This window comes from Oryza glaberrima, chromosome 12 (genome assembly GCF_000147395.1).
Source record: "Oryza glaberrima chromosome 12, OglaRS2, whole genome shotgun sequence".
NCBI classification, from domain to species: Eukaryota; Viridiplantae; Streptophyta; class Magnoliopsida; order Poales; family Poaceae; genus Oryza; species Oryza glaberrima.
Window position 1 is genome coordinate 16,145,434 of NC_068337.1, and position 72,089 is coordinate 16,217,522.

A 72,089-nucleotide genomic window follows, 5' to 3' on the forward strand; every position below is an offset into this window, starting at 1 on the left:
ATCATGGTGGAAGGCCCACCCTGCTGTCCTATCATGAAGCGAGGCTTCTGATTGTTCCCCAGAGGAGTCACGAACTGAGCTGCCTTTCTTTTACGGTCCATTTTGCTGCGTTGCTCTTCCTGACGGATAGCCTTGTCCACAAGCTTCTCAAAGTCCTCATAGACTTCGGAGATCAGCTGGTTGGTCAACTCATCATCAAGACTAAACAAAAACTTCTCCTGCTTCTCGGCATCAGTGCGCATGTCCTCAGGAGCGTAGCGTGCAAGGCGGTTGAACTCGTGCAAGTACTCTGTAACCGTCCTGGATCCTTGTTGCAATGCACGGAACTCTCTCTTCTTTTGTGCCATAATCCCCTCAGGAATCTGTGCCTTCCTGAAGCTTTGACAAAACTCTGCCCAAGTAACCTCCGTTGCAGCTGGACGGGTTACCACATAGTTGTCCCACCAGGCAGAAGCAGGACCTTGCAACTGGTGTGTAGCAAAAGGAACCTTCTCTTGGTCGTTGCATTGCAGAAGGTTCAGCTTCTTCTCAATAGCACAGAGCTAGTCGTTGGCCTCCATTGGGTTGGTGGTGCTTGAGAAAAGTGGGTGGCTTGATTCGAAGAAAGTCTAACAGTTTGGATAGGTGTGATGGTGGAGGACCAAACTGCTGATTCTGCTGCGCCTGCTACAACATCTGATGGTAATGTTGCTGCATCTGTTGCATCATCATTTTCATCATCTGAGTGACCGTTGGGCTCTTGGGCGGTGGAGGTGGACTGCTGCTAGATGCACCACTGGTATATGCTCCATCAATATGCTCTTCGCTGCCAGTAGCATCGTTGGAGTCACGAGGATCATTCCTTGTCTTCACCATCTGGAGGGGGATAGGTAGAAATAAGAGAAAGGAAGAAAACATATGGCTTAGAAACTAATCTTTCTTATAAATTTATGTGCAATTATCTGACTTGAATTAAAACACCAAAAAGGAGGCAATCAACTCCTAATTAAGGCAGCCATACCACTAACACATGATATCGACCGCCGACTAACCCACAAGCAACAAACCTAAACACAACAACTAGCAAGCAAACAAAACTAAGGAAACGATAAAGCTAAAGGTGACGACTCTGAAGCTTGGAGCGACGCTTGCGATCGGAGAACAAGTCAGACATCTAGAGAGGACAGAGGGACATGAACCAATACATGCTCAAATCCAAATTAAACAAAGCAACAAATGACTCGAGCAACTAGCCAAGCATGATGATTTTTTATGCATGGAATATTTTTCATGAGCCCAAACAAAAGATACTAATGACACTGACTAAGCAATAACTTAATGCATGATAAGAATGATGCTCATAAAGATTGCACCCCATCGAACCTAGACACGACTTAATGCATATCACCCAACAATTCCCGACTGACTGCCAAATAAATTCCAAATAAAGTTTTGCTAAAACCCTAGACTATCCCTAGTCAAGAAATCCAATTAAATAAGCGACCAAGATTTTTCTCTCAAAAATCAAAAGAACGAACCCCAAATTTTCCCGAAACAAATCCAAGTGCAAAGAGCGTATGCAGATGAAAAGGATTCAGAGGGCTCTTAGGGTTTTTCAATTGGCTTGTCCTAAGGTCAAGGTCGGCTCTGATACCAACTTGTCACGCCCAGAAATTCACAAACCAGAATTTCTAAGCTGAATGTGCATTAAACCCCTGTCCAGGACCACCAGGGTACACAAACGATAATTGTTGACATATAGATCTACGTCTTATAAAAATATACAAGATTACAAATGCAGCGGAAACGGTAAAACGAGCTAAGCCTGAAGACTTGACTCCTGCAGTGGGCGACTCCATTCCACAGGCATCCTTGACGGCATCGACAAAACCAACTTCTTCGAGACGGCTCCAACTGGGAAGAATGTCACGCCCGGAATTTCTATCCAAAACTCCAAACGCTTACATGTGTGTAAACCCTCGTCCAGGAATCAGCCGAGGCACACAATAACAAATTGATAATAGAGTGCAAATATTAATCTAATTAATAGGCGAATATAAAGTCATTATAGAGGTGGATAGTTCCTCTCAAACAATAAAGATCTAAGCAGCGGAAAAATAAGATAAACGGCGCAGGCGACTCCATCCCACAAAAAGCTTGACCAGGGCTACGCCTAATCCTCCACACCTTCAGCATCACTGTAGAACTCCTCCTCTGATGAATGATTGCAAGGTGAGTATATGACAAACTCAACAAGCCACGCAGCAAATATGCAAATGCAGGGGATAACAAAGGATGGCATAATATAGTCTTATTTGCATAAACAGCATTTAATAAGCATTTGAGAGAAAAGTAAAATAGTTGAGTAATTAAGCAATATTAAGTAAACACTATACAACACACCCGTGTTGCATAGGCCCAACCATTCTGAACAACCAATCCCGCTACACAGTTCTATCTCCAAACCAGGAATATACCATTCCAAACCATGAGCTAAACAAATTCTTATCATCATCATTTATTATGGTGAGAGATGTGAGACTAATCACGAAAGTTATTGTTAGACCCGCCCATAACCGCGGGCACGGCTATTCGAATAGTTTTACTCTGGCCAGAGGTGTACCATTGTACCCACAAGACACAACCTCAACATCATGTCTACCATGCGTCGCGATACTTAGCAAGTACCCAAATAGAGATTGTGACAATACCCTCTACATAACACAATTCAAAGTAGTGGACCCTTCCTGGGTCATAATCACCCCCTTATAAACAAGGCATGGACTCCCCAGCGACCCCCGTAGGCTTATCTCCGCCACTTCACAGTCTGGTGCTCCACAATGAACCATACTATACAAAAAGTAAAGCCGTTACCCACGCTGGCTTTTGGTTGGCACGGTTAATGTTTCACAACTGAAAATCGTGAACCGGTCCTTAATTGTCAGGAGCACGACCATCAAAACCATGCGCTCACAACCCACCATTATCAAGTTTTAGTTGGCAAATTAATTAATTAACCAATCACGATTAACCATCGTGAGCTACCATTAATCCATCATTAAGTAAAGTGAAACATTAATTATCCCATTTATATGAGCTAGTGTCTCTAAGCATGGCTAAGCATCCTAATCACTTTAGCTAAAACCGTATAATGTTCTAACTAATCCAATTATTAACCAAGTGACAAAGGTATAGGTAATCAATAACAAAAGGGCTATAACATAGGCAATAGGTTATTCCCACCCAGTTGTATTCAAAAATAAATGCAATAGTTGAATAGAAACAATTGCTTTAAACAGGATCAACATGCTCAAAGGGTTGTTTGGGATCTGTGTGACTTGCCTTGCTGGCCTTGGAACTCTTCAAAGTCTTCTCCTGCAAAATCGGACTCTCCGGGAACGTCGGAATCTAAGCAAAAAAGAGCAAAAACACCAAAACAGCACATAAACAATCATAAACAGCACATGTGGATATTTTTAACATGTAGATCTCAATTTTAGAAAAAATTAGAGACTTGAACCAACTAAATCTGAGCTAAGATGAATTAGTTATGAATTTTTAAAGATTAAACTAGATTAAATCATTTATTTAGATTTTAATTAAATTATGAAGCAATAAAGAATTATTTTTGAAAAGGAAAAAGGATTATTGCGTCAGCGGGCTCGGGTTCACGGTGGACCGGGTGCACGGGAACGGTCTACGGAACGAACGGCCGAGATCTAATCTTATCTAAAACGGACGGCCGAGATCGAATCGATCCACCGCGAGTCTACGGCTGGCGTCGGCGATGACGTCACCGCCGGCGGCGGCTCGGCAACGCGCGTGCTCCGGCGATTTTCAGCGGAAACGGAGGACGGGACGAGGACCGCGACGACTTGGCGATCCCGACGGCGGCCTTCTCGAGCGACGACGACGACCAAAGCGACGGCAGCGCACGGCTGGACTCGCGGTGGCGACGGCGGCGCACGGGTTGCCGCGGAGGCGGTGGTACAAGCGGCGGCGAGCTAAGGCGAGGGTGGTGACGGAGAGAGGAGGTCCTAGGGGTCCTTATATAGGGGCTAGGGGGCGGCGATGGAGGCCCACGACGGCCGGCGACGGCGAAGGAAGGTTTAGGGTTACAGGGAAAAACGAATCCAAATCGAGCTCGAATCCAGCGATTTCGAAACAAAATTAGCCAAAGATTCCAAAAGAGAAAAGGAAAAGGAGATCCCGAGGATCATATCCCCTCTATCAATTCGATCGGATCGGGAAAGGGGCGAGCGAATTATGGAAGGGCGGCGGCGGCTTGCGCGCGGCACGGCTAGGGCGCGGCTGGCGCGAGGAGGACGACGACCCTGAAAGGTGGGCCCCACCTGTCAGCGCGCGAGAGAGGGGGAGAGCGGCGGCTCGGCTCGGCGGGCTGACTAGGCCGGGGCGCGCTTGGGCCGGGGAGAAAGAGAGAGAGGGTTTTTGGCCGACTTTTGGCCCAAAGCCAAAAGAGGACTTTTTAAAACCTTTTTCTTTTTCAATTATTCATGAAATGCAATTCCATTTATTAAAAATACTTCCTTGGCTCAAATAAATCCCAGAAAAATCTAGGAACTATAGAATCAAGACAAGTATTTAATAAAATTTTATCTAGCCCACTTTTATGTTTGAATTTATTATTTAAAATCAGACTTTGCTTCAAGGCTTTTAAAATCATTTCTAATAATTCCATTTAAATAACAGTTTATAAATTTAGGATTTTTAGGCTGTGACAAACCTACTGTCGCGTCCCAAATCGACCCTAAAATACATCCTCTAAATTATGCCTAGAATAATTAAAATGCTTGTGAAAGCCTTCAAAAATTAAAATGTGCAAAGTTAAAAGTCAAATAGGGCTTGGAGGATTTTTTTATATTTCCTAAAAGCCTAAAATGTGTAAATAAAATTTAGTGGAATTTTCAAAGCACAAATAATAATTATTAAGAAATAAACAAAGTTAAAAAGGTTTTATAAAAAGAAAACACTAAAAATCACCCTCTCCCCTCTAATGGGCCGAATTCGGCCCATCTCCCTCCCCCTCTCTCCTCTCCTCCGCGGCCCACTCGGCCCTCCCCGCGTGCGCGCGGCTGACGGGCGGGCCCGCCTGCCACCCTCGCTGACGGGTAGGGCCCACCCGTCATCCCCTTCCTCCCGCCGCTCCCGCCGCCTCCCCGCGCCCTAGCGCCGCCGCCGCCGCGAATCCCGCCGCCTCCCGCCGTCCCCGCATGCAATAAAGTGGGGGGAATCACTCCCCGTGATCCCCTCTCCCTTTCCCCCCATTTTTCCCTCTCTCTCTCGCGTTCAAACGGGCGGATTTGCCCCCGCAAATCTCGCCGGCGCCATTGATGGCGGCCGGACCTCCCGCGCCGGTTTCCTTCCCCTCCGGCCGCCCTCTCTCACTCCCAACCCTATATAAACCCTCCCCGAGCTCCCCACCACCGTTTCCGCCACTCACCGCCCTCTCTCCTCGCCGGAATCGAGCTCGCGCCGTCGCTCTCTCTCTCCGCCGTCGCCGCCGAGCTCCGGTCCGCCGCCGTCGTCGCCCCGAACCACCTCCCACCTTGGCGCCGCCTCCTTCAGCCTCGCCGCATCCTCGCCGACCTCGTCCACCCCTCCGTTTCGCTCGCCGACCGCCGGAGCGCCGTCGACCCCGTCCACCCGAGCCGCGCCGCCGCCTTCCTCCGCTCCGGTTGCCGTTTCCGTCGTCACCGTCGACCCGGGGTGAGCAATGGACCGCCGCTTCGTTTCCCCCTTTCCCTCCCCTCTCTCGGCCGCCGCTCCGCCATGCCTATGGCCGCCGCCGGCGACCATAGGGGCGCGGGCGCGGGCGCGCCGCCTCCCGCCGGCCGCGCCGACATGGCCGCCTCTGGGCGCGCCTAGCGGCTGCCGCGTGGGGCCCGGCCGTCAGCCGCCCGCGCCCTCGGGTGCGGCTGACGCGTGGGGCCCACGGTGCCGGCCGGTGTGAGCCGGGTGCACCCGGTCCACCGTGGACCGTGAGGCTGCCGCGTGTGTCCCACTCCCGTGGACCCGGTCCGCGCGCCCTCTCTCCCGGCTGACGCAATGAATATATTTTTAAATTAAAATTTAAATGAAGAAATTCGTAAATATTCATTTAAAGAGCATATAAACTTCAAATGGCCATAACTTGGCCATTTGAACTCGGAATTGGACCGTTCAAGTCTCTAATTTTACCTTAAGAAGTCAAGAACCCATTTTTGTGCTTTGTTCCTGCTTGTTATATGGAGTTTATTAGAGTAAAAGCCCTTTTATTTTCCGTTGGTCGTGTAGACGCTGCAGCTTCGGAAGATCCGCTCTTCGTGGAGGTTGAAGCCGACGTTTGGGAAAGCGAGCAAGGCAAGTCACATCATCCTTGAACATATTGAATCCCAGTTTATAAAGTTATTTTGATTTAAATTATTGCATTACCGCTTTATTTAAAATTCCCGCGTTATCAATGTTTTATTTAGCCATGCCTATTTACCTTTGTTATGATCTTATTATTGTTATTGTTATTATTACCTTGTCCACCCTAGGATAAACAAAACCCCAACTAGTGGACATTTTATTCATGGTTCCACCAGTATGAAGTTAGGTAGATGCTTCGCTGTTTAATAGGACAACATAGGGTGGTTTTATAACTCTAGACTTTGGGAATATTCATATCACTTGGACACCATGGAATGGTTGGATTATTGTGGAATTGGATTCACACCTCTCCCTCTATTCAAAACCCTTAAAATGGTTTTAGGCTGGGCTCGGGGTGCATGGTTTCGATGGTAGCACCTCGGCCATATAAGGACCGGTCTTCGGGCCTCTGTTGCAAAGCACTACCGTACTTCCACATGTCTAATGGGTAAGGCTTAGTTTGTGGCTCAGTCTGGTTATAAACAAAAGTACACGGATGGAGATGGACGAAGTCGGGGGTCGATGGACATCTCTAGGACAAATGAAGGCTACACGAGCTGCGGCCCGGTAGTCGAGATGTCATGGCACAGGACCGGTGTCCTGCTGCTAGGGGCTCAGTCCTGCCTACCTGTCCCGGGGGTTCCGGCCGTAGGTGGGGTTGGGTCGGTACTCTTGTCTATGGCTAGGATGGGTTGGAAACTATGTCACGTCTCCCGTCCGTATACTGTGGTGGTATGTGGCACGTGGTTACACGTGAGGGAGATGTGTCTTGTGGGCAAAGATGTACACCTCTGATCAGAGTATAATCTATTCGAATAGCCGCGCCCTCGGTTATGGGCAAGCCGAGCAATGTACCCAAGTTAGTGTTTTAATTCTTAAAACCTGCTTAACAACTAAAATGTGGAATGGTTGGCCTGGGTTGGCTTGGGACGAGCTGGGACTCAGGGTCGGGTTGCCAGTTCGGTCTGAATCATCGTAGGCCTTGGGTTAAGGCAGGTTCGTGTGGGTTCACGGCCTTGATTAATAATATTGTACAGCTCTAGAATCATGTTTACAAAATAGCTTTGAGCAACTAAGTGTCTTTTAATGCTGCTTACTGCAAACCCTAACCCCCCCTATATTATAACTCCATTGTACTCCTTTGCATTTATTCTGCACTTATGGGTGTGTCTTGTTGAGTACGGTGGTTGTACTCAGTCTTGCTCAATTTTCACCCAAACCCAGAAGAGGAGCCCCTGGATGATGAAGGCTTTGGTGTTTAGCTCGTGCCTGCCGTCAAGCGCCTGTGGTCGTCGCCCTAGTCTTCCGCTGTTTCCCGTTTGTCTTTGTGTGTGCTGGGCCTTGGCCGCCCATGTAATAAATTAACTATTCACGCTTCCGGTTGATAAACTCTGAAATGTATCAACTTCTGGTGTACCTTGCCTCCTAGGACAGGGAATAATACACGCACGTAAGGAACGCCCGTTGGGTTGTTTCCGGTCGTGACAATCGGCTTCTAGGAAATATAAGATATAGGGCATTAAAGCATACGCTGTTGGATGATGACTTTATTATCGTACGATTGATGGGGTATTGCTTAAGTGCTTGAGTGTCGATCAAGCTAAGGTTGCAATCGGCGAAGTTCATGAAGGGATCTGTGGTACTCATCAATCGACTCACAAGATGAAGTAGTTGCTTCGGCGTGCAGGGTACTTTTGGCCGACGATGCTGGAAGATTGTTTCCGATATTATAAGGGGTGTCAAGATTGTCAAAAGTTTGGAGCAATTCAGCGAGCACCGGCGTCGGCTATGAATCCTATTATTAAACCGTGGCCGTTCAGAGGTTGGGGAATTGATATGATCGGCATGATAAACCCACCATCAAGTAAAGGACATAAATTTATATTGGTGGCGACTGATTATTTCACCAAATGGGTAGAGGCAATTCCTTTGAAGAAAGTTGATTCGGGGGATGCTATTCAATTTTTTCAAGAACATATAATCTATCGATTTGGTCGTCCTCAAACTATCACTACGGATCAAGGTTCAATCTTCGTGTCCGATGAGTTTGTTCAGTTTGCCGATAGCGTGGGAATCAAGTTGTTGAATTCTTCACCTTATTATGCACAAGCTAACGGGCAAGCCGAGGCATCTAATAAGAGTTTGATTAAGTTGATCAAGGGGAAGATTTCTGATTATCCTCGGCAATGGCATACTCGATTGGCCGAAGCATTATGGTCTTATAGGATGGCTTGTGATGGATCGATCCAAGTTCCTCCTTACAAACTTGTTTATGGACATGAGGCTGTTTTGCCATGGGAAGTTAGAATTGGCTCTCGACGAACGGAATTGCAAAACGATTTAACAGCCGATGAGTATTACAATCTTATGGCTGATGAGAGGGAGGATTTAGTTCAATCACGATTGCGAGCCCTTGCGAAGGTTACTAAGTATAAGGAACGTGTTGCTCGGCATTATAATAAGAAGATTGTGCCTAAAGATTTTTCGGAAGGAGAGCTTGTATGGAAGCTGATTTTGCCGATTGGTTCTCGTGATAGTAAATTCGGCAAGTGGTCGCCGAATTGGGAAGGACCGTTCCAAATTCATAAGGTTGTTTCTAAAGGGGCATATATGTTGCAAGGGCTTGACGGGGAGGTTTATGGACGAGCGCTCAATGGCAAATACTTGAAGAAATATTACCCAAGTGTGGGTTCACGCGTGATCGGCTACTATTGTCAATACATGACAGTCGATGTGTTTACATCGCCTTGAGATGGTCGATATGATTATATCGCCCTTAGCTGTTTTATCATGTAATCGGTTGAGGTTCGCCGATGTACAATGGCCGATATTGTTATATCGCCCTTAGTTGTTTTACAATTTTATCAATGCGCTTGACATTGTAAAACTAGGGGGGCATATATCTATCAAAATGCAGTGAATACAGTGCAAAAATTTTTTTTTAGCAAATTTCACAGTCATATTAATCGGCACAAAAGGATGTTAAGACGATAGAGTATCAGAATGTCTTAGCCTATTACAAAAGTTCTAAGTCCTATTACATTAAGATTACTGCGATAAGTATCGCTGGATAGCCGATATAGCCTTCTGCCTAATCTGCTCTACTTCCTCTATGGCTTGGGCATCTTGAGCATCGGTTCCAGTAATAACTTTTAGGGACTTGGTCAGTTCAGCAATATGCTTAATAGCCGATTTGAGACTTGCTCTCTATTTTTCAATAGACTTGGGAAGATCGGCTAGCTTCTTGCGTTCCATGTCCAGCTCGGCGTTACATTCTTCAAGTTGTGCTAAGAGGTCAATCTTGCGAGCCTCAAGCCGATCAATGTTAGACTTGATTGGGCCTTCAGATAATTGATCAAGCTTGGACTTCTCTTCATGCACAAGTTGTCGGTTGGCTTGGATAGTGGCCTCAATGTCCTTGCGTTCTCGCCGCTCGGCTAGTCTTAACTTGGTTTTCTCCAGTTTGAATTGGTGTTGCTCAAGGTAAACAGCTGGAGTAAGGATATCGACTAGCTCATTTGGGATTAAGGCTTGAATCTCATGCAGCCGAGCCCTGATCGAGCCACAGTCAACTACCAAGCTATCTAGCGATGATGCTTCTAGCCTATCCGAAATACTTCCTAGAGTCTTCTTTACATCATGAGATAAAGGGGCCAATGCTTTGCTTGCGGTATCTTCTTCTCCTTCATCAAGATAGTCTCTGATGTCGAAAGAGAAAAGATCGGCTAAAACCTGCAGTGACAATTTAGAAGCAGTTAGAGGTTAAACAATTGTAGCCGATCTGAATGCTTGTTAGAAGAAACTTACTGGGATAGCAGGAGCAGCTGGTTGTTCTTCTTTCTCAATGTGATGACTTCCCGTGGCTGAAGGGGTCTGATCACTTGATGATTGTCGAACATGAGAAGAAGGAGGAGGTGAAGGCTGAAAGGAAACAAGTGTAAGATAGAATCGGCTAAAAGCTAACTAATAAAAGTTAAAACTGTCTTACTGGTAGAGCTGGTTTCGATGTTGTTGTAGCCGATTTCTTCTTCACTGCAGTCTTCTTTTTCTGCAATTATAAGACTTGGGAATGATCGGCTACAAGGTAAAATCACGAAAGGGAATAACAAGAAACACATACCCTTGAGAAGTGAGCTGGAGCAGAAGGAGTTGGAGAGGTTTGCTTAGGTGAAGCCGATGGTATTCTTTCAGTATCACTTACCTCGGCTGCGGCCTGATCAACCTCGTCTTCAATGACTTCTTCATCCAGAGCTTGTTCGATGGATGGATCCAGGGTAGGCAGATCATCAGCTGGCTTGGTTTTCTTTGGCTTATTCTTCTTAATTGGGGCTACGATGCTTACAGCCGACGATCTGGTCTTCCTCTTTTTGCCGGCATCAGCTGGCTCTCTAACGATCCCTTGAAGAAGAGCTGAGGTCTTGGGGGCATCATAGCCGATAACCGGAGGGGATAGTCCACCTCCGTTAGGAATCAAACCTGGAGCATATTGGATATCTTTACCACTGTTGCTTTGACGAGGAGGGGAAGATTCTGTTGTCTGCAAACCAAAAGAACGAGTGGTTAAGATTAATCGGCCAGACAGTTACCTGGGAAGAGGTCTGTCATATACATTGACGCTGGTTGGAGAAATAAATGCAGTTTCCACTCACCCCACCACCTATCAAAGCTTTTGCTTCTGAATGTTGCTAGTTCTATGTTATCAATGCTGCCCAGAGGGGGTCCTTGAAGGCTAAGCAGCCGATCCATCATTAGGGTTGATGAAATCCCTCCTCGGCATTGGATCTTGTCAGCAAAGAACAAGCCGATTGGGAGTTGGCCCATTCCGAATTGTCTAGCTGAACTCATCGGATGATAAAATTCGTAAGAAGCTTGGATGTTTCTTCCTTGGTGAATGCCAACAGGAAGGATACATGGGCTGATTGCAGCCGAGAAGATTTCTCTGGATGATTGGTATACTTCATGGTTGATGTCTTCGAATCTGAAGTCCGCTGGGTGCTCAAGTTGTGCAGAGTCTTCATAAAGGAACCAGATTCTAGCATCTTTCTGAAAGCCTTCATAGAAGCTACAAAACCAATCCTTGAGCAGTTCAGCCGATAGTTTTGCTCCGGCATCAGTTGGTGTAGAAGCATATTCTCCATATGATGTGCATCTCCGATGAGTACACTCTTCTCCATCATCATCTATAATTGGCTCTAGTCTTGGAAATTCAGCTTCTGACACAGATGGCCGATTGACAACCTTCATGACTATCAAGTTTAGCCAGGTTTATAGTAGCCACCAGGGTCCACCTGCTCCAACTACTGAGCCGACTGCTATCTTAGCCGATGCATTGCTCAACATCTGGTATAGATAGCCGAGGAGAATTTTGCCCAAGGGGAATTGTCTCTTTGTTTCCAGAGCTTCAGCTAGAAATTGCCAGTTGGTTGTGGGGCTGCAACTTGATCCACAAAAGAGAAATTTTTCTAGCCACATTAATAGGAAAGCCACATGTTCTCGAGGGGTGACCGAGCCCTGGCCCATGTATGCTGCCACATAGCCTGACCAACCCCCTATACTTTTGGTTTTGAAGTCATATTGGTTGTTTGTGTTCAAACTCATAGGGTTGGCCGATGAGGTAACATCCAGACCTGTGATCATGCTGATATCTATGAGAGTTGGGGTCATCGGCCCTTGATTGAGCAGAAAGGCATTGGTAGTGTTTGACCAGAAGTAAGAAGTAGCTGCCATCAGGGGTTCATCTTTGGCTGAATTTGCTATAGTAAGGTCAAGTGCTTGGCCGATTCCAATTTCATCCCAATGAACTCTCTTGTTGGTCGATACACGTTTGAACCATGTGGTCCAGCTCTTTTCTGGTGGAACTTTTTCTAGGGATGGCCAGGATTTAAAGGTGTTCTTCCAGTGACCTAGATCTGGATTGGTTAATCTGAAGGGGATCCTATTGGTTTCACCAATGATGAACTCTGTGGGGTTTGGATTGCCGACTGGGCCAAGAAAGTTGTGATTTTCATGCGACAGGCTGGGAATCGCAACTAGGTTGGAGAGGTGCTACAAATCCAAAGAGATTTAGAGGGAGAGAGCGATATCAGATTGGAGAAGATCGATTTGCTGCTAAAGAAGGGGATTTAGCTGATGAAAACTTACCTCAGCGTATTCGGCCGATGGTGCACCAGGTGGGCTGGCGGAAGACGACATTGGTGCGGGCAGAGATATTGCCGGGGAAGAAGTCGCCTAGGAATCGCCTTTACGCCAGAGGAATCGTCGGAGAAAAGAGAGAAAAGGTTTCGCTTGAGCGGTGAAAACGGAGGTCACGGCGTGAGATTTCTCGGGGGTAACGGTTAGTATTTAAAGCGCTGGAATAACGGTCAAAAGTGGCGGAGTGCGAAACTTGCTCGGAATCAACTTGCGGCAAATCCGGAACATTATCAAATATCCCGGGCTTGGGGGGCATGTGTTAACAACCAAATTTGGTAGCATTTTTATCAGGAAAGAGGATTTGATCAAAGCGGAGTTGGAGGCGGAAATCGAGTTCGGAAACAGAGCAGGAATCGGCTGGAGTCCGGATCGGCTACGGTTAGGATCGGCTGAGTCTCAGTCGAGCTAAATAAGCCGATGTAGCCGATTCCGACAATACGACTTGTACGCAACATCAGGTTCAAGTTGATGTACTTCAAGATGATTGCCGCGCATAGATAGAGTCCTGGGAAGGCAATTGTATCTATTAATTAGGATATTTTATGTAAATTCCTTATAGATAAGTGTGGGCAAAAGTCTGCCGCAAAGACTTGTGGTATCTTAGAGTTTGTTAGAGATAATGGTTGTGTCCGGTATGGGCATATCTTGTAATCCTCGGGTATAAATAGATCCCGAGCCCTATGTAATTTTTAACACACGTTCAATACAATCTCGGCGCATCGCCATCCTTTTTGCTTTAGTTTTGTTTCGACGAGTTCTTGCTTTCGGGTTGAGCTGCATCGATTTCGATCTTCAACAAGAGGTAAAATTCGTTATGACGGATTGCGTTCTTAGGATTAGTGCTTCCATCCTCATGACACTCTAATCTTGTTTATGTAATCCGTCGAGTTATCATATATTTTACATAATCTTTAGCAATATCGCCATCTAAACTACTATTGGCCAATATCTGTATGCAGAAGGCAGCCGATTAGGTTAGATCTTGATGTTGATCTAGATTATATAAGATATCTACCATTCTATGAAACTTCTAGTGGCTTGATTGCCTAGATATCACTCTTCTTTTCATACTTAATGCTGTATCAGTTGTGTCTGATCTATTAAGTCGTGTTTAGAATATCAATCTCTAGCCTGCTTTCTAGTTGCTGATTAGAATAGCATCGGAGTTTCAGCCAATCGTATCTGATTAAGCCATATTTATTCTATATATCTCATTGATATGCTAAATCTGCCCTTTATTGCTACATCTAAATATGCTAAATCCTCGTTTGATATTTTATACTTGCTTTGATATCCTTATATAAAGTAGTATCGGAATATTAGCCGATACACGCTAGATCTATCTGATTGGTTACGCTATAAACATATATAGTCCCGTTATTGACATATATTTCGATCTAAAGTGATTTATACTATCTCGGCATGATGACCGATCTATCCCAATCACTTGATTTAAGTATATATTGATATAAGGAGTATATGTCGTTAATATCTACAGCCGATCGAGTAGATTTAGTTCTCCTTTACTTATTCATGATTGCCGATCGATATACAGATGACATCGGCCCAAAAATAAATGATACGTCATCGGCGTCTGGCCGATCGGCTATCATTTATAGATTTGACCACGGTTTCCTTGTTTCTATTTCTTGTTGATTACAGGATCAAATCAACTGGCACGCTAATACATCCGAATGCGAGTTTTGGACCTGCACAGGAGTTAAGCAAATCTCCCAGGCCACGTGTTTTCTGTCAACAAGAATACAACCATAATCTTCATGTAAGACCTCATATTGACCTTGACGATGATCCCCAAGAGCCTGTGGCATATGCTCGTTCAGATCATACGGAAGGCATAACCTTGTGACTGATGCATTTGTACTTATCTATTGTAATGAATGAAGTATTTTGTTTTATTACAAAGACTTGATATGTGTAGTCATTAATATGGCTCATTTTGTTTTATTACAAATGACCAAAATAAAAGTTGTAGATCTTGATGAGAGGATCAACTTTGTTGTTGACCATAGTTCCATTTGAAATCATTTAGTATTTACAAATGACCAAAATAAAGCATGTAGATCTTGAAAGGCTCTACAACTTTGTTGTTGACCATATTTCCATTTGAAATCATTTACTATCCGAAAATGTATTATAGCTGATAAAATGAATTATTACAGAACATCTATATATTTTGCACTCAAATACAAATACTTCAAATGGAAAGATGGAAAATGAGTCATCGGTGACGGGCCTTAGTTTATGGCCGATAGAGATTAATCTATCTCAATCGGGCATTGCCGTAGGGCCTGTCACCGATGACTCATCAGTGACGGGCTCCATACTAATGCCCAATTGAGATGACATTCAGACCCGTCACGGATGACTCATCTATGACGGGACCTAAGATAATGCCTGATAGAGATAGATTAATCTCTATTGGGCTTTAACTAAGGCCTGTCACCGATGAGTATTTTTTCATTTTTCCAAACAAGTCTTTATATGTGTGAGTGCAAAATGTATAGCTGCTGTATAATAGTTTATCTTAGTCATAATACATTTTCGGATAGTAAATGATTTCAAATCGAAATATGGTCAACAACAAAATTATAGAGGTTATTAAGATCTACAACTTTTATGTTGGTCATTTGTCTATATGACTTTGTTTCCAACAGCTTGAAATTGATTTTGACAATATGACAAATCAAAGCAGCATTTGTAAATACTAAATGATTTCAAATGGAAATATGATCAACAACAAAGTTGATCCTCTCATCAAGATCTACAACTTTTATTTTGGTCACTTCTTCATCCGATAAAGTGATAGTTATATTATTCACAAAAATCACATTTCTCTCATCTGGTTTATAAACATCAACATAGATATGTCAATTTTGTAAACATTGGTACTATTACTTTATCGGATGAAGAAGTGACCAAATAAAAGTTGTAGATCTTGATAAGTTATACAACTTTGCTGTTTATGGCTTTTCCATTTGAAATCATTTAGTATTTATATATGTTGTTTCAATTTATCATATATTCAAATTCAATATCAGGCTGTTGGGAACAAAGTTATATAGAAAAGTGAACAAAATAAAAGTTGTAGATCATGTTGAGAGGATCAACTTTGTTGTTGTTGACTTTTTCATTTGAAATCATTTATTATTTACAAATGCTGTTTAAATTTGTCATATTGTCAAAATCAATTTCAAGCTGTTGGGAAAAAAGTTATATAGACAAATAACCAAAATAAAAGTTGTAGATCTTGATAACCTCTACAATTTTGTTGTTGACCATATTTCGATTTGAAATCATTTACTATCCAAGAATGTATTATGACTAATAAAATGAATTATTATATAGCAGCTATATATTTTGTACTCACAAATATAAAGACTTGTTTGGAAAAATGGAAAAATAGTCATCGGTGACGGGCCTTAGTTAAAGCCCGATAGAGATTAATCTATCTCTATCGGGCATTATCTTAGGGCCCGTCACAGATGAGTCATTCGTGACGGGCCTGAATGTCATCTCAATGAGGCATTAGTATAGAGCCCGTCACCGATGAGTCATCTATGACGGGCCCTACGGCAATGCCCAATTGAGATGACTCATCACTCTACTATAACTAGGGTTTCTCAGATCGGATCGAAAATTTTTCTAAATCCCGCTACAATTTCCCGCCTCCTTAGAACCCTAGCACCGCCGCCAACTCCTTCTTTGCCGCCGTCGTCCTCCCTCGCCGCCACTGCCACTGAGCCCGCCACCGCCGCCACCGAGCCGGCTGCCGCCGCCGCCGCCGCCGAGCCCGCTGCCTCCACCGAGCCCGCCGCCGCCGCCACCGAGCCTCTACACCGACCAGCGTCGGCCTTCCTCGTCATCGCCGCCTGCCTCTTCATCGATGCGAACAGCTGGCCCCACCGAGCCCGGTGACATCCTTCCTCATCGTCGTCGCCTACTCCTCACCCACGCCCGACGCCGCCCGCCCGACGCCGACCTGCCCGACCGGCGTCTACACCGACCGGCGCCGCCCTCCACCGAGCCCGGCGCCGCTGCCGCAAACTCCTCCTTCGCCGAGCCCGCCGCCGCCACCACCGAGCCCGCCGCCTCCACCGAGCCCAGCGCCACCTCCACCGACCGGCGACGCCCTCCACCGCGCCCGGCGCCGCCACCACCGAGCCCCCCCCGGGCGTCCTCAGGTGAGTCCTCCATCACGCCGCCCTCTGCTACCTGTGGTGAATGATGAAATGTGGATGTTGGGATGAATTTAGTGATAGATGATTTTAGTTATTGATGACATATTGATGAATAGATGAAATGTGGTGCATTAATGAATTTAGTGATAGCTGATTTTAGTGATTGATGATATGTGGTGAACGAATGATTTTTTTGATTGATGACATGTTGATGAATAGATGGAATGTGGTGCATTAATGAATTTAGTGATAGATGCATGATATGTGGATGAATAGATGATATGAGGTGAATTTATGATTTTAGGATTTGATGATATGTTTAATTTATTTATATGTGACATTCAATTCATTCTATTACTATGATATGTAAAATTCAGTTTATTTACATGTTTCATTTATTTGTAAGTGACATTCAATTCATTGTAATAGATTGTAGCACTGAATTGTGTATTTTCGTTATTTTGAAAAAAAGTAGGCGATGTCTCAGCAAGGTGAACCAATGTCGACGACAACTAGTGGGTCCTCAAGGGCACGTACTCCTAGGACAGGGAACAAAATATCTAAGGAATGTTTCCGCATAACAACGGTGGACCAAGTAGGGTTGCCGACATCTGTAAGGAAAATATTGAGCCGATTTAGGTCTATCTGCGGGGTCATAGGGAGGCAGAAATTCAGTATTCTGCAAGATGACATCAAGCACGTGCTGGCCACAAAGAAGGACATTGCTTGGCTAACGTTCAAGGAGAGCTTCGATTATCCTGCGGAGCATGTGGACCATATAAGGCGAGCTGCTTTCAAGGTTATAGGCAATGCTTGGAAGAACTTCAAGACTATGCTAGTCGGCGAGTTCATCTACAACCCGGCGAATCCAGATCCAAGAGAGAAATTTCCTTGGATCACGGAATAAGTTCTGGGAGGAATTCCATGTGAAGAAGTCGACCCCCGAGTCCAGAGCTAGTAGCAAGGCATATCGCTTGCTTTAGACCAAGAACCAGCATCCGCACTGGCTTGGCACCGCCGGATATGCCGGTAAGGAAGAGGAATGGCAGCGTGAGGATGAAGAAGCGGAGGAATCGAACACGCCGCTCGTGTTTGGCGATATCCCACACCCTCGTGCTAGGAACTGGGCCAGGGCCAGATACCAGAAGAATACTGATGGCACAATCTTCATGCCAAATCCAGAAGATCAACGAGTGTACAAAGTTATAGTAAGTGTCTAGTCAAACTAGATGTTCGCATTGTTTCCCATCGTGCAGTTTATTTAACCCCACTAAATTGTAATGCAGAAGGAGTTGGTTGCCGAGCAACAAGCCTTGCAAGAGGCCTGCTCTCAAAGACGCGAGGACAACCTCCTCACGAAAGCCATGGGCAACAAGGAACACCGTGGACGGACAAGGGGCGTTGGGTCTTCCGTTCCCTGGAAGTATGGATTTCCAGACTACGCGTGGCAGTACTGTTAACAACCAAATTTGGTAATATCAGCATCGGAGAGGAGATGGGATCGAAGCGGAATCGGAGATAAGGATTGTTGTGGAAACAGAGTAAGAATCGGCTGGAGTCCAGATCGGCTACGATTAGGATCGGTTAAGTCTGAGTCAGACTGGGTTAAGTGATTCAGCCGATTCCAACAATACGGCTTGTGTACGACATTGGGTTCGAGTTAATGTGCTTGAAGATGATTGCCACGCACGGATAGAGTCCTGGGAAGGCAATTGTATCTATTAATTAGGATATTTTATGTAAATTCCTTAGAGATAAATATGGGCAAAAGTCTGCCGCAAATACTTATGATATCTTAGAGTTTGTTAGAGATAATAGTCGTTTCTGTTATGGGCATATCTTGTAATTCTCGGGTATAAATAGACCCCGAATCCTATGTAATTGATAACACACACGTTCAATACAATTTCTGGCGCATCGCCACCTTTTGCTTTAGTTTTATTTCGATGAGTTCTTGCTTTCGGGTTGAGCTGCATCGGTTTCGATCTTCAACAAGAGGTAAAACTTGTTATGATGATTTGCGTTCTCGGGATTAGTGCTTCCATCTTCACGATACTCTAATCTAGTTTATGTAACTCGTCAAGTTATCATATATCTTATATAATCTTTGACAATATCATTATCTAATCTATAATTGGCTAACATCTGTTAGTAGAAGACAGCCGATTAGGTTAAATAATGACGTTAGCTTAGATTATACAAGATATCTACCACTCTATGAAACATCCAGCGGTTTGATTGTCTAGATATTGTTCTTCTTTTCATACTTAATGCTGCATCAGTTGAGTTTGATCTATTAAGTCGTGCTTAGAATTATAATCTCTAGCCTGCCTTCTGGTTGCCGATTAGGGTAGTATCGGAGTTTTAGCCAATCTTACCTGATTTAACTTCTTTTACCTCATATGCTTGATTGATATGGTAAATCTGCCCTTTATATTAAGATCTTGTCGCATCTAAGTATATTAGGCTTCTGCTTGAGTATTTTAATTGCTTTAATATCTTAATATAAAGTGGTATCGGAGTATTAGCCGATACATGCTAGATCTATTTGATTGGTTATGCTATGAACATATATAATCTTGTTGTTAATATATATTTTGATCTAAGTGATTTATACTGTCTCGGCATGGTGACCGATCTATCCCAATCACTTGATTTAAGTATATATTGATATAAGGATTATATATTGTTGATATCTACAGCCGATCGAGTAGATTTAGTTTCTTGTTACTTATTCATGATTGCCGATCGATTCACATATGACATTGGCTCAGAGATAAATGATATGTCATCGGCAATAAGCCGATCGGCTATAATTTATAGATTTAACCATGGTTTCTTTGTCTTTGTTTCTTGTTGATTGCAGGATCAAATCAACTGGCACCCTCATACTTCTGAAGGCGAGCTTTGGACCTGCACTGGAGTTAAGCAGATCTCCTAGGCCTCGTTTTTTCTGTCAACAAGTACAAGAAGCGGACTTCCAACAAGGCGGAGAAAGATGCACGCCTTGAAGCCAAGATCCGGGCGTCGATAAGAGCTGAGTTGACATCTGAATTCGACGAAAACCTCGAGTCGATGAGGGCCAAGATTAGGCAAGAGATTCGAGAAGAGCAACAGAACCCCCAGGTCGTCGCTGCTACTGCGCACAAAGGGTTAGGAAGTCCCACCCAAAAACGCAGCAATTGCGCATCAACTGAGTTGGCGAAAAATCCAACATCGGTCAACAGCGCCGTCGACCACATAACGGTAAAAGTTTCGTCCACAATGCATGAAAGACTTAACGAATCCATATGATATATAATATTCTAAAAAATTGATGAATCTATCGCAGGAACCAATGACCTGCACCCTCACAGTTAGGGTGATGCTGACCTTCACTGTTCCAGCAGCCGAGGGACTTGCATACAAGCCGACCCCAGAGACAAGAGTGCATGGAGCGCAACTTAGGGGCGACTGTGCAAAAGTTCAAGTCGACTCGGTGAAGCCCGAATACGAGCTGTTCCCACTGAAGTATCCACCGAACGACGAGGTCCTCTCACTAGGAAATGCCCGTGGTACCTTCATCCAATGGCCCAAGGACCTCATTGAGATCAGGGTTACAGTGAGGCCAACCACTATACCAGGCGGTCGTCCACCAATGAGACCCGCCTCTGCTCTTTCAGCCCCTCCTGCTCAAGATCATCATGCACAATCTTACGATGTGCAGTTGCAGTACGACACGGATTTTGGGGAGGACCGAACGAAAGCCGACAGCAAGGCGATTCATGAACCCTCACCGATGAAGAAGAGCAGGAAGGCACACTCTTCCCCTCAGAAAATTACTGTCGATAAACCCGAAGCAAAGGGGAGAGGAAGGGGAGGAAAGGTGCAGGCCTCGCTTCTAGCTCCAAGGAAGCTAGATCTGGGCAATGGCCAGGAAGAGACTAAGGGCAAAGAGGTCAAGAAGAAATATGTCGCTCCACAGGAGTTCCAACTAGGCATGCTATTGGTTGGAGATGACGTGCTTGCCGCAATAGGCACCGCTTGCAAGGACCTTCACGTATACTACATGGAGAAATCTAACGCCGGGAGGCCGAATAAAGCTACCGATATCCTTGGAGAGCACGATGGAAAGCCATTCCTTGGTCCAACAAATTATAACGTGGTCGACTTCAAGGATCTATTCGACCTCTACAGGCTCCGAGCGGTGGACACAAGCCTCCTTAAGTGCTACTCCTTGTAAGTATTGTCGCCCAACTCAATCTGGTAATAACAATCGGTTTAACTCGCTTACAGGATCGTTTATCCTGTGTGTAGGTTAAGTTGGCAATGGTGTCAGAAGAATGCACCGGAAGGTGCATTCCTTGATCCACAAGTGGTCGCTGTCACAGATTTCCAGAATAACCGTCAAGGAATGGTCAACTATATCTACGACACCTTGTGGTCCCGCCGAGACAAGGAGTATATTATGTGCGCTATAATCAATAGTAAGTGTGTTATCTAAATATACACAACAGCATGACACATTCCTTCAGTACTTAATTAACTTTCACTATATTAATGCCGCAGTGCCCATTGGATCCTTCTGGTCATAACACCTAAGTGGAGTACATGTCACTAGCTGAACTCCAGAATTGATAAGAACGCATATGATTGGACCCCAATTCAACTAGCGATAGATGAAGCGTGGGCCCAATACGTGCAAAGAGGAGGCCTTAGGAAGACAGGACATAACACCCTCATCCACAAAAAAGACCTCCCGGTGAAGCAACAAATATGTGACCAATGCGGATTCCATGTGTGCCACAACATGCGCCTTCTGTACAGAGAAAAGGTGATAGACTAACTACATTTTAGTACTTATATATGATTGTCGGAGATATGGGCCCGGGGGTATGCAAAGTGAGGGGAATTTACCTTCCCATCCTGCCACGTGGCCCTACAGCCTAGCCCTACCCCCGCACCTCGCGAATCGCAGAAGCGGCCGGGGGGGGCCTCGGGGTGCCACGTTGTCACGCCCAGAAATTTAGCCCAAATTTCCAGACTATTTTGTGTATTAAATCCCTATCCAGGACCAGCCAGGGTACACAAAACGACAAGTAATATACAGTTTCAAACGTAAATAAAGCGTAAAATACTTACAGAAGAGGCACTTAGTCTTCACACCGAAACGAAAGTAGCAGCAGCGGAAAAAGGCGATCCTAGCGGGGCTTCACCTCCACTCCACGGGCAAAACTCAACTGGGGTCTGAGCCTTGGTCCTCTAACTTTGTCTTCAGCTCAGAAGCACTACACTTCTGAAAAGGGGGGAACAATAGCAAGGCTGAGTATAACCACCGTACTCAGCAAGCCACACCAATGATGCGGACATGCAAGGGGATTCAAGAATGGCTTGTGGCTATTTGCATAAAGGCAGTTGTAAAACATTTTATTGAGCAAAATAGTAAAATTGTTGAGTAATTAAGGTAATATTAAATCTCCATTGATCAACGCTACACCATGTTGAACAGGCCCAACCAACCCACCTGAACTACAGTGCATTGGGTCGATTTATTAAGTGTGAGACTAATCACGGTGAATCTGGTCGATCGCCCATAACCGCGGGCACGGCTATTCGAATAGTTTTACTCTGGCCAGAGGTGCACAACTGTACCCACAAGACACAATCCACCGGCATGTCACCGTGCCAGGCCAGACACTTCACCATGTCGAGTGATTGTGACAAGACCATTCATATAACCCCCTCTGACCAAGCACACCACTCCTTAGGTTTCACCCCCGCCCCAGAAGGCAGCGGGCAGTCCCCTCTCGTGCCTAGGCGAATCGGAAAGCCGCATAGGCCATCGCAGGGCCCATCCGAACTCTATCACGCTCACCCTTGCCTGGATGCGTCAGCCAGCGGAAAGCTATACTTCAAGTCAGGCATTTACCCATTCCCGCTTGTGGCAAGCGCTGTAAGTCTTCCAGGGTAACACAAGCTAGGCGATTTATTACCCACGGTTGACAAAGGACAGAAATCAAGTAAAAATGGCACAAGCGAGCAGATCGGTAATACTCAGATCGCATGTAATTAGCAAAACATGCATATTTATTTGCAAATGGTAAAACATTTATAAATTGGGATCAACATGCTCAAGGGGAATATGTGACTTGCCTTACTTCATCACTTTGATCTTCTTAACTCTTTTCCTCGCGACCGCGATCTTCCGAAACGGCGGAAACTAAACGCTGGCACGCAAAATGAGAAAAAACTCTAATAAAAACCAATAAGTCAGCACATAAAATGTAAACAAACATGTAGATTTTGATTTTAGATGAATTTTGCAAGTTGAATGGCCCAATTTGGAGTTCGTATGAATTAGATATGAATTTTAGAAGCTTTGAGCCATTTTAATGGATTTCTAGAATTAAACTCGATTTATTGCGCAATTATTAATTAATTCTCAAAGGAAATGGTTGCTGCTGACGTGTTCAAAAGGGGCCGGCGCCGACAGGTGGGCCCCACACGTTAGCGGGTCAAGGGGCAGGGCGCACGGTGGACCTTGTCCACCGCAGCCTCGGGTGCGCCGTGGACCTGGACCACGGGCGGTCCACGGGCGGCACCCCAAATCGGCAAGGAAGGGGGGAGGCTGGCTGGCTCGCCAGCCAGTCGGGCAAGGTGGCGGCGGCAGATGGCCGGACGGCCGCCGACGATGGTGGCGCGACGCCATGCGCCAAGGTGGCGATGGCAACGGGCGGCGGCGGCGGACGGCAACCGGGACAACCTGGGGAGCGCATTGCCCTTGCCGCCGCCGCTGCTCGTTGCCCTTGCCACCTTGGCGCATGGCGTCGCGCCACCATCGTCGGCGGCCATCCGGCCATCTGCCGCCGCCACCTTGCCGGACTGTCTGGCGAGCCAACCAGCCTCCCCCTCCCTTGCCGATTTGGGGCGCCGCCCATGGACCGCCCGTGGTCCTGGTCCACGGCGCACCCAAGGCCGCAGTGGACACGGTCCACGGTGCGCCCTACCCCTTCACCCGCTAACGTGTGGGGCCCACCTGCTCAGTTGATGGGATAATTACAGTATTAGACCTTTTTAGTATCAGAACGAGCTGCGTGCTCGAGACATTCGGCCATGTTTCGGTGGTCGTAATTATCCAACTAAAATGCGACTGAATGGTGGGCTGTGGGTGCATGGTTTTGCTAGTCGCGCCCATGGCAATTAGGGACCGGTTCACGGGAAACCCTGGAAGACTTACAGCGCTTGCCACAAGCGGGAATGGGTAAATGCCTGACTTGAAGTATAGCTTTCCGCTGGCTGACGCATCCAGGCAAGGGTGAGCGTGATGGAGTTCGGATGGGCCCTGCGATGGCCTATGCAGCTTTCTGATTTGCCTATGCACGAGAGGGGACTGCCCGCTGCCTGCTGGGGGCGGAGGATAAATCTGAGGTGTGGTGTGCTTGGTTAGAGGGGGTTATATGAAAGCTCTTGTCACAATCACTCGACATGGTGAAGTGTCTGCCCTGGCACGGTGACATGCCGGTGGATTGTGTCTTGTGGGTACAGTTGTGCACCTCTGGCCAGAGTAAAACTATTCGAATAGCCGTGCCCGCGGTTATGGGCGATCGACCAGATTCACCGTGATTAGTCTCACACTTAATAAATTGACCCAATGCACTGTAGTTCCGATGAGTTGGTTGGGCCTGTTCAACGTGGTGTAGTGTTGATCAGTGGAGATTTAATATTACCTTAATTACTCAACAGTTTTACTGTTTTGCTCAATAAAATGTTTTACAACTACCTTTATGCAAATAGCCACAAGCCATTCTTGAATCCCCTTGTGTCGACGGGTGATACCCGTATACCGGATATAGAGGATATTGGGGTACGTTGGTACAAGGGTCTACGTAATACGACATCAAGCAAACAGAAGACGAAGATTATACTGGTTCAGGCCCCTTGATAGGTAATAGCCCTAATCCAGTTGATGTGGGATTATATGATGGAAAACACAGGTTACAAAGGGAACGATGGAACTCGATGGATCCGGCAAGATCGTAGTCGAGTTGGTTCGACTAGATCTCCGGCGATTTGGCTCCTGCAGGCTCCGACTTCGTAGGCTGTGGGGGTTGTGTTGGCTCTGAGATTCAATACCTCAAGTCCTCCCCGGGGGGTCCCTTTTATATCGCAGGTCAGGCGGTTTCCAAGTAGAACTCGGAGACATCAAACCCTACACGATACATTGACGACCCAGTCTTGTTCGGGTAGGACTCTTTCCATCCGTAAACTCTGTGAAGGATTTCCTTAGTGTATGCAGAGAGTATCCGTATGCGTGTAGGCATGCCATACCAATATGTGACGTATATCGAAGGGTAAAGGGTATACCTAACCCGTAACCCTGACAGTAGCCCCCGACTTCTGCTTAAATGAACTTGTGTAATCATTCGCGACTTCTTGTGTCGAGGCTGTTGTCGTTCCCGGTGTGAGAACCGTAGAGATAGGACGTAATCGAGAACACCATGTGAAGCCCAACGGTCACGAGTGAATTTAAAATGAAGTCCAAAAAACTGCCGCGCGTAACGGACCCAGAAATTTCCGGTGGCTATCTCTCTCCTTTCCTTGGAATTCGCACCGTCGGAAGTGCGTCTATTTAAGGGAATTTTGGGGATCCATTTTGAAGTCCGCCCGTTGTGAAGAAAACCTCCAGTCTGCAAGCGTTTTTCATCTTCTCCGCACCCACCAGAAACCCTAGCTCGTCAATCTCAGCCCTTTCTCCGGCGATCTCCAGTCGGCGATGGATCTCGGGAAATCTTCTTCTACCAGCGCGTCACTGAAGAAGCTTCAGGAGGACGGCGCCCTTCCCGGTCGTGGAACCATGGAAAGGGAAGCAAGAGGTACTGAACCCCAGCCTGTCCTAGGTCGCATGGTTGCAATCGAGGACTACATTCTCTGCGGTTTTCTTCCTCCGCCTTCCGAATTTCTTCTCTTGATTTTGAACTTCTACGGTCTTTCTTTGCTCCATCTGAACCCCAATTCTATTGCCTTCCTTAGTATTTTTTCACATCTTTGTGAGGCCTACGTTGGGGTAGAGCCCTTTTTTGATCTCTTTCGCTTCTACTACGAGTTGCGTTGGATGGAGTCCAATAGGGTGTCTGGATGCATCGGATTCCGACTTCAGGATGGCCTGAAGTCGCGTTATATCCCCTTCCAGCGCCCTTAATCTCGCAGCAAATGGCGGATGAGGTAGTTCTATGTCACATCCTGATAAATTCTTTCCGAATTAAAAATCATTCTTTGAAAGGAATAATAGAATTAATTAAAATTCGAAAAGAAATTGGCAAACATTAAAATGCGTACAAGAAAAATTCGAATGAGACCTGGAGATTTTTTGTTAAATTCTCCTTGGTCTAAAAGGAGCCCTCAAATTTTACTTGAATTTTTAGAGCACCGGAAATATTATTAAGCAACAACAACAATTAACAAAGTTTATTAAATAGAAAAACTAAAAATAATCCTCCTTCCTCCTTTAGGCCAAAGTCTCCCTCTCCTCCCTCTCTTTTTCCTTCCCTCTCTTTGCTGGGCCAGCCCACTGCCTCCTCCTCTCCCCCGGCCCACCTTCTCCCGCCCCCTCCCACCTGGGCTGCCTCCTGGCCCAAGCCACGCCACCCAGCCACCTGGCCCACGCACGCTCCCCGCACGCGCGCAGCACGTGCGGTCGTCTTCCTCCTCCAGCCGGCCGCTCCTCTGTAACACCTTGAAAATTCAAGACAATAAAAATCACTAAAATTTTGAACTTTTTAAAACTTTTGCATCATGCTGGTTGTTATGATTGCTATGGCTTGCCAAACCGTAAATGATCACAAATAAAGTAAAGAAAAGTTTGACATTTAAGCAATAGATATAATTTACGAGAATATATTTAACCCTACAAATATTTATGCACAAGATATTAAAATCAAATAAAAGAAAAGTTATTATTAACCTATTTTATCAAATATTAAAATATTTGAATAATGTAGGTGGGTGCCATAATATGAGTGTACATGAAATGATGATCATTCAAATAAACTGAGCTCTCTATATATATAATAGAATTATGGGAGTATTTAATTCGATATGTAGATCGATATTGCACCAAGCTCCTAATTGCATTTAGGGATTGAAATTTAATATATTAAACCCCTCCATATAAAATAAACTTAACATATAAATAAATTGAGCTAACCTGCTACTGTATTAATAACGGTCTCAATAGGACATTATAGAATCTTTAATAAAACTTAAATATTGGACAATATTAAATTTTGCGAAAATTCACATTTGAACACTTAATATGGTCACCCAAATGCATAGGAGTAAATACAAATTGAATTTTCAACTTTTCTCAATTTATAAATCAACCAAAGCCCTGAAAATAGGAAACTTAGAAAAATATATAAGAATACGTTTAATATTAAATTTGAATACAAATTTTGATGGAATAACTTAGACTTGGTGTATTTTACATTGTAACAAAATTAGTCGCAATAGTATATTTCTCCTAATTGCAAAATACCCTCTAAAAACAAAAATAGTTGGCTAGCACTGTTCATTAGCCCCTAGGTGTTCGATTTGGTTCCTAGCCATCCTAGCTCTCTTCCTCCCCACTACTAAGCCGCCCTAGCCGGCCTTGAGCCCTGAGCCGCCATCACCGTCAACGTCTCGTTGCGCCATCACCATTCCATCACCTCGAGCCCCGCCCGCACCGGCGTCGTCGCCGTCGTGTCACCATCACCGTGCCGCACCTCTGCCGTGCCGTCGCCGCTACCGCGCACCGCTGCCGCCTACGCGCCCTCGCGCCCCGTGTGCTGCCGCGCTGCGCACCGTCCCATCGCGCTGCTGCTGCGTCGCCAACGCCCCCGCCGCGCCGAGCCCCGCGCCGCTGTCGCGCCATCACCGTCACCGTCGCGTCGCCGCGTGTCGCCGTCGCGTCACCGCTCGTCTCGAGCCCCGCGCTGCTGCCGCCAGCTGCTGCGCCGTCGCCATCATCGTGCCGAGCCCCACACCAGTCGCGTCGCCGTCACCGTCGCATCAGTGCCTCGCGCCCCGTGCGCCGCTGCCGCGCCATCGCGTCGCCGTGTGTCGCCGTCGCCGCCTTGAGCCCCACGCTGCCGTGCGCCATCACGTCGCCCTCGAGCCCCGCGCGCCATCATGTTGTCCTCGAGCCCCATGCGCCGTCCGTCGCGTCGACCATTAAGCCACCCTTCTCACACCCTACAAATACCCCCTTCCATCTCCCTTCCTCCCCACACCATCTTGGCTGCCATCACAAGGCCCCGAGAGCCCCCGAGCTCGTCCTCCCCTCTCAGCCTCTTCTCCTCCCTTCTACACATTTCGTCGAACATCTTGTGGGCGTGCTGCATCTTTTTCTCTACTCCACCGCCGCGACATTGAACTTCGTCATTCCGCCGTCGCTCGGTAAGTTCACACTCCTATTACTCCTCCTATTCCTCTAGGAACTACCTCCCTCAACTATTCCGTTGATTAGGGACATAATCGTGACAAGCTCGAGCTCCGAAGCTCCGCCCATGGAGGTCACCGTGGACATGCCATCCCGGGGGCTCTCCCTTCGATTTTTCTAGAAAAATGGAATCCCCATACGCCATAGATTCTCAAGCCCTCAGAAATTTGATCGCAAACCATTCCGTTCGCCATAGCTGCTTGTAGCCGAGCTCGGCCATGGCGTTGCCGTGCCGCAGCACTCGCCCCTGCTCCGCTTTGCGCCACCGCCGCCGGTGGAGGGCCGCCTGAGCTCCTCCGCAAATCCCCTGGCCGCCGCAGCGCCGCCCCGGCCCCGTGCCCGTCGCGCCCAGCCGTGCCCTGGTGCTGCCTCCCGATGGCTGGGGGAAGAAGACGATGGAGAGAACGAGCGAAGAGAAGAGAATAGGTTGTGGGCCCCACCTGTCACTAGCTCCATCCAATTTCCCTTTAGAAAAATAATTCTGTAGAAAAGAAAATCAAGACCTTGACCCCACCTGTCAGCCGCGGTGATTTGTGTACAGGGTTTCGGAATAAAATAAATCGGTTATGAACAGTACTATTTCACAATTATTCACATTTAAATCAAAACTAGCATAACTTATTCATTTTAACTCAGATTTGAGTGAAACTTGAACCTAAATTCATCTAAATTCATAAGCTTTCCAATGGTATATAATTCACTATTTAATAAAATATATTTATAATTATAAATTAATTAATATCAAATGATTAGATAATAGTTAACCTAAATAGTGTGCCAATAAATAAAAATGGATATTGTACAGTAGCATAATTATCTTTAATATGTTTTGTCACTGTAGAAACCACATAAATTAATTATAATCAATGTTTCAGATTAATGGATGTGTAGGAAAATATTAGTGCCATTTACTAGTCTATGTCCAAATAGAACTAAATCCATGACTTATAAATTATTTACATAAAGTTTAGCCTCATATTTTTCTAACTAAAATATAAACACATATAGATGAATCTTTAACTTGTTTAGGAGAATAATCACAGAGCTAGTTGTATTTGGACCACTTAAAAGTTAGTCGATACAATGTCATGTGAAGTAGAATATATATATATAGTCGGTTGACATCCATTAGTTAACCAAACAGAGCCATCTTAATATCAACATGTATTATATAGCTTACAGTAAAAAGAAACTACTCAAATATATGATCCAATAATAAGATATTGTTGCTTACACATATACTATACATCCCATTATAGTTGTACGGTATAGTATTAATTTGCGTGTTGCATATATTAAATTAGAGGGAGTATATGACAAACATGTATATTAGATAAATACTAGTTATAAATCTTGACCTCATATAATTATAATTATAGTTCAACTGTAAATTAGGATTGTTCATTAAAGGATAATCTGTAACCATAATATGGTTAACCTAAACAACTCTAACATTCAAAGCATGGATAATTATTATCCTTTCATAATTTATGGTGACAAGTAAAACTTGTTCATAATTAAAGTAAAGCCCCATCAATAGAATAATAATAATACAAATGATTCATTATAATTATTTGATTGATCCTAAATCCATCCGACAACAGAACCTCTAGTATATTACCACTTTATTTAGATAAATGCATGTGTAGCCATAATCCTTCCATAGCCATTTGATAGACTAAACCACCGATTAGCCAAATATATATGTATCCCATAAATGCTAAGTTGGTTAACTCCTAAATAGACCACGATGACAATAGAAAGATTAAGAAACTTTAGCCCTTAGCATGATTGGAATCCATTAGCAAACATGAATAGTACATTTTGTTGTGCATATTTGATTGTTGTTTGAATATTGGTTTTTCTCGCGTATTATAGGCCTTGTGTATCGGTTAGTCGTGAGGCAACGTCTGCAACTTCCAGGAGGTGAAGGTTGATCAAGATTATATCAATAATAAGGATTATCCTGAGCAGGCAAGTCATCACTATTCTTTGAACATGTTGATCCCAATTGCGAAATTATTTTGTTTACAAATAAGATTGCATGCAATGATGAACATCCTACTTGTGATTATGCCATGCCTTGATTATTATAATCCTTGTAACCATGTTTACGTATGAGTCCCTAGTCAATTATGACAATTGCTTAGAAATGCTATTGTAGAATCATGCATACTCATATTTATCAAATGCTAAATGCTTGGGCAATTACCTTGGGAAGGTAATTAAGATGCGGCATGTGGAGACATGAGCGCCACATTGCCATGAAATTGATGACATGATTTGTGAAAGGAAAATAAAGTGAAAACAACTGTTTTCGACTGGGGCGGACGGAGGATTTGGGTGGTATCTGGAAAAGGCTAGTACCGTCCCCGGTCAATTAAGGACCGAGCCATGAAATTAAGCATGAAACGACCCCCGCACAACCGCACTTCTCGTATGAGTATAAACCTAGCGGACTAGATAGCCGAGCGGAGGCAGTATCCCTGCATAGATGGTTCACCCCTGAGTGAGGCAGGTGCGCTACGGTGGGACAGCCGTTGAGGTAGGGCCGAGAGGCGTGCCCTACATCGGTGTCGCCATTGGTAGGACTGCCATTAGTGTGTTAGAGAGAGAACTTAACTTGAACCATAATTTAATATGTGTGTGAGACTTCTCTTTCCCGAGAGCACCAGAACTCCTTTCACTACTAGAAACATGGACGCCTAGAGTGCATGAGGATTTAAGTTCATGGAGCGGGTACTGCCAATGCGAGGTTATCGAAAAGCTTTGTCGTGACGCGTCTCATGTGTTGGGACGAGGCTCATGTGTTGGGCAGTCGCGGAGAGCGGGTAAAGTGTACATCCACTGCAGTGTGAGTAAACCAAATCTATTCGAATAGTCGTGCTCGCGGTTATTGAGCACCGGGACGTGTATTACACTTGGCTAGACTCAAAATTCTTAACTTGTGTGGGAAGGGATATTGCATGATGATTTTTATGCTGTTGGAGCCACTTCCTGAGAGGAGGGAAGGTGGACATCCTCAGAAAACCATGACGACTCAATGGCGGGAAGCTATCCTTGGGATCACAATGGATGGTGGACAGAACCGTCATTGTATAATGTGAATATTGGTATTAAAACTTGATCAGTCTATGCTAGGTCTTAGGCTTGTGAAAAGGTTTGCAAAGCTTGCTTTACGCAAAAGAACCTGGAGCCCTTCCTTGAAATACCCTCTATCATATGCATTGTTGTTGTGGTGGCTTACTGAGTACGGTTGGTACTCACCCTTGCTATTTATATATCTTTTAGGAGAGTGTTGAAGAGAAGCCCTTGTCGGTACGCTTGCGTATCCAACAAGATGATCGGAGTGTGGTCTTGTTCTAGGTCTCGTTCCCGAGTCGACTGCCTATGGCATGTTAACCGGGCCCTTATATTATTTTGTCTTCCGCTGTTGTTCTCTGATAGTTGTTGGCCTACCTAGCCCTAATGTAAGTATTTAACTCTTTTAGCCTGAATTCATTTGTGATATGTTGTGATCCAACTATGTATGTGTGTACCAACTACTGATCCAGGGATTGGTACGGATAAACACAGAAGATTTCCGATTTTCAAAATCGGGGGTCTACAGAGCTGGTATCAGAGCATATCGACTGTAGGACGAGACCCTAGATAGAATGGCCGCTAGTTTAAGGACCCTATATTTTACAAAGATATTTTTAAATGCAAAAAAAAAGTTGTGAAAACATTCAAATGTTGTTTCTCATCTTACCTCTCTTCAAAAATATCCGATTCTGATACGCCAAAAAGAAAAATTATTTTTGATACCTTACATCTCAACCCTTCCTTTGACAAGACGAGTTTACCACTTGATTTGTGATTGAAAAATATTGGTTCTATGTTCTCACCTACATTTCAAAATTATAGAATAAGAACCGAAAGCAATTAAGACGCTATAGGAATATTATTGATTGTTGCCGAAACCTCATCCTCGGAAGTAGACGATTGCATCATGTTATGTGAAAAACAATGTGAAGAAAAAAAAGATCAGAAATTAATTCATGAATCATGATAACTTGTCATAGTTATTACTAGTTCCCTCTAGTCACACTCTCGTACAGTAGAAGTGAAGTCTCGACTAAGCCGTTAGTGACTACAAAAGCACTATTTGCGACATGGGAGTATCATGAAGAACAATACAGAGAAGAGAAACAGACTGCGTATCTATGAGAAAGCCTGAATTCATTCGTGATATGTTGTGATCCAACTATGTATGTGTATACCAACTACTGATCCAGGGATTGGTACGGATAAACACAGAAGATTTCCGATTTTCAAAATCGGGGGTCTACATCCTCTCTGTCCCTCTCCCGAACCCTAGCGCCGCCATCCTTCGATCCCGCCCCACTGCGCAAGTTCCGGCCAAATAAATTGCAAAAACGGAATCCTCATCCCTTCCTCATTATTTCCCCCAACTTTCCCATTTAATCCCGACCCCAATCACCGGGATTTAATCCCCCTTCTTTGACCGCCATTGATGCCGCCGGCCACCTCCTCCGGTGCCGTTCCACCCTCTCCCGTGACCGGCACTCCCTCCTTGCCCTATAAAACGAAGTCCTCCTCCTCCCCTCGTTCCATTTTGGTCCCTCCCGAGTCTCTAGCCACCTCCACGCCGCCTCCTTCTCTCTCCCTAGCGTGGGCCGACTCCAGCCGCCCCTGTCGCCGCGTCAGCTAGCTGGCCGGCAGTGCCGTCGCCTCCCCCGGTGTCGCAGTCGCCTCCCCTTCCCCGGCATGCCCTCCGTTTCCCGCGGAGACCTCCGGAAGTGCATCCCCGCCGGCAACAGTGGCATTGCTGCCACTGTTCCGCTTCTGGCCGCCTCTACCGCGTCTCCTGTGCGCCGGCCGACATCGCCACCACCTCTCCCGGCACCAGAACACCGTCCTCTTCCTAGGCCAGGCCACGGCGTCGCCCGAATTTCGCCGGAACACCGCCGTGCAGCGCCGGCCTCTCCATCCGCCTCGCCGGAATTTCCCCGATTGGCCCTTCCTCCACCCGTGCACCGTTGGCCGCGCCACCACCACCTCCGGCATCGCAGCGGCGAGCCAGCGACGTCTTCCTCGGCATTGCCTTCCCTCCATCCGAACCCCTCCGCCGTCCGTCGTCATCGTCACCGTTCGTCCTCGTTGTCGACGTCCCGTCGGTCGCTCGGCACATCGTCTCACCGCGCCACCACCATCGTTGTCATCGCAGTGGCGTGTTCCGCGCGGTCCTTGCATCCGTGCAGATGCTGCCCTCGTCGCCTCCTCGCCGGCCCCGGTCATCGTCGTCGTCGTCCTCTCGTCATTCTTGGTTTCGCTTGTTGTGGCGCTTGTCTCTCCGTCAAGCCGATCGCGTTTGTCATCCACGTCCGTCAAGTGAGCCGCTGCAGCCCCGTCGTCGTCTTCGTCCTCGGCTCTGCGTCGTCAAGCCTCGTGCCGGCCGCGTCTCGCCTTTGTCCAAGGATCACCACCGAAGTTGTTCCCTCGCAGTTCGCCTCCGTCGTCCCCAAGCCGTCTTCGCCGCGCCCATTCGTCATCGTCGTTCCCACGCCTTGTCGCGTGGTGGTAAGGGTCCGTCCTCCCGCTGCCTTGTCCTCGTCCTTTCGGTGTTGCCCCGTGCCTGTTGTGCGGTTGTCGACCCCGATACCCGTGTACCGGTGTCGGTAGTCGTTCGTGTGTGCGTGTGGTGACCGTATTAGTGTGCCCGCTCGGTAGCCACGTGGTTTCTACGTGTGCAGCCCGCGTGGTGTCTAGTGGAGTCCGTTTGTCGGCCACTCGCCTCGGTTGACACACGGGGTCCGCTTCCGTCGACCCGTGGACCGTCTCTGTGTACCCGGTCTACCGTGGTCCCTTAGGTTGACATGTGGGGTCCGCATGTCAACAGCACAGCCTTCCTGTCTTTTCCAGGCTAGCGCCTACACATGTTTTATAGTTGTAAAACCTAATTATAATAATCTGTAAATCTCCATGTAACAGCATTAAACTTCGGATGACCATGCATTGGTCATACGAACTCTGAATCGACCCGTTCAAGTCTCCTAATGTTTGTTATAACCCAAAGAACCATGCACTTTCTTTTTATGTATTGTTATTGCTTCTTTATAGGCTTGTAGCTTTGCTTGTGTGCTTTGCGTAGCTTTCATCGTTCCGGAGGTTCCCGAAGCGTGGTTCGTGGTCGTCGCCGAAGGTTCGGAAGGCCATTTTCTCTGAGCAAGGCAAGTCGCATCATCCTTGAGCATATTGAATCCCAATTTATAAAATTATTTTGATTTAAATTAATGCATTATCGCTTTATTTAAATTCCTGTGTTATCACTGTTTTATTTAGCCATGCCTATTTACCTTTGTTATGACATTATTATTGCTATTGTTGTTATTACCTTGTTCACCCTAGAATAAATAAAACCCCAACTAGTGGGTACACTATTTATGGTTCCACTAGTATGAACTTAGGTAGATGCTTCGCTGATTAATTAGGCAACATTAGGTGGTTTTATAACTTTAGACTTTGGGAATTCTCATATCACTTGGACACTATGGAATGGTTGGCTTATGGTGGAATTGGACATACCCCTCTCTTCCTCTTTCAAAACCCCTAAAACCTATTTTCCGGTGGGGTTTGGGTGCGTTCCAGTTGTGGGAAGTAGCACCCCGGCCAATATAAGGATTAAGCTCGGGCCTCTGTTGCAAAGCACTACCGTACTAACCACATGTCTAATGGGTAAGGCTTAACTCGGTGCTCAGTCTAGTCCTGAACAAAAGGACACGGATAGAGATGGATGAAGTCGTCGCGACGATGGATATCTCTGAGGCAAATGAAGGCTACGCGAGCTGCGGCTCGGTAATCGAGATGTCTAGGCAAATGAAGGCTACACGGGCCGGTGTCCGTTAGTCGAGATGCCATGGCACTGGACTAGTACGCGGGTGGTCTCACCCCTATGTGTGTGGCGCACCCGGTCTAGATCCTGTTGCTAGGGGCTCAATCCTGGCCTGCCTGTCCCGGGATATCGGCCGTAGGCAGGGTTGGGTCGGTGCTTTTGTTCAGGGCTAGGATGGGTAAAGGGTTCTGTCACGTTTTTTATGATGGGTTCCAATTGCAATGGAATGCAGAGTAAAGGCGTGTCTTGTGGGAGATGTACACCTCTGATCAGAGTACAATCTATTCGAATAGCCGTGCCCTCGGATATGGGCAAACCTAGCAATGTACCCAAGTTAGTGGTCTACTTCTTAAAACTTGCTTAACAACTAAAATATGGAATGGTTGGCCTAGGTTGGCTTGGGATGAGCTGGGACCCAGGTCGGGTTGCCAGTTCAGTCCGAATCATCGTAGGCCTTGGGTTAAGGCAGGTTCGTGAGGGTTCACGGCCTTGATTAATAATATTGTGTAGCTCTAGGATCGTGTTTACAAAATAGCTTTGAGCAACTAAGTGTCTTTTAAATGCTCTTTACTGCAAAACCCAACCCTATTATTATTACTCCTTGTACCCCCTTGCATTAATCATGCATCTCCCGGTGTGACTTGCTAAGTACTGTGGTTGTACTCATTCTTGCTCAATCTTTCCCCCTTCAGTAAGAGAAGCTTTGGAGAAGAAGTCTTAGGTGGAGTCCTGGCTTATACCCCAGTTGAGCGCCTGTGAAGATAGAGCCATAGGCCCGCTAGTCCGCTGCTGTTTAGTTTTGATTGTCAGGCCTGAAGCGCCTTTGTAATAATGTAAATATTATCGATATAATAAAGATGTGTCTTTTATATCATGTTTGTGTGGTGTACCCCGGCTTTTCCTGGGACGGGGATTAATACACTAGCGTTCGGGAAAATGCAATTTTTCTCGGTCGTGACAAGCTGGTATCAGAGCCATCTCGACTATAGGATAAGCCAAGTGGATAAAACCTAAGGAGATATTTTATAAATGAAACTATTTGCCAAAGTTCCTTTTTCCTCCTTTCCCCAATGCTATTTGCAAAATGTTTATTCTCTTCTTCCTCCTTCGAGTTTTCAACTAGTACTAGATGGTCAGTTTTGCGAAGAACAAGAGGTCATCAATTGTCTGCCGAAGCTCCGAAAGACTGAAGGATTCGCTAGCGAAGTGGAGGAAGTAGTGAAGCCAGCTGTGAAGCAGGAGTGAAGATCTTAGAGAACCCGTCGCAGAACCTAAGCCACCCTCTAGTGCTTCGTTTATCGTGTGTTTCCTTGCTTGTGTGTGTAGCGCGTCGTTTGCATCGGTGGGTTGTGATGTAACCATGCTAGGTTGTTTGCTTAATCAACTTGTAGAATAAGTGAAACAAACAACACATCAACAAGAAGAGTTAGTTCCTTTAAGGTCCTATCTCTAGTTCTGGTCTATTCTTTCCTGGCTTGTTTCCTCTCTCACCTCAATCCCTGTAACAGATGTTTTACAGAGAAAAAGGAAAGAATGTCAGCGGGTATGCCTCCAGTAACTCAAGTTTTCACCTCAATCCACCACTGGCCTCAAGAGAGTTAACAAGGGCACACCCTTGTTCCATTCCAAGCATGCTGCTTAGTTCACAGCTACCATTGGTTCGAAGTCAGGACCAAAATCAGTATGTGTTTGATCGAGCATTTGCCCCCTAGGTCAATGAGCTTCCCATGCCAGAAGAGGATGTCCCCTTTTGTCATGATTGTAGAGAACAAGGACACTATGCCCTCAATTGTCCATGGGTATATGCCAAAGAAGCCCCTTCCTTTGGTTTAGCAGGGCAGACAGCGCTAAACCAGCCTCCTCGCACCAAGTCAAGCTTGCAGCCTAGTGTGCAAAGTAGAGAGCCCAATGGAGAGAATCCATTGAATCCTGGGAAATGCTTTCCTCCTAGCCTTTCGTACCACGTGGGGTCACGTACTAAGCAAGCCAAGGGCAAGAAGAGTAAGAATCAAAAGAGAAAAGCACCGATGCGAACTGAAGAAGAAGTACGTAAGATGACTATTACCAGCACCGAATGGCCTCCAGCAGGGATAACTATTCCTAGACGTCAAAGAGGAAATACCTTCCGAGGTGCACGACAGTTGACCCAGCACCTCCTAAGCTATGGTGGCAGAGTAGCTGATAGTGAAGGGTCAGATCAAGTCTCCTCGGATGATGAAGATGAGTCTCCCCGACATCTCGACGAGGAAGAGATGGAATCAAAGGCATACACCCGTTGTGGAGAAATTGGACACGTTGCTAGCATGTGTCTCACTCTGCCCTCATTGTGAAGAAGACCATCCACCAGGGGAGTGTCCCACCCGCAAGGTCACATGTTTTCTGTGCGAAGGTATAAACCATGTGCCCAAGGATTGCCAACTCAGTGTGTTGTTGACCAAGACCACAAAAATCCAACGAACAACCCTACGATTGTCTCATCAACTAGTCAGCTCTAACAGCAACATCGACGATATCATCCACAGCACCTATGCTCCTCCTGCTGCACCTGACTCTGCAATAAATCATAGCAATAATACCTTCAGCACCAACCATTCTCTGCACCGACAGCCTCAGCAAAGAATTGTCGTCAATGGAAGAAGTTGTGTCTCTCCCCGACCTACTCCAGGCCGAGCAAAGGGCAATCAACCATAGGAGGGCGATACCAAGTAGAAGACCGTTATCCGCTTCGACCAGCAATCAGAAGGAAGCTTCTCCTGTGAATGATAGCAATATGCAGTCCTATCACATCATCACAGAACCAATCAAGGATGATGCAGTCACCAAAACAATGCCAGCTATATCTCTCCAGAATCAGAATGAGTAGCCATGTTTGTGATTTTTAGTTCGCTACTTATCACTGTAATCGGGAGTTTGCAGCAATCATGTAATAAATAAATATATTCATGATTATAAACAATGAGTTTGTTATGTTTATGGATGATTCATGTTGAGGATGCAATGTACCGATGTTAAGCACCTTCCCTTTTTATTGAGGGCCTTGTTTATTCATGATTCATGTTGAGGGCCTTGTATTCATGTAATAAGGGAGAAATGTGTAATAAAAACAAGTTCTATGAGGATTCTTTTGGAAGATGCTGATATGGGATTATGTGTATAATAGCTTACTGATAAAGGAGACCTAGGGTCTCATTTCAGAGGAATCATATTCTAATCTCGAGTTAAAAACCAACCTATTGATGGAAAATAAAACCAATTAAACTGTGTTGGATTAAAAAGCCAATGAGGCAGTAGTTGGGGATAAGAGTTTGGATACACCTGTTACGGATCAAGATAAGGGTTGTTGGATGAATCCCATAAGGGTAGCTACCATGCCTCTATATTGATACGCTTGAGTATACCTGCAAACATTAAGAAGATCCAAAAGACTCCAATATTTGAGAACATAGTAGTCGATGGTTGGTAAGTAGTCTGTCATGAATCAGAAAAGGTCCAAAGGTGATATGGCAGAAGAACGATTTGGATGCTCCCCATCTCGAGGAAGCACTAAAGATGATCATCGGCAATTAAACCCTAGTGGTATAGTTACAGATAGCAAGCAATGTACTCCCCTGAAGGTAGTTAGTACAGCTTTTGACGAACTACTTCAAGATTTCACTAAAAGGCAGCAGGCCAAAGGACCTCATTGCCACCAGAAGTGTCCGCAACCCACCTTAAAGAGTGCCACCTGTTAGAGATAGGCCGAAAGATGATTGATAAAAGAGATCGCCAAATACGTTTTCTAGCAGGAACAAAAGTAGGCTGAATGGTGATTGATCAAGGATAACCAAAAACATGCTCTGCATCACACAAGGAAGACTCATGACAGTAATCGCCCTGCAACAGTCACCTTGTCATTGAGAGAAAAAAATTCGTGAGTAAGCAAGATGACCTAGGTAAAAGTGTTTCTATGAAGGCAAGGAGTGAAATCTTCAACTCGATATCAGATGCTACACGGAGTGAAAAGTGCAGGCACCGGTTACCAGGTAATGCCATGTCTTGGGAGATGATCCAACGGGAAGGAACTCATCAAGGTCGAAGGTGTAAAGGAATATGCTGAATGCTAAATGATGACAACATGAAGAGAATAGTGGGAAGTAAACTGAATGTAAAGAAAGTGAATCCGAGTTGTCTGTTCGTGGGAGCTATTCCCAGTTATGAACCAAGTGATATGTTCAAAGATAGTCTACAGAGGTCAGATTAAAATCACATCTAACAACGAAGCTTCAGATTTGGAAGGATAACGATTAGACAATAACTAGTCCAGCAGTAAAGCCATTTGGGAAGACGTCAAAGCATGTCAAGTGGGATAAGTTGGTTCGGTTGAGAAACATAATTCAAAGGCAAAGTTATCGACCCTCGCAACGAATAGCAGAAGTATCTAGCACCCGGGGACCCGGAAAGCTAATATGAGGCAGTTGGTGGCAAGTTGTCGAACATGGTATCCTTGGTAAGTGGGATATCTTAGTCTAAAGCATTTGGTGGTAAGCTGGAAGGAAGCGCCAAGCACGATATCCTAGTGGTGACAAGCTAGTGTCGACACAAGACATGAAGTGGGTAACTTGTATGAGGTTGACTCCAAAGATATGAATCATGAGAAGTTTTGGAACGAAAGCCTCATTAAACTACCGCAACCCAGTCGAAGTCAGCAAAGGGTGCAACCAGGGACAAGTCAGGTGAAGAGAAGATTCCATCCGCAACGGAAGAAGTCAGGCCAGAAGAGAAGACCACCCTACCTATCTTCTTGCTAGCCTTCTCGAATCTCGGGGGTGAGATTCCTGTAAGAGGGGTGGATTTGACACGTCCTGATAAATTCATCCCAAATTAAAAATCATTCTTTAAAAGGAATAATAGAATTAATTAAAATTCAAAAAGAATTTGGCAAACATTAAAATGCGTACAAGAAAAATTCGAATGAGACCCGAAGAATTTTTGTTAAATTCTCCTTGGTCTAAAAGGAGCCCTCAAATTTTACCTGAATTTTCAGAGCACCGGAAATATTTATTAAGCAACAACAACAATTAACAAAGTTTATTGAAAAGAAAAACTAAAAATAATCCTCTTTCCTCCTTTGGGCCAAAGTCTCCCTCTCCTCCCTCTCTTTTTCCTTCCCTCTCTTTGCTGGGCCGGCCCACTGCCTCCTCCTCTCCCCCGGCCCACCTTCTCCCGCCCCCTCCCACCTGGGCTGCCTCCTGGCCCAAGCCGCGCCACCCAGCCACCTGGCCCACACTGAGCCGCTCCCCACACGCGCGCAGCACGTGCGGTCGTCTTCCTCCTCCAGCCGGCCGCTCCACTCTGTCCCAATCCCGAACCCTAGCGCCGCCATCCTTCGATCCCGCCCCACTGCGCAAGTTCCGGCCAAATAAATTGCAAAAACAGAATCCCCATCCCTTCCTCATTATTTCCCCCAACTTTCCCCATTTAATCCCGACCCCAATCACTGGGATTTAATCCCCCTTCTTTGACCGCCATTGATGCCGCCGGCCACCTCCTCCGGTGCCGTTTCCGCCCTCTCTCGTGACCGGCACTCCCTCCTTGCCCTATAAAACGAAGTCGTCCTCCTTCCCTCGTTCCGTTTTGGTCCCTCCATGCCGCCTCCTTCTCTCTCCCCAGCGCGGGCCAACTCCAGCCGCCCCTACCGCCGCGTCAGCTAGCCGGCTGGCCGTGCCGTCGCCTCCCCTTCCCCGACATGCCCTCCGTTTCCCGCGGAGACCTCCGGAAGTGCATCCCCGCCGGCAACAGTGGCGTTGCTGCCACTGTTCCGCCTCCGGCCGCCTCTGCCGCGTCTCCTGTGCGTTGGTCGACGTCGCCACCACCTCTCCCGGCACCAGAACACCGTCCTCTTCCCCGGCCAGGCCATGGCGTCGCCCGAATTTCGCCGGAACACCGCCGTGCCACGCCAGCCTCTCCATCCGCCTCGCCGGAATTTCCCCGGTCGGCCCTTCCTCCACCCGTGCGCCGTTGGCCACGCCACCACCACCTCCGGCATCGCAGCGGCGAGCAGGCGACGTCGTCCTCGGCATCGCCTTCCCTCCATCCGAACCCCTCCGCCGTCCGTCGTCGTCATCACCGTTCGTCCTCGTCGTCGACGTCCCGTCGGTCGCCCGGCACATCGTCTCGCTGCGCCACCCCAATCGTAGTTATCGCAGCGGCGTGTTCCGCGTCGTCCTCGCATCCGTGCAGCTGCTGCCGGCTGCCCTCGTCGCCTCCTCGCCGACCTCGGTCGTCGTCGTCGTCGTCCTCTCGTCATTCCCGGTTTCACTTGTTGTGGTGCTCGTCTCTCCGTCAAGCCGATCGAGTTCGTCATCCGCGTCGGTCAAGTGAGCCGCTGCAGCCCCGTCGTCGTCTTCGTCCTCGGCTCCACGTCGTCAAGCCTCGTGCCGGCCGCGTCTCGCCTTCGTCCAAGTATCGCTGCCGAAGTCGTTCCCTCTTTCAAAACCCCTAAAACCTGTTTTCCGGTGGGGTTTGGGTGCATGCCAGTTGTGGGAAGTAGCACCCCGGCCAATATAAGTATTAAGCTCGGGCTTCTGTTGCAAAGCACTACCGTACTAACCACATGTCTAATGGGTAAGGCTTTACTCGGTGCTCAGTCTAGTGGGTAAAGATGTACACCTCTGATCAGAGTACAATCTATTCGAATAGCCGTGCCCTCGGATATGGGCAAACCTAGCAATGTACCCAAGTTAGTGGTTTACTTCTTAAAATTTGCTTAACAACTAATGGTTGGCCTGGGTTGGCTTGGGACGAGCTGGGACCCAGGTCGGGTTGCCAGTTCGGTCCGAATCATCGTATGCCTTGGGTTAAGGCAGGTTCGTGAGGGTTTACGGCCTTCATTAATAATATTGTGTAGCTCTAGGATCGTGTTTACAAAATAGCTTTGAGCAACTAAGTGTCTTTTAAATGCTCTTTACTGCAAAACCCAACCCTATTATTATTACTCCTTGTACCCCCTTCATTAATCATGCATCTCTCGGTGTGACTTGTTGAGTACTGTGGTTGTACTCATTCTTGCTCAATCTTTCCCCCCTTTAGTAAGAGAAGCTTTGGAGAAGAAGTCTTAGGTGGAGTCCTGGCTTATACCCCAGTTGAGCGCCTGTGAAGATGGAGCCGTAGGCCCGCTAGTCCACTGCTGTTTATTTTTGATTGTCAGGCCTAATGCGCCTTTGTAATAATGTAAATATTATCGATATAATAAAGATGTGTCTTTTATATCATGTTTGTGTGGTGTACCCCGGTTTTTCCTGGGACAGGGATTAATACACTAGCATTCGGGAAAATGCAAATTTTCTCGGTCGCGACATTCTATCTTCAGATAGAATATTCGGATCTTGTCTTCGTTGTTCCTCAGGAACAACCAGACAAGATTTCGTCTTGGACCGCAAAACCCCCTTTGACCCCTTCTCTTCAGTCATTCATCGATGTCGTCGACGATCTCCTTGTACGTGGTTTGTCGGGGTATGAAGTCGCTGCTGACTTCATTGGTAGGCGGATCCAGCCGCTCCAGGCTCGAGCCCATCCAGCCTTTGACTATTCTGGACCGGAGGACGTGACCCGGGTTTCTCCTCGGGGTATCTTTCTTGCATTTATCCTGACATGCTTATGTGCGTGTTCCTCCTGACTTATCGAAATTTGGTTCTCGATTCACAGGTCTAAGCAGCGAAGCCATGGAACGTCGTGTCGGCCAGGTGATGATCAGTGGCCCGACGATGGCGAGTAATGTCCCCATTCCCCTTTGCGAGAAAGGGGCGAACGAACGCGACGCTCCCAACAATGTAAGTGTACTCCGTAGGCATTCTGCGTTTTTCTTCCGAGATCGATTTGTGACTTTATAAAGCGTAGGCTCTTCCTCTGACTGACATCATCGGGCCGCTAGCAGACCATCAGGTGGCGGCGTCACTGAAAGAGAAGGTCGCCAAGGAGGCGTCCGATGCTGCTGCTGTTGGTGCCACAACAATTGGTGGCGGTGTTCCAACAAAGGGGAGGAAATTCTCCTCTGTAAGCGGACATCGCCGAAAGGCATCCACCCCTTCGGTAAGCTCTCTTGTTGTTTGATCACACAGCCAGAACACTTTCACCTCACTTCGCATCAATTGTACTCCAGGCCTCGGACGTGTCTCCCCCGCCTCCACGACGACAGCGACTTGTGACACTTGGCGAGAAGTAAGTGGATGAATTTGAGTTTAGTGATTTCGTCGAGCGTTGTCTGAATCTTAGCCATCTCATAGGGCGGCGCGGGCGAAGGCGGTACAGGATGAGTCCGGAGGGACTTCCGGTGTGTCTCCCGCTGTAGCTTCGACGGATGTCGTGCTCGCGCCCGGGAGCCGCGAGGTGACACCAAGCGGACCAGCCAGTGATCCCGCGGCTGGTCGTGGTCCACCGGCTGCTGTCCTCACCTGGGAGGAACTCCAGGTTGAAATGGGGTGCCTCCTCGAAGCTGGTGCTCGCGGCATTGGCCGCGAGATTGCGGAGGCGAGGTCGGCGGCGGCGTCGGCGAACGAGCGCGCCGACCGGCTGGCACACGACTTGGCGGAGGCTCGTGAAGACCTCAAGAAGATGAGGGAGTTGGTGGCCGGCAACGAGCGACAACGGCAGGGGCTCGAGCACCGCATGTCGGAGCTCGGGAACAATTTGTCGGAAATCCGTGGCTCGTTGCGGGTCAGTTATACTGGTCTGCACCAGCTTGCCGGGGAGTGCGGCATCAAATCTACCATCCCGGCGAATCCCGATGAGTTCTCGCTGACATCTTCTCTAGCGGAGCTGGCGGCGGCAATGGAGGAGATTCCCTCCAAGCATGCGGCCAAGATCGGGGAGGAGACGTCCAACGGGACCTACACCGGGGCGTGCCATGTCCTTGCATGTGTGAGGCTGGCGCATCCTGAACTCGATCTGCGCGAGATCTTGGATCAGGGGGCGGCTAGCGACACGCGTAAGGAGGTGATGGAAGAAGTCGGCGATCTGGGGGAATCTGTTCTCCCCCTTTTTGAAGAGTAGGATCTCTTGTACTCCTTAGACATGTTGTGTAAAACTTTAATGGGTTTCAACCGCCTTTGTGCGTGTAGTCATTACCCTAGCTTTCTCTTGCATTTTGATCTTGAGTACTTTTTGTCCCTTGTAGAGATGTTGATGACAAGGATGTCCAGCAACGCGGGCAGCCTGAGTCACCGGCGATCATTCCGGCTCTTGCGTTTGAACCACATGCGTCGCCAGACAATGTAAACCAGATCCTAGCCGCGAGGACGGGGATGGCGACGACTTCCTTAGGTTAGTGGTCCCTTCATCCCTTTTCGCTCCTCCGACTAGATCAGCCGTGTTCTCGAGAGAGAAGTGCAGCTTGACTTAGTTGTTCCCACATTGAACAGATCTCGATAGTGCTTTTGCTGGCCAAGATCGCCGTATCCAATATTGGAAGACGAAATTTGAAGTAGTGGAACTCGAAAGAACTATGCTGGCAGTAAAGAAAGAGCAAGCTGTGGAAACGCTCCGAGGTCGTGAGGTGTGGTTTAACTCGTACTTGAAGAGTTGCTGCACGTCCATGGCCAAGGTTTGTAGAGAGCTCCGAGTACCCCGTGGGGATCCCGAGGAGTCGGTGGCTGGATACATCTCGTGGCTGAACGGGGCTTGTGCTCAGCTCGAAGGCGTCGGCAAACGCATCGACGAAGCCTTGAAGCAGGAGTGTCGTCGATCGAGCCGATATGCCGGGGGGCACGTGTTGGCTTGCCTACGAGATCATCACCCGCGACTGGACCTCGATTTTCTCCGTGAAGGTTTTGCTCGTTCTCGGAGGACTCCGGCAGAGATAGACCACCTAGCGAAGTCGATGGCGCTGTTGGCGGAGAAGGTCTTCCAGTCTATGGACTAGCGTTGGCCTTCTTGGTAGTCTTTGTACCCTGTGATAGATATCTTAGGAAAAATTGTAATATAGCCTTAGACTTGTGTAAAAATTGTAAGGGGTATTTAGTGGAATAGAAAAGAAATCTATCTTAACAAATCTTTCTTACTCTGGATATCGTGTGTAAGAGTGTGTTCTCAATTCACGACTTTAGTCAGTCGTTTGAGTCGTACACTCTCCATAGCCCCCAGCCTTGTCGTCGGAAGAATTTTCTCGGCGGATAAGGCTCTTGGACCTTTGACCTGCCTTGGTTAAATAAGCACTGATCCTAGCCCCCAGTCGTGAAGTTGGAAAGTTAATTTCCGATTATGCGACTTGGTTAATACGCACGGCGAGAACTCTTACACGACTAGGTCTTACATCGTCTTTCGTCTCTACAGGATCTGATAAGGCCTTATCGGCTCTGGGCGTCCCCAGCCGAAGATCCCTTAGGTTCCTCGAAGGCCTTGTCAAGACGGCGTAAAGGGACATGGGGATAGGTTTTAATGCTAGGTGTCATCTGGGTAAGGGATCATCGGGCATGAACACTTTGATTGTAATATGCGCCTAAAAATAGGCTTTCTTGATGCTGTAAGGTGTCTTACAGGTATGGATGATATTGACTCATACATAGAATTTACGTAGTTGGTCAATGTTCCAAGAATTTGCCAACTCGCGACCATCACCATTTGCAATTTTGAATGCGCCTGGCCGCAAGACTTGTGTGATCGTGTAAGGTCCTTCCTATTTGAGTGAGAGCTTGTTTCGCCCTGCTTGGCTTTGAACCCGTCGGAGGACGTAGTCGCCGATCAAAAGTATGCGTGCTCGGATGCGCTTCTTCTTTGTAACGGCGGAGGGCCTGTTGGTAACTGGCTGCTCGGACGGCAACTCGTTCGCGATGTTCCTCAAGTAGATTCACATCGACGTTTCGCTGCTCCTCCTGATCCTCGTCGGAATACTTTGTACTCGTGTACTCTGATCTCGTAGCTCACTAGGGAGCATGGCCTCGGAGCCGTACACGAGGAAGAAGGGTGTTTCCTTGTTAGACGTTGTCAGTATGGTGCGTACGGCCCATATTACTGATGGGAGTTCTTCGACCCATTTTTTGTCATGTGACATGAGCCTGTCGTAGACGCGGGTTTTGATCCCTTGTAGTACTATGCCGTTTGCCCTCTCGACTTGTCCGTTGCTTTGAGGGTGAGAGACCGAGGCGAAACATATCTAGACACCCAGCCCGATGCAGTAATCCTGGAAATCGGCGCTGATGAACTGGGAGCCGTTGTCGGTTATGATACGGTGCGGTAATCTGTATCTGCAAAATATTCCCTTGACGAATTTGATAGCGTTGTCGGCCTTGATTTCCCCCGTGGGTACTGCTTCGATCCACTTAGTGAATTTGTCGATCGCCACGAATAGGAACCTGTAGCTGCCCTGTCGTCGTGGGAATGGCCCGAGTATATCTAGCCCCCAGCACGAGAACGGCCAAGTGAGAGGGATAGTCTGGAGCGCTTGCGCGGGTAGCTTTGTGTGTTTACTGTGGAATTGACAGGCTTCACATCGCTGGACCGTGTCGCATGCATCATTGAGGGCAGTTGGCCAAAAAAACCCTTGTCAAAAAGCTTTCCCGACCAATGTCCGACTGGCGGCGTGTGACCCACAGATGCCTTCATGTATATCAAGGAGGAGGTGTCTGCCGTCGTCGGACGAGACGCATTTGAGAAGTACCCCGTTTGGCACTTTCTTGTATAGATCGTTGCCGACCATACAGTAGATTTTTGCTTTACTGGTTATTTTCTCGGCCTCTGTATCGTCCTCGGGCAACTCTTCACTGCTGATGAGTTTGATTAGTGGGATGCGCCAGTCATCTGTGGTCTCGATATCGGCAACGGCGCGTTCTGCCTTTGTGGCCTCCGAGCTAATGTCGGGGGCAGCCGGACTAACTTCGCCGCTAACCTCTTTTACTGATGGTTTCGTCAGGATGTCTAGAAAAGTGCCGGGCTCGAGCGGTTCTCATCTGGACGCACGTCGTGCTAGGTTATCTGGCTCGATGTTGTCCTTGCGGTAAACGTGTCGGACCTCGATCCCATCGAACCTTTTCTCTAGCTTCCTGACTTCTGCGAGATAGTTGGATAACTCGGGGTTAGAGCATTTATAATCTTTGTGCACCTGGTTCGCGACTAGCTCGGAGTCCCCTTTCACGATTAGTCGCTTGACCCCAAGTGCGGCTGCAGCTCTTATCCCGGCGAGTAGTCCCTCGTATTCGGCTGTGTTATTGGTCGCCCAAAAGTTGAGGTGGATTGCGTGCTTGAATTGATCTCCGGAAGGAGACGTCAAGATAAATCCTGCCCCTACTCCTTGACTGTTGAGTGCACCATCGAACGCCATTGTCCACGTTTCGTTGTCGACTTGGTTGTCTGATTTGTTATCAGGCATAGTCCAATCGGCTTCAAAGTCGGTGAGTACCTGGGATTTGATGGCTGTTCGTGGCACAAAGTGGAAATCAAACTAGCTCAGCTCGACTACCCATTTCGCAATGCGGCCGACAACGTCTTTGTTTCTCACAACTTCACCGAGAGGGAAGGAGGAGACAACTGTGACTCTGTGGGCTTGAAAGTAGTGGCGTAGCTTCCTTGGTGTCATGATGACCATGTAAAGCAGCTTTTGGATCTATGGGTATCTTGTCTTTGCATCGTGGAGGGCTTCGCTGACGTAATAGACTGGTCGTTGTACTTTCTCTCTCTCGACAACAATGACGGTGCTAACGGAATATGGCGTGGCGGCAATATAGAGAAATAATTCTTCATTAGGTTGGGGAGCAACAAGTATAGGGGGGTTTGATAGGTAGCGCTTGAGTGCAACGAATGCCTCTTCGGCTTCCTGTGTCCATACAAATTTGTCTTGCTTCTTTAGCAGAGCGAAGAAAGGTCGCCCTCATTCTCCCATCCTAGCGACGAACCTGCTTAGTGCTGCCATGCATCCGGTTAGCTTTTGTACTTCCTTGAGTCTTGTGGGCAACTTTATGTTCTCGATTGCCTTAATCTTCTCGGAATTTGCTTCTATTCCTCTGCCAGAGACAAGGAATCCGAGCAGCTTGCCCGACGGTACTCCGAACGTGCACTTCTCTGGATTGAGCATGAGGTGATACCGTCGGAGGTTGTCGAATGTTTCCCGCAGATCGTCAATCAATGAGTCGCTTATCTTGGTCTTGACAACGATGTCGTCGACGTATGCCTCGACATTGTTGCCGAGCTGGTCACTAAGTGCGGACTGTGCGCTGGAAAGTATTCCCTGCGGTTATCAGTCCGAACGGCATCTTAACATAGCAAAATACCCCGAACGGCATGATGAATGCTGTCTTCTCTTCATCCTCTTTTGCCATGCTGATTTGGTGGTAACCAGAGTAAGTGTCGAGAAAGCTCAACAGCTCACAGCCGGCTGTTGAGTCCACCAGTTGATCTATTCGAGGAAGAGGGAAGTGATCCTTGGGACACGTCTTGTTGAGGTCGGTGAATTCGACGCACATTCTCCATTTCCCGTTGGCCTTCCGCACCGTGACTGGATTGGCTAGCCACTCTGGATGAAGTACTTCTCTGATGAAGCCAGCTTTGAGAAGTTTGTCGAGCTTTTCTCGTATGGCTTGTTTTTGGTCTGGTGCAAATCTCCGCAGTTTTTGCTTTACTGGCTTGGCATCGGGTCGCACCATGAGTTTGTGCTCAATCACCTCCCTGGGGACCCCTGGCATGTCGGACGGCTGCCAAGCGAACACGTCAGCATTGTCGCGGAGGAAGGTGATGAACACGAGTTCCTATTTCTCACTTAGTGACGCCCCGATCTTGACGGTCTTGTCGGGGTTGGCACTGGAGAGTGGAACGATCTTGATTGCGCCGTCCGGTTTCGGTGTCTTAATTGTCTTGCTCACCTTCTTGGGTGGCTCAGTTGTGGCGGGTGGGCTGGGTGTTTGCTCGACCATATTGAGGCTCCGCTTGTCACATTGTACTGCTAGCTTTGCATTCCCTTGAATAGTGATTGTTCCCTTCGGTCCCGGCATCTTGAGCACTTGATACGCGTAGTGAGATGCGGCCATGAAATTCGCAAGTGCGGTTCTCCCGATGACGGCGTTATACGCTGTATCGAATTCAGCGACATCAAAGGTGATCTGCTCTGTTCGGAAGTTGTTTGCTTGGCTGAAAGTCACAGGCTGAAAGTCACATAATTTTTCCCAATAGATTGGACGAGGACTGAGGAGAAATTCCATGGAAGGGTTGATCGGTGGGTGTCAACTCGCTTCGCGGAATTCCCATCGCGTCTAAAGCGCTGGCAAAGAGAAGGTTGATTGAGCTGCCACCGTCGATGAGGACCCGCGCGACCTTGATGTTCCGAATGGTGGGTTCGACCACGATCGGATAACGTCCTGGGATGACGGCAGTCTTGGGATGGTCTTCTTCCGAAAATTCTATCCTTTGTTCAGACCACATCATCTTGGGTGCAGCCCCCTGCCATGTCGAGCAGACTTCGCGTTCCACTTTCTTGTATTCTCGCTTTGAGGAGTATGCTGTGGAACCTCCGAAAATGTGCGAAACGTGGAGGTCAGAGTCTGGATATGCTGAGTCCGATTCCTGAGGAGCCGCCTCCGCATCCTTCTGGACCACATGTACTCGTTTGCCTTTTTCGAATGCAATGCGCTTTTCGAGCGACTTTTTGAAAACAAGGCAATCTTCCAAAGATTGTCTGTCCGTCTTGTGTATGGGGCACCATGCTTTCTTCGCGTCGCTACCTTGTGGGTCTGGGCGCTTGGGAGGGTTCGCGTATTCTGCTGCGAGAACTTCCGCTTGAGCTTTCCTTTTCCCATTTTTGCGATCTTTCTTCTTGCTTGACTCAGGTGCGTCCGTGGCCAGTTTCTTCTCTCCCCTGGTCTTCGGCTTATCGTTCTTGCGTCTCAGCGCATCATCTGCGTGGGCGCATCGTTCAACTATCTCGAACAATCTCCGAGTAGTTGTGATGCGCCTTGTCGCCAACTCCTAGGTAGTGTAGCGATCTCTGACACAGGACTTGAAGGCGCGAATTATAGAAACGTCGGTGATTTCGGGGATTGTATTTCTACACTCGTTGAAGCGCCGAACATATTCCCTCAAGGATTCACCCGAGCTCTATGTCAACGCATGTAGGTCGTCTTCAATCACGTGGCACTTGTAAGTTCCTTGGAAGTTGGCGACGAACTACTGCCATAGGTCTGCCCACGAAGAAATCGAGTAGGGCAGGAGATGCATCAGCCATGAACATGCAGAGCCTTTTAACGCGGTCAGCAAATAATTCGCCAATGCGTTGTCGTCTGCTCCGGCAGCGTAGAGCACCGTGGAGTAGACTTGTAGGAACTCTTTTGGGTCGGTGCTCCCATCGTACTTCTCTATTGCTCCGGGTCGGAATCTCTCAGGCCATCGGACATCACGTAGGGAACGACTGAAAGCTCTACACCCAGTGCTGGGGACGGTGGGTTGTCGGCGGTCGTGTGTCCTTCGTGGATGTCTGTCTGATGATGAGGATGAAGAAGAAGACGATGATGACGATGGATCACTTGGTTCCAGTGTAAGATTACGAGGACGTCGGCTAGGTTCTCGAGATCTTGTCGCCGCCCTCCGTTGTCGTCCTGGCGCCGATCTCTATCATCTCCGTCATTATGGCGGTGTCCTCGACCAGTGTCGCCCTGCGTCCGCCTCTCGCGATCGTCGTGATTGCGGCGATCGTGGCGATTAACACGGTCTCGGTCTTCGCTCGAGCGGCCTTCCCGTCCATCATTATCGCGACGTCGTGAAGAGACGCGGTGTCGGGAGCGATCCTCGTTGTCTCGTGTGCGTCGTGCCTCTCGGCGGCCATTGAGGTGGTCGCGGAGGTCGCCGGTGCCGCGAGGTGGAGGGGTGGCTCGATGAGGCGATTCCCGCTGTTCAGGGTTTTCACCATTAGCATCACCAGTTGGTGGCTGTTCCGGACGCGCTGCAGCAGCGGCTTCTTCGAATGCTTTACCGAGGTTGTCCACTGATTCCCGTAGTCGTTCCGTCCAATGTGCGAGATCGTCGTTTAGAACGGGATCGTAGGGGGTTTCCCTTAGTATTGCGTTGACGGCTCTGATGTGCTGGACCAGAGTGGTCACTTGATTTTCTGCTTCCGCATTGCTGCGTGCTAACGGACCGACATCGTCGATAGCGCAGCGCGCTCGTTGTCGATGATCCACAGTCTTCGAGGAGGTGCAAGACTAATGGTTCGTGGGGATCGATGTCGATTACCCCAACAAATTGATCTGAAGTTGGCGTCGCTACTTGTTCCTTGTCTTTCTCCCTGATGGGGATGTGTGACTGTTGGACCTTAGGAGATGGCGCCTTCATGGCGCTGAGAAAGACCTTGCAGCTTGAGAGATCGTGATTCTTTGTCTTGTGAATAGGACAATAGACATCACGAGTTGGAGAAATACACTAAATTCCACGCTCTTTGCAGGCGTGAATTTCAGCGCGGATGTTGAGAAAAACCCAGCAGGCATGCAAAGTGTGTTTCCTGGTTTTGTGAATAGGACACCAGGACCTTGTTGCTTCGGAAGTCATCCTCGTCGACTCGTGGTTCTTGTCGGAATGACAAGGTTTGGCTGCATTAGAATCCTTCTTGAGGTCGGATGTCGTCGACGTTCCGTTCTCCGCCACGGCGGGAGGATCTTTCGACATGGAGTCGTCCTGGTTTATAGCCACTGCGTTCTCGTTTCCGGTCATTGATGGACCGGCTGAGATCGGCATCGTGGTGTAAACCGAGAAGACGATTTCACCGATTTGAGTCCACACCAGCATTATTGAAGCAGGGAATCCCTGGTTGAGGTTGGTGTTGACGTTGTTGTCGACGAAGCTGGATGACATAGTAGTAGAACCTTGAGCACCAAGTCCCCCTACCTGGCGCACCACTGTCGACGGGTGATACCCCGTAGACCGGATATAGAGGATATTGGGGTACGTTGGTACAAGGGTCTATGTAATACGACATCAAGCAAACAGAACATGAAGATTATACTGGTTCAGGCCCCTTAATAGGTAATAGCCCTAATCCAATTGATGTGGGATTATATGATGGAAAACACAGGTTACAAAGGGAACGATGGAACTCGATGGATCCGGCGAGATCGTAGTTGAGTTGGTTCAACTAGATCTCCAGCGATTTGGCTCCTGCAGGCTCCGACTTCGTAGGCTATGGGGGTTGTGTTGGCTCTGAGATTCGATGCCTCAGGTCCTCCCCGGGGGGTCCCTTTTATATCGCAGGTCAGGCGGTTTCAAGTAGAACTCGGAGACATCAGACCCTGCACGATATATTGACGACCCAGTCTTGTCCGAGTAGGACTCTTTCCATCCGTAAACTCCGTGAAGGATTTCCTTAGTGTATGCAGAGAGTATCCGTATGCGTGTAGACATGCCATACCGATATGTGATGTATATCGAAGGGTAAAGGGTATACCTAACCCGTAACCCTGACACCTTGCACGTATGCATCATTGGTGTGGCTTGCTGAGTACGGTGGTTGTACTCAGCCTTGCTATTGTTCTCCTCTTTTTAGAAGTGTAGTGCTTCTGAGGTGAAAACGAAGTTAGAGGACCAAGCCTCGGACCCCAGTTGAGTTTTGCCTATGGAGTGGAGCTGAAGCCCCGCTAGGATCGCCTTTTTCCGCTGCTGCTGCTTTCGTTTCAGCGTGAGGACTAAGTGCCTCTTCTATAAGTATTTTACGCTTTATTTACGTTCGGAACTGTATATTACTTGTCGTTTTGTGTACCATGGCTGGTCCTGGACAGGGATTTAATACACAAAATAGTCTGGAAATTTGGACTAAATTTCTGGGCGTGACACACGTCATGCCCCTCGGGCCCTTGCGCTGCCTTGCCCCGAGGCCCTCGCCCAACTGCCATGTGGCAGGGGGAGCGAGGGGGAGGGGACCCAGGCTGAACCGCTATCAATGCGCGCGGCGCCCCAATTGCCCCTCACCGCATTTAATACGGTAGGGGCAGACGTGCGGTGCCGTCCGACTGACGCACGTCAGTCAGCACTGACCAAGTCTGTGACTGGCCCGTCGCTGTTCAAGACCGATTGGACAGGCGGTCGTGCCCCCACGCCATCTCTCTCCGGCGGAGTAGAGGTAGGTATGACCCGTCCTATCGGAGCGTCATTCGGAGCTCCCTCCACGAGAGGAGGACCACCACAAGTCTTTACCCATTTATGAGGGCATGACAGGGCTGTCCCCCGTGTCAGGCAAGGGGCGGCGCTGGGTCGCGCTCAAGGATGGGCTGCTGCTTAGCTTCCGGGCGAAGGCGCGGATCGTGGCCCAGACAAGGTGAAGTGGGTCCCCCTCCCATGAAAAAGTAGGTAGAGGCAGTGCATGTGGTATCCCCTTGAGCTATAAAAAGAGGACCTTGCCCACCGAGAAAAGGGACGACTCTTAGTAAGCCTGAACTCTAGGAGAAGAGAAGCGGGAACGCTCTCCGGAGTTTAGGAACCCTTGTAACACTCAACCTTAATCCCACACACAGGAGTAGGGTATTACGCTCCATAGCGGCCCGAACCTATATAATCTTGTCGCCCATACGTGATTTAGTAGCATTCAGGGCGGATACGTGATCTCTAGAGGCGAGCTCTTTCTCCTGGCTGAACTCACAAAAGGGGGATCTCACGATCTCTCGCTAGAGAGGATTACTCCTCGACAATGATCGATCAACTAATCTGGAAATATGACAATGTAGGGCACAATAACCAAGTCTCTGCCTACCAGCTTTGAGGAGGTTCGCGAGGAGATAGCGAGCTTCATCCTCCGCGAAATAATTAACCCCAAAGGAATGTTTAGGCTTAAACTAAAATGATGAATAATGATGAACTTTTATGTTTAGGCAATGATGAACACTTATTATGCAACTGTGATGATGTAACTATGATGCTTATATTTATGTATATATTTCATATGTTTATGTTAAGACTTGCTAAATAAATATTTGATCCATTTAACTCGGTTTTGCAGGTGAAATATAATAAATATTTGAATGGATGTGAAATATGTGAATGGATGTGAAATATGAGATGGCTGTGAATGTGTGGTTGTGTGAAATATATTGATGTCTGTGTATGTGAATGCATATGTATATGAATGGGTGATGCTAGGGAGCTGGGGATATTGGATATATGTGTTTGTTTCTGTCATTTTTGCAGCGAGCATGGCTAGCAAAGGCCTGAGGCTAACCAAAAAACAAAATTTATTTTTTTGTGGATTATAGTCATCTGTGACGGGTCATAACTAAATGCCCGATTGAGATGATGGTCATCTGTGACGGGCTCTAGTTTAGGCCCGATTGAGGTCAGTAGTCATCTATGACGGGCTCTAGTTTAGACCCGATTGAGGTCAGTAGTCATCTGTGACGGGCTCTAGTTTAGGCCTGATTGTGATGGGTATCATCTGTGACATGTTCTAGTTTAGGCCCGATAAAGGTTAGTAGTCATCTGTGACGGGCACTAGTTGTGGCCCGATTGAGATAGGTCATCTGTGACGGGCTATAGTTTGACTGGTCATCTGGGTCAAAGCTATCGGTGACGGCCTTTACTTAGGGCCCGATTGAGATAAATTCATCCGTGACGGCCGTTTGCCCGATTGAGATAACTCTTCACATCAGTGACTTCTAGCCTGTGACGGACGCTGTGCCCGATTGAGATGGGGCTTACCGCCCGATTGACATGAGGGTATCCGTTCTAGTGGTTTTTTGGAATTATTAACTTAAAAATCACTAAATCACAAAGTATTAATAAACATAAAATTCTATAAGCCCGGTGTAAGTGATGCGGACTCTAATTTTAGACACTATAATACAGAAAATAATCAATATAGTCAATAAATGATTTAAATTTTAGCATAATTATAATATCCCGTGCGTCACGGGTAGACGACTAGTACTAATAAGCATGCAAACGCACGGCTATACGATTAACCATAATGGGAACAAGAACAACAACCATGCAATATTAAAAGGACAGAATGTTCACAAATAGTTCTTGACTTATTGCAGAAGCAAAACAAATTTGATAGTTTGAGTCGTACACTCATACGTCTGATAATCCAAAAGCCAATTCAGTTCTGACGACGGAGACAGGGTTCATCTCCTTTATTTTTAGGGCGTAGACGCGTAGTACATCTGTTTTCGCATTGCAGATGAACGATACCATCTGAAGTATGCACTTAATTAACACCGAAACATCTGGATACAAGATAATAAATATATTATATATTCGTTGGACTTAAACATCTGCATACACTAGTATGGGTCAGAAAGATACTGGTTCAGATGGTTTCATCAAAGCACCTGATTTAATTAATTGCTTGCGTCACCACTGCCCGCGGCCGGCGTCCCATTTTCATTTGTGGGATCAGAATCAGTGATGTCCGTGTCGGGGGGAACTGGGAAATCAATGCGCCCCGTGTATATTGCTGGCACTGAAGGTGAAGGATGCTACACAAATTCAGCATATTAATCAGTATATTAAAGTGCTTTGGTTATTAATAGAAACATAAGTTATCGAGACTAACCCCCCTTTCTAAGGGTCGATGATGATCAATTCCTGGTGATTGAAGGGGCTACAATTATTCATCCACGAAGAAATTAGTGTGGTCTTTGATATTAAATCAAAGAGTATGGACCATGCATGTTAGTTAGCCGCATATGTTAAAAAATATAAACTTATTTTTACGATAGAATAGGGTTTCTCTTATGTTTCCTGCAGTAATAGAGAGAGGAAGAGTGTTCTTTTCTGCTCCCTCTATCCGATTATATAAAGGATTTTGGAGGGATGTAATATTTTCTAGGACTACAAATCAGCACATGAAATCTGTCCAAATTCGTAATACTAGGAGATGTCATATCCATCTAGAATTCCTTATATCATGATACGGAGGGAGTACTATTGTTCAACTTGTACTCACTTGTTTTCACACGCACCCTTCCAAAATTGGTAAACTGTGGTTTTAAAAGAAAATCTAGATGAAAGTTAATTTCAAATCATATTAATCTATTTCTTATGTTTTTAGCTAATACTTGATTAATCATGTGCTACTTGGTAGCTCTATTTTTTTTAGAATTCAATTTTTCCGTGCGGGCGATAAAACCCGACCGCACGGGAAGATGGATTTTTCCGTGCGGTTGGGCCATTTGCACGTGAAAATATTAATTTTCGCAGACACCTAGGTGCAGACAGGCAATACCTCCGCATGGATATTGTCTAACTTCAAATCCGTACTAAATTTTGAGCTGAGCCAATGTTTAGATCGAAACTCAGTAATTTGTCCCGAGCACTAAATGGACCGAACTGTCTAGTTTTGTATGGACCATCCGCCTCATCGTATGAAGAGGCCTGTTAGATCGGGGGCGGCTAACCATCCCTCCGATACACTACTTTTTTTTTTCGAGGAAGAGAAAGCTTTATTAATTACCCAACAGGGGGTTGGGAATCGCGAATAAGTAGCTCTTTGATATATGGCGGGGCGTCCATACGCCACACTGAACACTGTTTAGGACGGAGAGCCAAATTGGCGAGAGCATGAGCTACACAGTTGCTTTCTCTTCTAATCTTCTCATGGCGAAATTCCGGCAGGATAGGTATTGTCGTTTTGATGCTGTAGACAATATGGCAACACCATAAATTTTTAAAAAATAAAGAACACAAGGTTGAAAAATTTTATGTATAGAAATACTATATATAAAAAATTTGAATTCAAATTTAAATTTAAAACGGGTATGTAAACTTTTGACTTATAAACTTTGGGTCTATAAACTAATATTGGAATTCAAATTCAAATTTGAATCGGGTTGTAAACTTTGGGTCTATAAACTTTAGGTGTATAAACTTTAGATGTATAGAAATACTATATTAAAAAATATTTGAATTCAAATTTAAATTTGGATCGGATATAATTTAAATTCAAATTTGAATCGGGTATGTAAACTTTTGACTTGTAAACTTTAGTCTATAAACTTTAGGTGTATAAACTTTAGATGTATAGAAATACTATATATAAAAATATTTGAATTCAAATTCAAATTTGAATCGGATATATAAACTTTTCATTTGTCAACTTTGGGCCTTCTCCTAAACTTTAAATGTGTAAATTTGAGGTGTATAAACTTTAGGTACATAAATTTATTAAAATAGGAAAGTAATACGGTGCCAAAAAAGTAAATGACGTGGAGGTGGAGGAGAGGGGGGCGTGCTAGATGTGGTGTTAGATCTGGTGATGAACGGACGATCCGGTTTGTTTCGTCCAATCAGAACATGTGTTGGTTCGGACCATACCATGTGTATGGGCTAAATGATCCAACAGTGTGCCTGACCATTCGATCAGACCATATGTTGATTTGGACGTTGTTATGATACACGGAACAAACAGAAAGTCTAGCATGTGCATCGACCGGCCAAGCAATGAATTAGCCTGGACCAACATGTCGTATGGACTATGGAACTATAGACCGGGCATCCCTGTCAAGGCCGACCAATATTGTCAAGCCATCAGTGATACCACAAGGTTTGTGTACTGGAACCAATAGTCATTTCCTTCACTACACAGATTTCTTACATTGACCATAATTTTTTTTGTTTTCTAGACATTTTATTTTTAGTTTTGTCAATAGACAATTCATAAAAGTATTTCCGAAAATTGAACCTTTTGGTGGCTGGCGTGGCGGCATTGTCCTGCCACGCAATGGTAGTGTGAGAAGAGGCTGGAGTGGTGCTGCCACGCCAATTGCGCGTTGTGTGATAGAATTATTTGGCCTGGCGTGGCCAAAAGGTCAGATTTAGAATTACTTTTTGGAATGGTCTATCAATAAAATTAAAAAAAAATCTAAAAAATAAAAAATATTCCAATGACCAACTGTCCTCCCATGGTTTGATTGTCATCCCTCTATGGATTATTAGTGACCCTTTAAAAATGATTTATTTATGGAAAGTATTTTTTTTCTTGCAGCAATGACTAGTTTGGGTGGTTGGAGTTATACATACCCTATCTTTTGACTACCGCCTTACTTTCGATGTTATTAGGGTACATTCCGAGGTGGAAGTTGGAAACATCACCTCGTTGTACACTACACAGAGCTATTCAGTAGCATATGATTAATTAATCATTAGCTAAAATAAACATGAAATTTTTATTAATATGATTTTTCAATGCAACTTTTCTATATATTATTTTTTGTCAAAAATAATCACCGTTTAGCTGTTTGAAAAGCGTAGCGTGTTGAACGAGAGAGTAGAAGTTAAGAAGAGGTAGTAAGGAACACACCCTAACACCTTGATAACATGAGGACAAGTTCTTCGATGTCGTACATCATTTGTTCATAATTTTGTAAGGGTTAGTTATATGCCTTGTGCATATCCATGAATTTCCTAGACCTCTTCTTAGGTGAGGCACAACAAATTAACCTTTGATTCTATATCTAGCATATGATGTTTATCTATCTTACTTTATTGTTGTTGTATATTTGATATGACATGGTAGGATAGATTACCTCAGAAAAATTAAGTGTAATTTATGCTCTTCCAATAATTGCACCTGTTACGGTTGTGATCATAAGTGATGGGTTTGCCATAGCAGAGTGTCACTTTTTATCATGATAAAATAGGATAGATGTCGGATATCTATATGCGGAGATTATTGGTTTACTTGACAAGGTTATCAAAATGGTTTTGGAACTTGGGGCATATGTTGGGTTGGACATGGAGATGTCATTCCGACAGCACAAGAGTCACATATGATGTGATTAGTAAGCTGTTGCTTACCTATTTTGATAGTTGTCTAGCTGTGATACCAAAGCTCACTAGACACTAATAAAATGAGGATCTTGACTCACTATGTTGCTAGAGGGAATTTTTTTCACAATACATAGTGGGCGTATCTTTTGTGAAATTGTTTAATGAAAGATTAAATGCAGATATGGTGCTGATTTTGCATATATATATTTCTGTTGTAGATCATGGCAGCTCCTGCACCATCCAATTTTAACTTGTGGTCTATTCTTGAGAAAGAGAAGTTGAATGGAATAAACTTCATGGATTGGTCTTGCAACCTAAGAATTGTTCTCAGGCAAGAGCACAAAGAGTATGTGCTTGAAGAGCCTTTTCTAGCTGACTTGCCCAACAATGCCACTACTGCTCAGCGTAAGGAGCATGAAAGGAGAGGTAATGATTATCTTGATATAAGCTGTCTCATGCTTGCTACTATGTCCCCTGAGCTTCAGAAGCAATATGAGACATTGGATGCTCATACGATAATCATAGGACTACGTAACATGTTTGAGGACCAAGCAAGAGCTGAGAGGTTTAATACCTCAAAGTCCTTGTTTGCGTATAGGCTTGCGGAAGGTAATCCAGTGAGTCCACATGTGATCAAAATGATTGGTTATACCGAGAATCTGGAAAATCTTGGTTTTCCCCTTAGCCAAGAGTTGGCTACTGATTTGATTCTCCAGTCGCTCCCTCCCAGCTTTGAGCCGTTCATATTAAATTTCAACATGAACAACATGGATAAGACCTTGGCCGAATTGCATGGGATGCTAAAGACTGCCGAGGAAAGCATTAAGAAAAACTCTAACCATGTGATGGTTATGCATAATCGCAAGCCAATAAAAAGAAGAGTGGTCAAAAGAGAAAGCTAAACTCTGATGAGATCACGAGTACTAGCAACTCTAAGACTAAGGTTCAAAAGACAAGGCCCGCTAAGAATGCTTCTTTTGCAAGGAGACAAGTCATCGGAAGAGGAACTGTAAGAAATACCTAGAGCAGCTCAAGCAGAAGCAGCAGGATAAAAAGAGTTCCACCTCAGGTATTAATGTTATAGAAATTAATCTCGCTACTTCCTCTACTGATTCTTGGGTATTTGATACCGGGTCAGTTGCTCATATATGCAAATCGTTGCAGGGGCTGAAAAGAAGTAGGAGCTTAGTGGACATTCGTGTGGGCAATGGAGCAAGAGTTGCTGCTGTTGCAGTCGGCACTATGCCATTATCTTTACCTCAGAATTAGTTTTGGAGTTAAATAATTATTATTGCATTCAAGCTTTGTGTAAGAACGTTATCTCTGTTTCTTGTTTGCAAGTAGAGGGTTATGGTTGTAGATCTGTGGACAATGGTTGTTCAGTCTATTATAATGACATTTTCTATTTCCATGCACCCATGATGAATGGCTTATACATTGTGAATCTTGATGAATGTTCAGTCTATAACATTGATGCGAAAAGGCAACGTCCTAATGATTTGAATCCCACTTTTATTTGCCATTGTCGCCTGGGTCATATAAATGAGAAACTCATAGAGAAGATTCATAGAGATGGACTTCTACACTCTTTTGATTTTGAATCATTTGAGACATGTAAATCTTGTTTACTTGGCAAAATGACAAAGGCACCTTTCATGGGTCAAAGTGAAAGGACAAGTGAACTATTGGCACTAGTACATACTGATGTATGTGGACCAATGAGCTCAACTGCCAGAGGTGGTTTTGGGTACTTTATTACCTTTACCGATGACTTTAATAGATATGGTTATGTCTACTTTATGAGGTCTGAATCCTTTGAAAAGTTCAAGGAATTTCAGAATGATGTACAAAATCATTTGGGCAAGACAATCAAGTATCTACGATCTGATCCTGGTGGAGAGTACTTGAGCCTTGAATTTGGTAATCATCTAAAAGAGTGTGGAATTGTTCCACAGCTTACTCCGCCAGGAACGCCTCAATGGAATTGGGTGTCTGAACGGAGGAATCATACGTTGTTGGACATGGTGCGATCAATGATGAGCCAAACCGATCTCCCGCTAAGTTTTTGGGGTTACGCTCTAGAGACAGCTACGTTCACACTAAACAGGGTTCCATCAAAATCTGTGGAGAAAACACCATATAAGATATGCATAGGGAAGCGTCCCAGTTTGTTTTTCCTAAAGATTTGGGGCTGTGAGGCCTATGTAAAACGTTTGCAATCGGACAAACTCACACCTAAATCAGATAAATGCTTATTTGTGGGGTATCCTAAGGAAACGAAAGGATATTATTTCTATAATCGGGAAGAGGGCAAAGTGTTTGTCGCCCGACACGGTGTTTTCTTGGAAAAAGAGTTTATTTCAACAAACGATAGTAGGAGCATGGTGCGACTTGAAGAAATTCAGGAAAGACCGGAAAACACTTCAACGTCCACACAACCACAACAAGTTGAGCAAGATGTTGTACAACACGTTGAACAAGTTGTTGTTAAACCAGTTGTGGAAGCACCGGCTTCACGAAGGTCCGAAAGGATACGGCATACACATGCGAGGTATGCGTTGTTAACTATAGGACAACATGATATATTGTTGTTAGACAACGATGAACCTACTACCTATGAGGAAGCAATGGTGGGACCAGACTCTGAGGAATGGCTTGGGGCCATGAAATCCGAAATAGAATCCATGCATGTCAATCAAGTTTGGAACTTGGTTGATCCATCTGATGGTGTAAAAGCCATTGAGTGCAAATGGGTCTTTAAGAAAAAGATAGATGTAGATGGAAATGTTCACATCTACAAGGCACGATTAGTGGCGAAAGGTTTCAGACAAATTCAAGGTGTTGATTATGATGAAACTTTCTCACCAGTCGCCATGATAAAATCTATTCGGATTGTTTTAGCGATTGCAACCTATTTCGATTATGAGATATAGCAAATGGATGTCAAAACAACTTTCCTCAATGGAAATCTTTATGAGGATGTGTACTTGACAAAACCCAAGGAATTTGTTGATCCACAATCAGCTAAAAAGATATGCAAGTTGTAGAAATTCATTTATGGGTTGAAGCAAGCATCTCGGAGTTGGAATATTCGTTTTGACGAAGTAGTCAAGGCGTTGGGCTTTGTCAAAAACGAGGAAGAGCCTTGTGTATACAAGAAGATTAGTGGGAGCGCACTGGTGTTTCTAATCTTATATGTAGATGACATATTCTTGATTGGGAATGATATTCCTATGCTTGAATCTGTTAAGACATCGTTGAAAAATAGTTTTTCAATGAAGGACTTAGGGGAAGCAGCATATATTCTGCGCATAAGGATCTATAGAGACAGATCAAAGAGGCTAATTGGATTAAGCCAGAGTACATACATTGACAAGGTGTTGAAGAGGTTCAACATGCAAGATTCTAAGAAAGGTTTCTTACCGATGTCACATGGCATTAATCTTGGCAAGAATCAGTATCCTCAAACGATTGATGAGCGAAACAAGATGAGTGTAATTCCATATGCTTTGGCAATTGGATCCATCATGTATGCCATGTTATGTACACGTCCAGATGTTTCATATGCACTGAGTGCAACAAGCCGATACCAATCAGATCCAGGTGAGAGTCACTGGATAGCTGTAAAGAATATCCTGAAGTACTTGAGAAGGACTAAGGATATGTTCCTAGTCTATGGAGGACAGGAAGAGCTCGTTGTAAATGGTTACACTAACGCAAGCTCCCAAACCGACAAAGATGATTTTAGATCGCAGTCTAGATTTGTGTTATGCCTGAATGGTGGCGCTGTGAGTTGGAAGAGTTCCAAGGAAGATACAGTTGCTCATTTTACAACAGAAGCCAAATACATTACCGCTTCTGAAGCAACAAAGGAGGTTGTTTGGATAAATAAATTTGTTTCTCAACTGGGTGTAATGACTAGTGCTTCCAGCCCTATGGACCTCTATTGCGATAATAGTGGTGCCATTGTGCAAGCCGAGAAGCCTAGATTGCATCAAAAGTCTAAACACATTTTATGGCGGTATCACCTCATTCGCAAGATAGTGGGTAGAGGAGATGTGAAGATAAGCAAAATACATACGGATTTGTATGTTGCAGATCCGTTGACAAAGCCACTCTCTCAGCCTAAGCATGAGGCACACACTAGGGCAATGGGTAGAAGATACGTTCATGATTGACTCTAGTGAAAGTGGGAGACTGTTAGTGATATGCCCTAGAGGATATCATAGAGATGATTGTATCGCATACTATGTTTACATATTTATCCGACTTTGTTCCTTGAAATAGATAACTCATTATTGGTTAATGAATATGTGATTCTTTCATGAGACTCTTTTTGTTGTTTGTTACTATTTCGAAAGGATCCGTGATTAAATATCATAGGTGGAACAAATATGTTTAAGTGATCAACACATGTATTAATTGATGATCATGTCTCATGGATCATGGTATAGAGATACCAAATTAATAATGTGAACACATGTTGGGGAACATGTTGTTGGATAGACCCAACATGAGACACTGCAAGAGCCATATGTATTGTGTCATCAATGATCTCATTTAGTGTTGGTGTTGAATCTTTAAACCTGAGATTATCATGGATCCCAACTTGTGTATTAGCTTACTTAGGGTCTGCTAAACGCTACTATGAAATTGGGTAGTTATAAAAATAGTTTTCGGGTATGCTGTGAAACATGTAGTGGGATATGAATAATCAAGATGGGATTTGCCCCTCTTATGGAGAGATATCTCTGGGCCACTCGATGTTGTAGATTATAGAAGTGCATCGCCATGCCAAAGGTGATTGAGGAGTCAATTACAAGTTGTATAATCTATCACAGGTTCGAGTGAATGATTGAGCTATTAGAGGATGGCACATATCTAGCCTTGAGCTTAATCGATATCGTGAAGCAAAGGGGTTCATACAAGTATACACTAGAGGTTCAGCCGATATGGTCTTTATGTATGCCCGGTGGGTCAATACGTTCTGCTAGGGACCGCTGTTGACACGTGGACTGAAAAGGAGTTTTCGGGTTACAGCCGAGTGTATATGAACCTACAGGGTCACACGCTTAATGGGCTGGAATAATGGGATTAGATGGAGATCCAATATGAGCTTAATTCGGATAGGGATCCGAATAGGAGTCCTAGGGGCCTTATATATTCGTGAGCGGTGTGATCGGCGGAGGTATTGGATCACGTGAGAAACCCTAGCCGTCACTCCCCTCCTTGAGCAAAACCCTAGCCGTGCACGGGTGCTAGCACATCTGCAGGTGGCTTCCGTCCCTATATGTGTGGATACCGGCAGAGGCGCCACTGGTTTGCGGTGCTGATCGGCTTGGGAGTACGGCGAGGAGAACGCACGAGTAGGAGGAGGTCGAGCCGGTGCGATCGACAACTTCCTCTATATCGACGCGCGCTACTTCGCGAGAGTTCCTTTGACTTTTTAGCACTTTCTTCCGCTACGCAGCGCGTCGAGTGGTAACGATCTATGATCTAATACTTGCATGGTTCCTGGTTTACGCGATAGAAAATTTTGATTTATGCTATCGTAGCCCGCGCGTATCCCATCACGTTTGGGGACAGAGTATAGGAATGAGGTTTTTGATTTCCTAAATGTTGCGGGGAACAATAATAGAACTAGTAGACAAATATATGGTATGCCCATTGTAGATTACACGTCTTGGATGAAGCATGAAGAGCAGGAGCCGCCAATTATTCAGTAATGAATGGGCAAGAAGATATAGACGACATGTTCATCCAATCTCCACTGGGTGGAGATATCATCGATGTTGACCTGGATATCCTCTCAGATATATTGTGTGATGTTGAAGAGCTAGCCTACAATGAGAGGGATTTTCAGTAGTTCAGCACGTTGGTGCCAAATTCAGAGGCGCCTCTGTATCCCAAATGTAAGCCGAAGCACACCAGCCTATCCACTATCTTATAACTTAAGAAACTTAAAGCAAGGAATGGCTGGTCAGATAAGGGTTTCACATAACTTCTAGACTTGATAAATGACTTTCTGCTAGAGGTGAACAAAATGCTGAAGATGACATGAAGCGAAACAAGTGTTATGCCCATTGAGTCTCAATGTTAGTTGAATTCACTTTTTTCGAATGACTACATATTGTAACACAAACAATACACTGACTTGGATGCTTGCCCTATTTGCATGGCTTCTTACAAGCGAGACAATCGGAGCGACAAAGGTACAAAGTCATAGAAGGGTGACCCTGCAAAGGTTATGTGGTACCTACCAATTGTCGACCTCACCAAGAGAATGTTTGTGAATCACAAAGAGTCTAAGTTAGTTCGCTAGCATACTGAAGAACAGATAGTAAGCTAAGGCACCCGACAAATTCAGTGTCGTGGAGGAATGATGATAGGATTTACCAAGTATCTGTGAAGGACCCGAGAAACGACATATGGTTCGGCATGAGTATGGATGGCATCAATCTCTTTGGTCATATGAGCAGACATCACATCACTTGTCTAGTTCTTCGCGTTAACTACAACCTACCCCCTCCGTTATGCTTCAATGACAGCTTGGCAATGATATTGTTGTGTTCATAGAACCATTTGTCCATGACATAGAAAGTCTATGGCGAGAGGAGTTGCAAACATGGGACGCATATTTTGAAATAGAGGGAGTATATAGTAGTGTCAGCTTCGCGAGGACTCCTTGCCTCCATTGCCTGTGACCATGATTTTGCTGTCATTTCAGGAAACGCTTCAAATTTGAGCTCCATATCTGGCGTGCTCTTTCATAGCTTGGATGAACTGTTATTTCGATTGCAAAAGCCTTATCCATTATTGTGAGGCCTCGATTAGGATCATGCCATGGCAAAATCAATTGTAGCTCGTGGGGTCTATTTTGTTCGACTTAATAGATGGGCAAAACCTTTAGTACTACCGACACTATTTTAGGAGAGGGAGGCCTTCTTAAAAGGAAAAGTGCTCTCCTAGACACTTCAGATATCGGTGGTGGAGAGAAGAGGAACAAGTGCGCACTCGATGGGCTTGCTAGGCCGGATGGCACATGTACGCGACATGTACGTGAATGGTCCGCTAAAAATGGTTCTACATGCTTGTGCAGACATGGCCTTTTTTTAGTTTTGTTTTCCTACCAAGTTTGGTCTTTATTTTTGGATATCTAATTTTTGGAAACACACCGAGTAATGTGAACATGACAAGAGCTAATCTTCACTAAGCAATAAATATAAGAAGCTAATATGTTTAATCTTATTTGACTCAAAATTGTTCATGTCGAATCACATGAATGATGTGAATAAGGAATTGAGTAGGCTAAAGTGAAGCTTTGATACCACAGTGTTGGAGTTATACTTCAAGATCATATCACTTTAGCCTATAAATAATCACCATTCAATTACCAAAACTAATTCTCTGACATGAGACGAGGATCATGTCTGGTTTTGCTTTTGGTTCGTCACCTCTTCTCAACGCCTTTTCACCTTTTTATTTGTAATTGGTGGGGCTCGGAGGCAAACCGAATAGAATTCTTAGTTTGTTACCACCGATCACAGTAAGATTTAAATCTATCTCTTATTTTCTTATTTAATTTGATCTCTGATCTCTGCCTTTTTATTTTGCTTTGGCCGGTGTTTCATTGTGCGTGCGGGGACGGAGGCCGCTGCTTACTGATTTTTTTTTAAGTAGTTAAGATGTGTTGTTAGTTTGGTAGTTGGTCAAAATTACCGTCTGATTAACATAAGGTGGAAAAAATAAACGATTTTTTTTACGATAGTTGAAGGGTTAATTAGACTTGCTCACCTTTTCCTTTCTGGTTTGCTTTTGTAGAATTTACGTAAGACAGTATAATTTTTGAACGGAAAGGTGGCATACCATTTCGTTTGACTGTTCATATTAATGATTGCCAGTGATTTAGTCACTGATAGATTATAATTGTTAATGCAGGACGGGTGTATAAAATATTAATTAACATCTAAGCTAATGTTCTGCAATAATAGAGTAGATCGATTAAGATGGTCTGTTCTGTGTGCTTTCTGTATTCACGTACTGTAGTATGTTCTCAGATTATGATGGCATTTCATTCTGATTAAGATGAATATGTAAGTAGGGGTGAAGCTGGTTCGGATAGTTTCCGTCCGTTCGGATCATTTTTCGGATTCGGATAGTTTCGGTCAGAACTATCCGGAAAATTCTTGGATTCGGAAACGAATTCGGATTTTTTTCTCGGAAACGAAAACGAATACAGTAAGTAAGGGTACTATCCATCGGAATCGGAAAACGGTCGGAAACTATCCAGAATTTTTTTCAGATATCCACAAACATTGAGCAAATTTTAGGAAAAACACGTATATATACATAACTTTTTCATATGGAATTAGATGAAGACAAATTTTATATCAACATTGCAGAGCTCGATGAGATCTACAACTTTCTTATTGACTATTTTATTATTTGGGGTCATTTAAGGGTATAAATATTCATTGTAATATACCATATTAATTTTTACAAAATATCAGATCTACAATTCAAACGTCATCTGATGGAGATGTGTTCCATATTAAAGTTGTAGAACTCAACGGGATCTACCACATTGTAGTTTATAACATTTGTATTTGAAAGCATTTAAAATATAAAACAAATATTATAAGTTTCGAAGATGCGAAGTAAAATAAATAACATCTCCAATTTATACAATGGTAAGTAAGTTATACATCTAGTAAAAGGTCTTGAGAATAGAAAATGATAATCATATTTGCATATGGATCTCTTAGAGGAACAACCATGAAAATCGATTTTCACATACGGTTGTGGGACCGCCTACAAATTTGACAATATAAATGTTGGAGATGTTGAACTAAAATAATAAGCAATATCTCTTCCTTATCAAGAAATTCAATTTGAGGGGTTTTTTATATACCGGTAAATATTCGCTACCATATTCGTTCCGTCTCGTATTCGCTCCGTATCTGTATTCGATAGTATTCGATTTCATTTCCATATCCGAGTTTTCGATTCCGATTCCGATTCCGAAAAAAATATGAAAACGAATATGATAAAGCTAGTTTCCGCCCGTTTCCGATCCGTTTTCATCCCTATATGTAAGTACGGCATCGAAAATAAGGAAAACCGTTAGCATATAATCAATTGAGTTTAATTATTAGAAACTTAAAAAGTAGAAATATTAAATATTTTAATACAACTTCTATTTATAGATATAGAAAGTTGTAAATCAACTATTTAGCAGTTAAAAAACGTGATAATAAAAATCGAGATAAAAATCATATTCAATGGAACACTTACTAGTTATAACGAAAATTTACTGTTCGAGGGATGCGTACCAAGGAAGGCCCAGCGTAGGCGAACTTATTGCCCCATAGCGATAAAAGGTTACCCATGCTCGATACAATGGTTGGTGCTCTTTGTTCTCTATGCCCACAACTATATATAGGACAAGCCGGGTGCAGACGAAGCTTCCCATGGTTTAATTTAAGGGGTGTTATCCCACCCTAAAATTTTACGCCCGTCACATTAAACGTATGAGTTGTATGAAGTATTAAATATAGACGAAAAAATAACTAATTGTACAGATTGTGACTAATTTGCGAGACGAATCTTTTAAACCTAATTTCTCTATGATTTGATAATGTGGTGCTATAGTAAACATTTGCTAATGACAGATTAATTAGGCTTAATAAATTTTTCTCGCAGTTTACTGACGGATTTTATAATTAGTTTTTTTAGTCTATATTTAATACTTCAAATATGTGTCCGTATATCCACTGTGACACACCAAAACTTTTTATCCCAGCTTCTAAACACAGCCTTAATTGTCATATCTATATGTCCGTTTTGTTTTTAATACTGTACTACCATTAAGTATTAATAACTACTCAGTCCGTTTGAACAATATAAGGTGCAAAATTTTGACTAATAATTTTAATACAAGAACATTGTGTTTCAATTTTTTTAATATACTATTAATTTTGTAGTTGTTGACAATATATAATGAAAAAATAATGATCAGATTGAAGCCCATGTAGAATTCTAAGATACCTCATATTTTTTAAAACGGAGGGAGTACTACCTTAGCCAAATTAAATAAAAAACAGTTGTGATTAGATGAGATAAATGATATGTAATTAAATGAAAGATGACCGAGGGATTCGTTGACATAAGAGAATGTTAAAGAAATAGCAATAGGACAAAAGTTGAATGCTGAAATGGTCAACAGTATGTGACATGACAGTATATTGCGCGCTAAGCCTATACCTACCGTTTTATTTTCAATATATTAACAATAATGACTTACAACTGGATCTAAACGCAGCCTTAATTGTCACATCTATATGTCCATTTCATTTTCAATATTGTACTACCATTATGTATTAATAACTACTCAGCCCGTTTGAACATTATAAGGTGCAAAATTTTGACTAATAATTTTAATATAAGAACATTGTGTTTCAAATTTTTTAATATAATATTAATTTTGTAGTTGTTGACAATTTATAATGAAAAAATAATGATCAGATTGAAGCCCGTGTAGAATTCTAAGATACCTCATATTTTTTAAAACGGAGGGAGTACTACCTTAGCCAAATTAAATAAAAAACAGTAGTGATTAGATGAGATACATGATATGTAATCAAATGAAAGATGACTTAGGGATTCGTTGACATAAGAGAATGTTAAAGAAATAGCAATAGGACAAAAGTTGAATGCTGAAATGGTCAACAGTATGTGACATGATAGTTTATTGCGCGATAAGCCTATATACCTACCGTTCTATTTTCAATATATTAACAATAATGACTTACAACCGCCACAATATTTTTTTTTCTTCACTATATTAAAGACTAGCAAATTGTTCGTGGATTGCAACGGTCTCAGGACACCAGAAAATTATACTCCCTCAGTTTTATAATTTAAGACTTTCTGACATTGCACATATTCATATATATACTAATGAATCTAGACAAGTACATATATATATCTAGATTCATTAGCATCTATATAAATATGGGCAATGATAGAAAGTCTACATTATGAAATGGAGGAAATACCATGCAATGTTCATTGTGACCACTACATGATTTTAGGCAGGTGGAATCCATACATTATATCTATTCTAATATAAAAAAAGAAGATGTGCCTAGCAATCACTGGTGGAGAAACCATCTTTGGTCAGTCGACCCAAATTCATAATAGTCCTGGTTACATTAAAAACCAGGACTAAAAACGACTTTTAGTCCCGATTTATAAGCGCACCGGGACTAGATGATCTTTATTCCCAGTTGGGGTTACCAACCGGGACTAAAGATAATCATCTTTAGTCCCGGTTGTCTCCATGTTAGACCGTGTCAGGCGGCTAGGATCTAACACCAACCGGGACAAAAGACATAACTTTATTCCCGGTTAGTGTTACTAACCGGAAAAAAAAATCAACACTTACTGTATAATCCCTATTACTTATCCTCTTTTTCCGTCAATACAATAAACTCTCTCTATCTCTTCTTTCCTCTCTAACTCCCTATCCTTATGTCTTTCTTTTTCCTTCAAGCGGCGCTTGGATCGGAGCGACAGCGGCCGGCCGCTTGGATTGGAGCGTGAGCGGGTTGGCCGGGCGGCGGCCTACGTGGCGGCGCGGAGGGCCGCGCGGCAGTGGCCGGGCGGCTCCTTTGCTGTTTTTTTTTTTTAGAATTTGCGATTTATTGCATGATCCTGTGATGAAATTGATTTGTGTGTGATGTGAACTTGTGATGTATTTGCGATGAATTTTGTAGAACTTGTGATGTAATTTGATTTGTGTGTAGTTTTTTTAGGATTTGTGATGTATTTGATTTGTGTGTATGAGTAACTTTAAGATTTGTGAGGTGGACTTGGGATCTTACTTTGAATTGGGGATTTGGGGTTTGATTTGGGATATGTATACCACCTAGATTCAGGAGAAAATAAAAAAGGAAAAAAAAACCTCGCTATCCTCTCTTCAGTTGGTAACACCAACTGGGACTAAAGATTACCAATCGGGACTTCTTTAGTCCCGGTTGGTGTTACCATCTTTAGTCCCGATTATTTTAACCGGGACAAAAAAAAATGAGCATTTTTTTCCCGGATTGCTACTCTTAGTTGGAAATCCAGGACTAAGGAGGATTCCCAACCGGGAGTAAAAAAGGTTTCTCCACTAGTGAGTCCTATAGGTGAAATCATCCCCTTTAATCTCGTCCACTCATACGCCATCTCATCTAATCTCGATGCTCCACCGATTCCAACGACCCTGTCTTATCCAATCTCCATCCCCTCCACCCCCGCAGTCCCATCCCTGCGCGGTAATCGCTCAGCCTCCGCGCTACTACGCGCGGCACGCCACCTCACTCCGCTAATCGCTCCCTCTTCCCGTCCTGGCGCGCTAATCGCTTCGTCCCCGTGCTACTCCTCTTGGCGCGCCTCTTTGTCTGCGCCTCATCTATTGTTCCAGCTGCCACCGCACTCCACCTCGACCTGCTCCCGCCGGTGGCGCTGTGGTTCCCCTTCTGCCGGACAAACACCCAGGACTGCCCCGACGGAGCCGAGGTCTTTCCTTGCCGTCGCCACACACCACCACGGCAAATTAAGATCGACGCTGTGCTAAGCGCGCACGGGAGCCCAGTGCCGCAGCCATCATCGCCGCGTGCACCAAGGTGCTCAACGCCATTGTCACTCTCTCTCTCCGTGATCTCTCGGTTGGAGTTGGTGAACTGTCTCCCGATTAGCCCAGTTCGGCTGATTTGACTGGAATTATTTTATTTCTGTGCATGAGGAATTATGGAAGGTTCGATCTGATGATTCTGATCTGGACGCACTAAAGGTCACAGTAACTTCGAGTTTCTCTGAAGCTTGTAATATTGTTCGCTATTAGATATTTTTAGCTTATGGTGACACGTAATGTGTTTTTGTTGGTTTGCATCATTGCATTGAAGGGTGCATGTGCTTGATATAATGGCTTTAAAAGGGAGAGACGATGAGAGTGTCGGTATTCCTTTTGGTAATCGATAAGATCCGCAAGCATACGGATAACCGATTGTTATCAAATGACAACACTGTGTCATGTTGAAGAACGTGGAACTTAGATAGATGTTTTGAATAGTGTTGTCGAATGGACAACTGCGTCACGTCGAAAGGCGTGGTTCTCTCAATAGAAGTTAGAAGTAAAAAACAATTGTATTGTTTAGTAAATAATTTTTCGATCCCCCTAATACATGGCCTAAGGGGGCTATTTATAGTC